Source organism: Humulus lupulus, chromosome 9 (genome assembly GCF_963169125.1).
Source record: "Humulus lupulus chromosome 9, drHumLupu1.1, whole genome shotgun sequence".
Taxonomy (NCBI): domain Eukaryota; kingdom Viridiplantae; phylum Streptophyta; class Magnoliopsida; order Rosales; family Cannabaceae; genus Humulus; species Humulus lupulus.
Window position 1 is genome coordinate 179367499 of NC_084801.1, and position 72089 is coordinate 179439587.

The 72089-nt window shown below is 37.3% G+C and overlaps 1 protein-coding gene across 1 annotated transcript; it reads right to left on the bottom strand.

Moving 5' to 3' along the window:
* Positions 1-23155: 23155 nt before the first annotated feature.
* Positions 23156-25558, bottom strand: LOC133800368 (uncharacterized). Its single transcript, XM_062238327.1, has 3 exons — positions 24994-25558; positions 24610-24693; positions 23156-24435 (listed from the first exon to the last, which is right to left on the bottom strand). Exons 1-3 carry the CDS (start codon positions 25556-25558, stop codon positions 23156-23158), a joined length of 1929 nt encoding a protein of 642 aa, XP_062094311.1.
* Between the last annotated feature and the right edge of the window lie 46531 nt (positions 25559-72089).

Here is a 72089-nt window from a genome sequence, read left to right on the forward strand (position 1 = left end):
ATAAAGTTTGTTGTGACTAAAAATACATTTAGTGACAACAAATTGTGATTTTTGTGATTAATACTTTTAACTACGGGCTTTTTAGTGATGATAGAAGTAATCTAATTTTTTTTAGTCACAAAATTTATTGTGACTAAAACTAAATTTTTTTGTAGTGCTTGTCAATTAGGACTGAACAAAACAGAATCTATCTGTATCATTCTTACCAAAGAAAAAAAGGCCTATGCAGTTGAAATTAACCCAAAATCAACGGGGAACCTATATTGAAATTCTTTGACAAACTTATTTAAGAAGCCAAATCAATATAAAATGAATATCTACCTCCAAAAGCTTACTTAAAATGTATATGAATTATAGTAAAATTCAGTACCTCATTCAAAAGTTGAAATATTTTCTTTGGAGTAATTGTTGCCTCATCTCCAAAAGGGTTTTCATCATAGGTTGGTAATTCCCTAACTATTTGCACATTCAATATAGAATACATCGTATCAATGCCAAATACATTTATCTAATTATCATTAACTAAATAAATAGAAAATCACTCACTCAAATTTGTGATTGACTTAAATTTAGCAACGTACATAACAAATACATATGCTTTTTTTCCAAGGAGTCAAACAAGTAGAAGCAAACGATATACTTGATATATATACATATAAATATAATAATTTAGTAATAAACTAGCTACCTGCTCTGAATATTCTTTAGCATACTAATGATCAATCTGTGCTCAGCATTCTTCAACTTCAAAGTTTGAAATTCTTGTGTTCTTGTACCTAAAAAAAATAGACATTCTGCTCATCAAATCAAGTAGTAAGCACCAAAATATTAAAAGTTTTAATTCATTCAGTCATGAATAGAAAGAAACAAAAAAATATATGGCAGTCTTTGAGATAGAAAAAAGCATTAGTATTTCTAGGTGCTTTAAAAGTAACAAGATTTCAAAAGGGATACCACAAAAAAATAGAGCAGACTTCCTCAAGGCAGTGAAAGCGAATTAAATACAACAAAATAATTATACTAAATTCAGGAACTTTCAATAACTTGGTCATGAATAAAAAAGCTTCAAAACAGATCTAAAGTTGACTCACCTCACAAAATTTGAAGTGAGTCTCTTGATTCCCTAGGAGACCCAAGTGTCACATAAACAAGGGCATCATTGCAAAAGGACAAATAAATACATCCTGCACACAAAATAAGCACTACTACAAAAAATGACAATTGTGTTAGTCAAATGCGTCAGTCAACGCAGTTGACTGATATTGTTGACCAAAAATTAGCATTTGTGACAGTTGGGCACTACTACAAATGAGGGGGCAATTGTGTTATTACATACACTGACGTTGTTTAATAGGGCCGTTTGCGTCAGTGACCCACTGACGCAAACGGGTCGTTAACGGCGTCAGTGGCCCACTAATGCAACTGACCCACGTTTTCACCAAAACCCTCCATCGTCCCCAACCGAGACCCATTTCCCCCCAAAATTTCAGAAAACGCTCTTTCAAAAACCAGCGGTGCCCCAACCAACTTTTACCCATTTAGGTATGTTTTTATCCATTTTTTTCAATTTTAATGTAAAAATAATGATTTATATATGTTTATGAAACTTATATATATATTTGAACTTTTTGTATAGATTTTGCATTTTTGAAGATTATTGTTTGAAAACCCATAAACTTTTTGGTTTTTCTGGGTTTTCTACTTCAAGAACCCACATTGCTCAATTACCACAAGTAAGTGCAATTAATTGTTGTGATTTAAATTTAATTTTTTTGATTTTTTTTTAAAAATTGACATAATTTCGGATTTTTTAATTTTTGGATAGTTTTATATTAACGATTATGTAATTGTTTTAGGTTTAAACTTTGCATTTTAATATTTATTTATTTAAAATTAAATTTAATTTCGAATTTACTTATATAAATGAATAAATATATATATATTAACAGATATATTTTGTATACGTTTCATTTTATTAATTGTTTAGTTTGATTATTATTAGTAAATTTTTGTTTATATTTTGTTAACTTTTTAATTTATTTTTAAATTTTGGGTTTAATTGGTTAAATATGTATATATATTAAAATTGTTTGTTTTTTTTTAAGTTATATATTATTATTTATTTAGTTAGGATATTTATAGTCGATTTTTCTTTCTGTGATTTGTTAACTTTTTTTTTTTAAAATTTATTTCGGGTTTAAGTATATAAATGAGTATATATAACAAATTATTTGTTTTCTTTAAGTACTGTATTGTTTATTTAGTTACAATATAGCTTTAATATATTTTCTTTATATTTTGTTAATTTTTTTATTATTTTTTTGTTTATTGTTATATTTGAGTATGTATTTTGTTGACAACTTTGTTGGTGAGATCAAGCTTTGGAGGATTTTATATTAGAGGTAATATTTTAAACCTTAATGTATAATTATGATATTGAACTTAGTAGAATGTACGAATTATAAAATAGTGGAGATAGGTTCTGGGACTGTGTGTTGCGTTGATATAAGATTGTAATTATGCATGTTTGATTGATTAATTGATTTGTTGTATTTATGTGATGAATATAGGTTTGTTTAAATTTTGGGAAATATGATAGAAATAGGAGAAATGCTGCCCAATTTTTTGTAAGATTTAGTAATTTGAGAATTATGCATGTTTGATTGATTAATTGATTTGTTGTATTTATGTGATGAATATATGTTTATTTAAATTTTGGGAAATATGATAGAAATAGAGGCAATGCTGTCCCATTTTTTTTTAAGATTTAGTAATTTGGGAATTATGCATGTTTGATTGAATAATTGGTTTGTTGTATTTATGTGATGAATATAAGTTTATTTAAATTTTGGGAAATATGATAGAAATAGAGGCAATGCTGTCCAATTTTTTTTTTTAAGATTTAGTAATTTGGGAATTATGCATGTTTGATTGATTAGTTGGATATTTTTGTGTATACCATGTGCTATATAAATGCACATTTTAAATTTGGGAAATGTGATAGAAATAGGGGAAATGTTGCCCAATTTTTTTTGGACATATTGTTTCCTTTATTTACTTGTCAATTAAGTAATCCACGAACTTAATTGTTAATGTTTGTTGTCTTGTTTGTTTGTTTTTTTTTGTGTGTGTGAAGTTTGACAATGGATAGAAATTAGATGTCAGCAGATAGGTTATCCATGAAATATAGGAATGGAGTTGAGTTTTTCTTGGAATTTTGTGCAAGAAATACTCAATCTCCTAATAGTATTCCTTGTCCATGTGTTAAGTGTAGTAACGTTGTGAGGATGCCAATTTTTAAAATAAAAGACCACTTATTTAGGAATGGAATAGACAAAAGTTATAAAGTATGGTTTTTGCACGGAGAAAGAATGAAAGTCACTGATGAGGGACCATCTAAGAATAATAAGTATTTTGATGTTGATTACGAAGTTGATGATATTGCAGAGATGATTGATGATGCACAATATGAATCACATGTGGGTCAAATTAAATTTCAGTCAATCTTAGAAGATGCTGAGAAACCTATTTTCCCTAATTGTACAAGGTTCACTAAATTATCAGCACTGCTTAGGTTGTATAACTTAAAAGCCAAACATGGGTGGAATGATTAGGGATTGACATAGTTGTTAATATTTTTAGGAGAATTATTACCCGAAGGTAATGAAATGTCGTCTTCATTTTATGAAGCAAAGAATACATTGCGTTCGTTAGGCATGCAATATGAAAACATACATGCTTGTCCTAACAATTGCATCTTATATCGAAAGAGATTTGTTGATGTTATTGCATGTCCGACATGTGGCGAGTCTAGATGGCAAAAGAAAAAAAATTCAGATGCAGTTAGAAAAGATGTCCCTGCAAAGGTTTTATGGTATCTACCATCGATACCTCGTTTGGTTAGGTTGTACCGAAATGATGATCATGCTAAAAATTTAATTTGGCATGCTAAAGATAAAGTAAAGGATGGCAAGCTAAGACATCCAGCTGATTCGCTAGCTTGGAAAACAGTAGATGTTAAATGACCAAAATTTGGCAATGAACTGAGGAATATTCGTTTGGGTCTTTCTGCTGACGGAATTAATCCACACAATTCCCTTAGTAGTAAATATATTTGTTGGCCTGTAATGTTAGTCATCTATAATCTACCACCATGGTTGTGTATGAAGAGGAAGTTTACCATGTTGACCTTGTTCATATCTGGTCCTAAACAACCTGGAAATGATATTGATGTATACCTAGCTCCTTTAATTGATGATTTGAGCACATTGTGGTATGAGGGGGTTAATTCTTACGATGCTTATAAGAAAGAAAATTGTAATCTTAAAGCAGTGTTGTTGTGGACTATTAATGACTTTCCAGCCTTAGGTAATCTTTCTGGATTTAGTGTGAAAGGGTACAAGGCATGTCCCATTTGTGAAAAAGGGACTCATTCTGAATATTTAAAACATTCTAGAAAGATTTGTTATATGGGACACCGAAAGTTCTTATCCGAAAAACTTCAAAAATTTTGAAGTTTGACTGATGTCTTTAATGGTAAACTTGAATTTGGAAAGGCTCCACCACATTTACTAGGAGGACAATTGTTAACAAAGTTGAACAAATTCCAATGCAATTTTTGTAAACCTAGAAATTTTACAAATAAGAGAAAAAATGTTAGACGTGAAAAAACAAAGGAGGTTGTAGATGGTGCGACATGTTATTGGAGGAAGAAATCTATTTTTTTTAGCTTGAGTATTGGGAGCATTTGGTTTTACGGCACAACTTGGAAGTAATGCACATTGAGAAAAACGTGTCGAATAGCTTCATTAGTACATTGCTGAATATTCCTGGTCGGAGTAAGGATGGAATTAAAGCTCGGTTGGATTTAAAAGTAATGGGTATACGCAGTAAGTTACAACCAGAGGCTGGTGAGAGACGAACCTATTTACCACCTGCATGTTTTACCCTGTCTAAAGAAGAAAAACAAATTGTATGTCATTCTTTGTCAAATGTGAAAGTACCAGAAGGTTATTCTTCAAATATTTCTTCTCTGGTAGATATGAAAATTTTGAATTTAGTTGGAATGAAGTCTCATGACCATCATACACTACTTGAACATCTTCTACCGGTAGCTATCCGTTCTGTGTTACCCAAAAAAGTTCGATATGCAATTACCAAACTATGCTTTTTCTTTAAATTTATTTGTTGTAAAGTGGTAGATGTGTCGAATTTGGATAATCTTCAAACAAATATCATGATAACAATGTGTGAGTTGGAGTAGTATTTTCCACCTTCATTTTTTGATATAATGGTTCATTTAATAGTTCATTTGGTGAGAGAAGTAAAATTGTGTGGACCAGTATACTTGAGATGGATGTACCCATTTGAACGGTATATGAAGATTTTAAAAGGTTATGTTAGAAATAGAAGTAGACCTGAGGGTTGCATAGTTGAATCATACATAGTTGAAGAAGCAATGGAGTTCTGCTCAAAATACTTATCAGGTGTTGTGAGCATTGGACTATGTTTTTCTAAAATTGAGTTTGAAATAAGTAAAGGTGGTAGAGGCGGTGTTGTTTCTGAAGTAAATAAATCTGATAAAGATGAAGCACATCGCCTAGTCTTACAAAATATTGATGATGTTCAACTATACATCAAGTAAGTTCTCATACATATGCATGATCAATCTTATTTTTCTCTTTCATTATATTGGCAATGAATTTTGTTTGTTGATATAAATGATATTTCTTGAAGAGGACATTTCAATTGGATCAAGACTACTTATCCTAATAAGTCTCAAAATAAAAAATGGGTACAAGATAAAACATTATCAAAATTTCAGCACTTGGTTCGAGAACGAGGTAAAATACTTGTGTTGTTCTTGTTTGAGTGTTATTGTATTTTGGCTTGTTAGAATTTAATACACTTTGTTTTATTTTATTGTATTCTAGGTTCTGATTAACACCACAAACAAAGTGTCTGAAATACTAAAATGGATAGCACGAGGTCCTTCAATGAGTGTAATTAAGTATCAATGCTATTATATTCACGGTATTCAATTCAACACCATAGAACGTGATAATATTAAAAAGACACAAAATAGTGGTGTTACTATTATTGCCCAGACTTTTCAAATATCTAGTTCCAAAGATAAAAATCCTATAAATTGTGATATGACATTTTATGGGGTGATCAAAGAAATTTGGGAACTAGATTATATGACTATTCTAATTCCTGTCTTCTTGTGTGATTGGGTGAAAAGTGATAATGGGGTAAAAATAGATGACTTAGGATTCACATTGGTGGACTTAAACCGAATAGGACATAAATCTGACCGCTTTATAATGGCATCACAAGCCAAGCAAGTATTTTATGTGAGTGATCCAGTAGATGCTCGATGGTCAGTTGTCCTAACAAGTCAATCGAAAGATTATTTGATCAAAGAGTCTTGGAGCGATGACATTATACTTGAACAAGAACCATTTACCATTGATTCACCGCCTATTGATGTCACCATTGATAATGATGATGACTATATACGCAAGAATGGTGAAGGGTTGTGGGTAGATAATTAAAGGTATATATATTAATTTTATGATTTTTTTTTATGTATTTTATGAAGTTTATACCAGATAATATTTGTGTTTACTTAATTGCTTGTTGATGATCATGGTAATGGTTTGGAGGGGATTAATCCTACGGCACCAACAAATACACAAGATAAGAAGTATAGGGGTAAATCAAACTGTAGTGATGTATTCAACGCAAGAAGTGAGGGTCGCAATTATGAGGTCGAGTACAATCGTTTTGGTCGAGCGATGGGAAAGGGGGCCAACCGAGTGTGGCTTTTACATTATGAAATTTGCTAGGGACTTGATTTCACAGCCTAGACCGAAGGCCTACTTGAAAAATGAGGTATTGTTTTACTTTTGAATTTCCATTTAAACTATCGTTCATGATTTTATTTGGATGATTTCTAACTTATTATTTTAAATATTTTCTAATTGGTTTACGAATACGAATCTATATTCGGCTGACGAAATCAACGAGATACGGGATGAGTGGACCGAATCAATTATGGTGTATCTCAATTAGCAAATGAGCAAGTTGGCGAGGAAATTTAAGTTTAAGAAGGTTTAATACTTAGAAATTTAGAACACACAAGAGTACATATATTAACTTTGATATCTGAATTACTTTTATAGTTTTGATCACAAATGTTAACTCTAGATAAATGTTTAAAAAAATTTATATTGTTGTTTTTATGTTCATACTGTTATTTTTCAGTTCATACTGCTGTTTTTCTGCATCTAGTGCTGTTTTTTTTTTAATCAAAATAAGTCAGGGAAATTGGCATAAACATTTGTAATTTCCCTAGTTAATACTTTATGTGACAGTGTCCAACTGACGCAAAAAATACTCATTTTAACATTTGTGGCAGTGCTCCACTGACACAAACCAGAGTGTCATTTGCGTCAGTGGGGCACTGTCACAAATCTGGCATTTGTGGCAATGCCCCACTGATGCAAATGCCAAGCGTTTGCGTCAGTGGGGTACTGCCACAAATGTCAGTTTGTAACAGTGCCCCACTGACGCAAATAACACTATGGTTTGTATCATGGGCAATTGCTTCACATATCAAACTGACGCAAAAAATCAATTGTGGCAGTTATAAACTGACGCAAATGGCCTTTTTTGTTGTAGTGAAAGCAGAGTTTCAAAATAGGTACATGAATATATAAAACTTTCTTATATATTTTAATATGAATCAGTTAAAATATGTTACATAATTCATGAAAAAACATAATATAGTGATAAATCTGCTTCAACTGATATGTAGAAGGTGAAGCTTTGTTAGGAAAAATATGTATTTGCCTCAATGAAAATAGCAAGATAATACAACTCTATGCAATAATATTACAAATAAATATTGATTGATTTAATAAGGTTACAACTCTATAACTGAAAATACAAATAAACTAAAGAACAAGAAGAGAATAAGAATAGAATAGTGAAAAATACAACTCAAAGCAAAATATTACAAGTAAAGTAAAAGGGTTTGAAATAAAGACAAGAAAATTACAACTCAAAACAAGAAATACAAATAAACAAAAGAGAAGAATATGAAGATGAGGAGAAATAGAATAGAAGGAAAGAACAAACAAACTCACTCACACTACCATAGTGAAGAGTGTTGGGAATCACCAAATTGAACAAGGTTTGAAACCTTTGTCCAAAAGCTTATTTTCCCCTAACTCAAGCACTAAGGGATCTCTCACAGATTATAGGAAATGCTTTCTGGAATTATCAAGCCTTAAGGTTTTTCTAGCCAAGTGCTCTAATGGATAGAAAATGTTGTGTCTTTCAAGTGAGCTATATGCTCCTATTTATAGAGTTTAGAGACACCCTTTGAATTTCAAATTCCACCAACCCCCATGGCTGTTACCAATGTTTAATTGGATTAGTATGGAATTAAAAATGAGATTTGGGAGTTATTTGGGTTTTTGGAAACGTTTAACACATTTGGAAAAAACTGAAAAAATGCCCTGAAATGCACATGTGGCTACGGCCAGGGACATTAGTGGCCGTGGCCACTGCTCTCTGTCCCCCAAGCCACGGCCACCATCATTCAGTGGCCGCGGCCACATCCTAGTTTCAGCACTTGAAAATATGTTGTTTTTCCGAACGGTTCCAAACCCTCCCAAATGATTTTGTAACTCCCAAAACACATTATTGGGGTTAAAATCATATCTCTAACATCCATTTCACATATGGCTTTATGAAATTCATCTCAATATTGTGTAACACCAAATTTACACAATGAAGGACAATATTTAGAAGTTACAAATTTGTAACACCAAATATGTTACATTATTTGGATATATCTCATATATCTATATATTGTAACTCTCTATTATATGTTACAATATGTGACACTCTTTGTCACATTTATTTAATCTAAAACATTATATTATAATATAATATAATATTACATTGTATTATAAAATAATATAACATTCCCCCACTAGATTAAATAGTTATCTATTGTAACACTTATTTAATCAATCATTATATTTTGAAATATAACATATCCCCCACTTGAATAAATAAGAACTCTCTCTTATAGGTTTCATTGCATCAGTTCATAAAGCAAAGTGTTTTTTAACTTGAACTTTACTATAGTATAATTATCACAAAATTTGTCAAAAATTTGGTTGCACTAGGCATTGAACCATCTTTTCATGATAACAAATCGGTGATAACACACACACCTTTGCAATGTTCACTTGAGACCTCTATGTCTCGTTTTGCACCGTTAATGGCCATGTGCACTTTCCATTCATGGACGTTCTTGAGAATACTCCCAATTTTCATGAGAGGCGGCACCACCCCTAGGTCCATATAGGTAGAATTCTTACAGTATTTTGTTACAAAAAATACTTATCTTCACAAGACTGAATTGTATTAAAAAATCTTTCGGTTTTAACCCTCAACTTGGTAACACACAAGTACTCAATATCTCAGATGGGACATGTTTTGAGTACAACTAATATTCACTTGATTGACTTGTTGTTACCTATTGAACCTAACACTAGTTTAATAACTAGTGTTAAGATAGGTTACCATCAATCGTGAATCTCTTTAGGGAGTTTAAGTCCCATCCCTCGAGATGATGCAGCCTCTAAATCCCTCGTTAGTGGCTTAGTGAAAGGGTCCGCCAGATTTTCACTTGTTCTCACATAGGATATTGAGATGACTCCTCTTTGAATCAATTCTCTTACATATCCATGTCTTAGACTAATATGTCTAGACTTCCCATTATACACTTTGCTGTCTGCTCTAGCCAATGTCGCTTGGCTATCACAATGTATCGATATAGTAGATACATTCTCTTTGATTAAGGGAATCTCTATCAATAGATCCCTTAACCATTCAGCCTCTTTACTGGTAGCAGCTAGAGCTCTGAACTCTGCTTCCATAGTGGAATGAGATATACAGGTTTGTTTCTTGGAACCCCAAGAAATTGCACCTCCACCAAGTGTAAATACCCAACCAGTTGTGGACAAGTTATCCCCAAGAATTGATATCCAACTTGCATTTGTATATCCTTCTAAAATAGAAGAAAATTTGGAGTAGTGATGGCTTAGTCCTTTTGTTTTATTGAGATAACCTAGGACTCTTCCAATTGCCTTCCAGTGATCCACACTTGGATTACTTGTAAACCTACTAAGTTTACTTACCGCATATGCTATATCAGGTCTAGTACATTGGGCAATGTACATTAGACTCCCTATAGCACTAGCGTACTCCAATTTAGCCACCGCTCTTCCTTCATTCTTCTCTAGTTTTACACTATGATCGAATGGAGTATTGGCATCTTTAACCTTGAGATGGTTAAATTTGTTCAATACTTTCTCAACATAGTGGGCTTGCCCTAACGCAAAACCCCCACTATGTTTCTTTACTTTGATAGAAAGTATGGTGTCAACTTCTCCAAGATCTTTCATCTTGAAGGTTGATGATAGAAACCTCTTCGTTTCTTCTATCCCTTTCATGTTATTACTTAGAACAAGCATGTCATCCACATATAAGCAAACAATGATCACATATCCCTTACAAGTTTTGGAATATAAACACTTGTCTCCATTGTTATGTCTAAACCCATTAGACATGATGGCTTGATCAAATTTCTCATGCCATTTCTTAGGAGCTTGTTTCAATCCATATAAGGATTTTACAAGTCTACAAACTTTATGTTCATATTTTGGTAGGAAAAACCCTTCGGGTTGTTCCATATAGACCTTCTCATTGAGGTCACCATTAAGGAATGCTGTTTTGACATCCATTGATGAACATACAAGTTGTGTATAGAAACTAAAGCGAACAAATTTCTTATAGAAGTTATTCTTGCAACAGGCGCATAAGTATTGAAATAATCGATACCCTCTTTTTGCCTAAACCCTTTAGCTACTACTCTAGCTTTAAAGGTTTGGATAGTGCTGTCAGTGTGGTATTTTCTCCTAAATACCCACTTACACCCAATTGGCTTAGACCCCAGTGGGAGGTCTACCAATTCCCAAGTTTTATTAGAAAGAATGGAATCCATCTCATCATTGATGGCTTCTTTCCAAAATGCACTATCTTTTGATTGCATAGCTTCTCTATAAGTCTTAGGATCATCCTCAATGAGAAGTACAATAGGAATTTTCCTAATAACTTCCTCTCTATTTCCTTCTACCATGTAGAACGAAATTCGTTGAGAATCTATCTCATCCACTACTAGACTTTTATGATTTTTAAGCCTTTGACTTCTTCTAGGTTCAAAGGGTTGCTTTACATCCTTTTGAGAATTCTCCTCTTGAGAATCAACTTTGGATGTAGAAGCTTGAGAATTGTTCTCATATAACAAATTCTCCTTTAACGATGTTGAAGCTTGAGAATTGTTATCACATAACATATTCTCAAAGAATTCAACTTCTCTAGATTCAATCACAATATTAGACTCTAAGTCTAATAGCCTATAAGCTTTACTATTGTTGGCATAACCAACAAAAGCACACTTTATGGCTCTTGAACCTAACTTTGTTCTATTAGGTTCATTTTTCTTGCAATATGCAAGACACCCCCACACTTTGAAGTACCCTATGTTGGGTTTTCTTCCTTTCCATAACTCATATGGAGATATCTAATTTTTCTTCATCGGTATTCGATTCAGAATGTGACAAGCGGTTAAAAGCGCTTCATTCTATAAGTTGAAGTTCAACTTAGAAAACACCAATATAGAATTTATCATCTCTAGATAAGTCCTATTTTTCCTTTCAGCAACACAATTGTGTTGTGGTGTATAAGGTGCAGTGCACTCATAAATTATACAATTTTCTTCACAAAATGTATTGAATTCATTAGAGAAGTACTCTCCCCCTCTATCACTTCTTAGCACCTTAATCTTTTTATTTAGTTTATTTTCAACTTCTAATTTATACAATTTAAAAGCATCAAAAGTTTCATTTATGCTTTAAAAGAAACACATAGGTATATCTACTAAAATCATCTATAAAACTAAGAAAATACCTTTTACCACCTCTAGTTAAAACACCATTTAATTCACAAAGATCACTATGGATTAAATCTAGTAAATTAGATGATCTTTCTACACTAGGAAATGGTTTCTTAATCATTTTTGCCTTACACACATGTTTCACATTTACCATAGTTTTTAATATTTCATGCAATCATACCACATTTTACTACTCTTTTCATGGTTGAAAAACCTATATGCGATAGTCTAAGATGCCACAAAAATAAAGAATCATACTCAACAATATAGGCGGAATTAACATTTTTATTGATAACATTGAAAGTTACATCATTGGTGCACAATTTAACCATACCCTCACAAGAGTACCCCTTTCCCAAAAATACATTTGATTTGGTAAGTTTACCGGACTCAAAAACAGCTTTAATGCCGGGCTTGCCAAGCAAATCATCACTTACCAAGTTTCTGCATAAGCCATGTCATGAAGTTGTAAAACACAAAATACAATAATAGATGACATTAGGGGCCAGTTCCTATAAAGACTTTGTTGAGGAGTTTGACAATCTTCTTCATATTTTTGCAAATTTGAACTTAGATCAGATCCATTCGTGTTCACCTCTAATCGATCACAAATTTTCTTATTCTCTTCTTCATCAACTTTATTATGAAAGTGAAGTGTTTCCTGAGACCATATGCAAGTAGTTAGGTATGTTGATCAATAAAGATTAAACATATCAAATGTGAAAGATATCATACTAAACACAATATTGAATGTCAAATTAATTTCTTTTATTATTTCTACTTTTGAGTATGTGGTGGACCAACTTTTACTCAATATGCATCTCTTTAGATGGAGCCTGAAACAACTATCACTGTAGAAAAAAATACGTCCTTTTGTACAAGTTAGATTAAAGCCTGAGAAACTCCATCTATGACAAGGATTAGTGTGATTCTCCAATATTCTAACACGTATGAAAATTATTACCATCAAGCTTTTACTCTTTACTACACTTTTCTTACCTTTTCAACATTTCTTTACGAGGATTTCTTGTTCTCTATTGTACTTATTCTATAGAAAAGTTATCATTTTGTCACAACTTGTTAGTCACAAGAAAAAGTTGTTTGTAACTAAAAAAATAATTTTAGTCATAAATTGTCACTAATATATGTTTAATCACAATTGATTATTTATAATAATAAACTTTGTTGTGACTACTAAAGATACATTTAGTCACAACTGTTATACCCAGATTTCGAGCCATGGAAAATGTGACCTCGAAAGTTGGATTCGCAACAAACGGTCTCGTAAGGATTAGAGTATGCTCCAGGATTGTGTATCGAGCCTGCAAAGTACGATATATGACCTCGAATATGGTGACCTCGAAACAATCGTGATATCGGAAGGTAGCTCCGAGAACACCCTCATCTTCAGGGACGGCTTCGGATCAGGGGTCTCGAGCTCGATGTACGTGCGATCTCGAAAGCCACGTGAACTCGAGAGATATCTTCAGCTTGACAGATGACAAGAAACCTGGGAAGCTAAAGCCTTAGAGATACGCGATAACCATCTTGAATATCTACAAGTATTATAAATATGAGATGTAATCCTCATTTATTAATGTAAATCCCCTGGAATCGTGGGATATTATTTGATCAGTTATGCGTTTCCTGGTCTTCAGGGACGTTTCCTTTTATATATGATTATAGGCATTTAAAGCCATGTATTTTATTTACACAAAAAGAGTAACTACCCAAAATATGTGGGATAGTATTCTGCAGCCTTCTCTATAAATAGAGAGGCCATGCACCATTGTAAAGGACCGAAATTCTGATCCTTGAGAGAAAACTCTGAAGAATTCATGCTTAAGAATTGTCAGAGATAATCTTGAGATTAATAACAGAGACTCGTGGACTATGCAGATTTAACTGCTGAACCACGTAAAAATCGTGTGTTTGATTTGTTTTATTGTATTTGGCCATTATCAATTCTTGTTTATGTGCTCTTCTTTCACTGTTTGACGAAAAACGGCATCAACAACAACAAATTGTAACTTTTGCAACTAATACTTTTAGCACATAATTTTTCATGAAAACAAATATATATTGACACGTTTTTAGTCACATTTTTTTCATTGTTAGTTACAAATTTTGTTATGACTAAAAGTAAGATTTTTTATAGTGTTAATTTTTAACTATACAGATCAAACAATATCACTCTTATAGTTGGAGCTAAAAGATCCCAATATGACATTGAGTACCTAATCGTTAGACCCTTCATTGCAAGTACGATTATGAGCTGAGTCTTTTACCAAAATAATCCAAACAAACATATTCTTCCCTTTTCCATTTACAGTATTATGCTATCGAATCTTTCTATGAAATTATCACAAATATAAGCAAGCAATATTTCATAACCACAAATGTGTAAGTAGAAAATCATGCTTAATGATCTAAAGTTATGGATCTTCTAATCTTTGAATTTTCTTTGTGATTCTTTAACTGTGACGTCAGTAAAATAATTCAGCTTATGAGATGATCTTGAGTCGATCATTACAGGAAAGACTGGACATGGAAGTTGAATATCAGATGAACATAGTCTTGAATCAAGAATAAGATTGAAAAACTAAACTGAGTCTTCTGTTCATATTGCCCCTTAAATTTCATATCGAAGTTTCGAACACTATCATGTTGCAGTAGTTTTAGAGATTTTAAAGTGTTATAATGACAAAAAAAATAGTAAAATAGACACACGAATATACCGGAAGCCAAAATCACAGAATAGTTATCACTATTGCGATCATTGATATGAACAAGCAAGGTAAGAAGTAGGGAAACCTATCAAATCATTTTTTTTAAGTTTAAAGTTAGACACTTGAACAATTTTTGAGAAGGCCAATGAGACATTAACCAATAAATAAATATCTAAACTAGATAAAATGATCATTCTTACCTCCCAAAAAGGGATTCTTGAGAAAAAATATGTGGTAACTTCTCAGCAGGCTGTTGTACAAATTTATAAAAAGAAAATAATACATGATGTATAAATATGACAAAATTACCATATTCATTTCATACACCAAGAAACACTACCTGTGCAAGGAAACCTCCAAGAGCCGGACCAATGACTAATGCTATTCCCCAGAACAATAGAAGAAAAGGCTTCAGACAAGACATAGTATGGAACTAAAGAACTTCTACATGTTAGCATTCAGAGTGAAGAAAAGAAAAAAAATCAAAGAGGGTATAAGTTAAAAGGATTGACTCACTCAAACCATTACTATCAGGAACTTAATAAATGCTTTCTCTCGTCAAACAACAATACGAAGTGAGATGAGATTAAAAAAAAAGTTTAATCTTTATGCAATGAAAGATAGAAGAATTTCATAGCCATTAGCAAGATACGAGAATCACAAAAGTAGCGCTAACAGACCTCAAGCCTCTCATCCTGCTCCCAAGCAATGCCAGGTCCACTATACATATTCTTGATAAGCAAAGTGCAAGATTTATCAGGGTATAAATGGACTCTACTACAACGCTGACCAAACCGACAAGCTCTAGTTTTTAAGTGGAAAGGACAATGAGCTTTATCCTACCATACATACAAAAAAATACTTAGAGACCATGTTCCCCTTAATCATACCAGCAAACACAAAATGAGTTGAAAACATAGATAAACTCAAAAAATATAAGACAGACTAATAATAGATCCCACTCTCGAATTAATGTAATTGGAAGAGACTAAACCTTTTTTCATGGATCCTAATGGGCGAGAACTTGATAACAAATAGTATTGGAGAGACATGATACACAATATAGGAGAAATCCCAATTCAGTTCTGAAATTTGGTACTTGTTCGGCAACACTCTCAATCACTTGCTGTCCTGACATCAATGAGTTTCTATACTTAGCAAAAGTTTCAGATTCTGGTGCAAGAGGATTAGACGTGGGCCTATCAACTTCCTGCAAAACGAAAATAATAAGATTGAGTGTTTAATTCTTGGCTGAACCACATGAGAAAGCACTTCACAGGGCGATATATACACAAATGAAACCCAAACTTGATATTCATATCCAGACCTATTTTCTACTTAAGTCATCTAGCTGACTGTTTTTCTTTGAGACCCTAATCCTTTTCTTCTTGAAAATGATCTCATTTCCTTGCCAGATAATTTCAGCAGGCCCTTCTTTGTATTCCCCTTCATCACTCTCACGCCACCGAAGATGCTAAGAAGGGCTCCGTGAAGGTGGTGACCGAAGACTATGTAATCAGTGAGAGATGAGAAGCGAGTGAGTCGAACCGGTGAAAGAGAATGACAGAGAGAGAGTCAAACTGGTTAGTTGAGGCTTCCAGACTAGCTGAGTGATGACGATGGAGGAAGAGAGTCGTCGGATCTTCCCCAATTTCTGACGACTTGAACCGTTTGGTGGCGAATGCCAGAACAATCTAGGACCTAGAGTCGTCGGGTCTTCCCCAATTTCTTTTTTAATATACAGGCTGATGAGCATTTCATTTTTAAGAAGATTCAGGAGATGACCTAGTTGAGTTAATGGGAAGAAGTGAGAGAGATGGAAAGGGTTGACCTCTGTTGTAAAGTTAGAAATAAAAAATAAACGGAAAAACGGTGTCTTTCCCAGAAATAAATTAGCGCGCTTTTTTAGTGTGTGTTTGCCGCCCATATTTTTACCTCAATTATAATACTTTTTCATTAATGTTGAAAAACCTAAGTTTTAGCCCATCTTTCCAGTTTTACAGTCTTCATCTTGATTTATACTTGTATATTAACAACACAATTATAAGAGTTGACACACAAGAATTACAAGCCTCATCTGCACTGAAAACACATTTCAGCCGACTAGTGCTTGGGTTCCCTGAACCAAGGTAAAAGCTCTCACTATATTCAGAAGTAATTTTACATAAACCAGTTCAAGAATCAATATGTAAAAACTTTACAGACTATCTCAAAATACAATGAAGCTTTTTACCCTAAACAACCAAATCCCTTGGTTACAAATGCAAGATCCCATTGCTTCAATGTTGAGCTCCCTTCAACAATATCTCAAATCCGAAAACCTTCGGATCTATAGCATCAAAACCCAGCTGCACTCCTCCAGCAATCACGCCTTGATTCCAGAGCTTGCACAGAAACCTTCAACCATCTTCAATGGAGTTTCTTGCCAACACCTGCAAAAATCAATGGAAGAAAAAGAAAGAAAACAGAGCAAAAACACCCAATCGAATCTCTCGAACAAAGAAAGTTCGTTATAACTAATTAACCAGCCCAATATATATCCTTGGCTGCAATTAAGTATAATCCCGAACTAACTAACAGCTGTAACTCACTAACAGCCTTGCTTTACACACATGCTGACGTGGACTCTAACAAAAAACGAATATACTCCAGACATAACAAAAGTCCATTCCAGACGCGACTGGACCTAATTTGTCATACACAAAATATTGGTCCTTACATTCTCCCCCTTGACAAATTATGGTCAATGACAAAAACAATGTAACTCAAAAGATTAACTATGCAACCGATAATAGTCTGGTTAACCAGTAAACGGAGTCTTAAACAGCCAAAATACAAACAAAATACAAAAGAGTATGTGAAAGCACTAAACAGAGTTTTAAGCGATCAAAATAACAAAGAGTAACACATGATCAAAACGACAATAGAAGTAATAGAAGTTCATCTCCCCCTTCATTGATCATAATCTTCCAGCATAATCAATTGATAGCGGCAGCTGATTGCTCCCCCTGGAGAGGTGTAGTTGAATCTGGAGCCTTAGGAGAGGCATCAGGAAGCGTAGGTGGAACGGATGGGTCTAACACAGTGTCAGCAGGAGGCACTATAGATGAGACTGGGGGCACCAGAGATGCAATTGGAGCAGGATTAGTGGACTCCCCCTGAATAGGAACAGAAGACTCAGGAGGCACAGAAGATTCACCAAAGGAGTCCCGATGAAACGCTGGAGAAGAAACATCTATCGATGGTGATAACTGAGAGCCATATTTAGACTGAACAACCAGAGCCTTGACCACTTGAACAAGCTTATACATCGATGCTTCAAAGGCCTTTTTCCACTTTTGATCTTTCTTGTACCGTTTAGTGAATGCCTTGAAGTCAGTATATAACTGGACTTGCCAACTAGAATCCGACAAACCTTTAAACATAGGAGCTTTTAGCTTAGACGGCTGCGAAGAAGAAGGAGCAGTGGAGGAGACCTTCTTGTTGAGAGTTGCCAGAATTCCTTTACACAAAATAGGATTAGGTACCTGGAAGTCATGAGTGGTCAGCGGTGGTTTGGCAGGCTGAATAATCAGTTGAATCAGGCTCAGAAATGGAAACTTGTTATGAGTACCAGTAGAGGAGGCGACATCAACAATGCGATCATAAATGAGAGTAGCCAAATAAATAGACACACTAGTACCCACAACATATAAAAACTTTCCGATCTCAAGTGTAATAGAAGAAAGATGAGAGTTGGGAAACCAATTATACAGGGCCACACGATGAAGAACCCGATAGAAAGAAGTCAATTTAGTCACAGGAATCTCATGATTCCCCCACACATAATCAGTTTGGCCAGTTAAAACATGACCCATGGTAGATTGATCTGGACGGTATGACTTATTATATTCAGGTTTAAGAACTTTTGGAACCTTTAGTGCACGAGATATAGTGGACGGGGAAAATTTGATTCGACTACCCCTTACAAATGTAGTAAGACAATCCTCATTTTTTCCTTCGATAATAGATTTATCTAAATTAGCATAAAATTCTCTAATGAGAATTGGATGAGGGGACACCAATTTAGACACGGTATTGTCCCAATGCCTAGACTGTAAAAGTTCAACTAACTCAGGAAAATCCTCTAACTCAATAGTATATTCAGGCCACAAGTCTCGCACAGCAAACCATCTCTGATAGTGTGAGGCCTTGGTTGAATCAACAAAATATTGAATAGATGATGGATCAACAAACAACACAGAATCCTTAGAACTAGAGGTAAGCTTGGACTTTTTAGGAGAGGGTGCAACCGGAGTATCCTTGGGCTTACGTTTTGGAGCCGATGGTTTGGTGAGAGGTGAGGACTCATGCATTTTAGCTTTTCCTTTGGACTACACATGAACATGGGGCTTGGGGTTGGGTGTGGGTTGAGGTTTGGGTTGGGGTGTTGGTGTGGGTTAGGGTTGAGGTGCGGGTTTGGGTTGGGGTTGGGAGTGGGTTTGGGTGGGGGTGTGAGTTTGGGTTTGGGTTTGGAGGCAAACTGAGTCTTGGGGGTTTTGGTTAAGCACGGCTTAACAGGCGACTTAAGAGGAGGAATATATGGTGTGTTTGGGGTCGGCAATGGAGAGGATGGAACAGGGGAGGACGCAGACACAATAGAGGAACGAGTAATGCGTTTAGGGGACTTACCAACAGAGGAAGGCAGACGGGCATGGAGTACTTTGTCCGAGGGACTGACGGTAGGAACAGACGCAGTCACCACCTCGGGAAGGGACAGCGACAGAGAAGATAGAGATGACTCTGCGACGGTAGGCACAATCGGAACAATAGCCATAACCACACTAGGATCAAGAGCAGGGGACACAACTCGACTTGGTGATGTGGCGACTGCAGAAGGCACAGATGCATCCACAGAGGATGAGACAGCCACCTCTGGAGAAGGAGAGACCGGCACATTGACAACAGGAGAAGATCGGAGATGGGAACGACGTCGATTGGCTCTTTGCTTCATAATGCCTAACTCGGTTAGGGTTTCTGCAATTGGACCACTGTAAACACAACTCACACAAGCTCAAATGATGGTATATTTATAGAAAGACCTTATGAATGCCCCTAGAAGAAATCGACCGTGCACAAAGAATGACAAAGCCCATTAAAAAAGAACCCACACTAATATATGAAAGACCAAACAAGACACACATTTTTTTTTAAAAATAAAACAAGAATAGAATCTAAACAGCCATCGTGTAAAAAAAAACTTGAATGATAGTAGAGATTTATGAACAACAACCCTGAGAGGCTCAACATGGATAAAAATATCTGATCAAAATATACACATCATGCTTACCAAAAAAAAAAAAAAGAGAGAGAAGTTTGTGATATATACACTCGGAAGAAACACTGTCTAAGTAAACACACAAAATTTTTCTTAACAAAAGATTTGAGCCATTATTTTCATTTGTGTGTGCAAAAAGACCTCATGTGGACCAATAATCAGTAAATGGTCCACTAACTCCTCAAAAAAAAAAACTTTTTTTTATTTTTACTTGATATATCCTCTTTTGACAACAAACACTCTGAGTTTTCCAAGTACCCAGCACTGGCTTTCACTCATCATCAGAGATGTAGCCGTCTCCTTTCTATTTATTTTGATCATCAAATACCAAGAGGAGGAGCAAACTCCTCAGGGCATATGATGGTACAAGGGAAGCTCTTCCCATTGTATCCAATAATGGTAGCCTTTTGAGCTGGAGAAAATAAGGGCCCAATTCTAAATCTTGGAAAAAAAAATAGTGTGATTAAGAAGCAGTGACCAAGAAACAAGTAATTCACACAAACGTAGGAATTTTTTTTTGGTAAAGCATGAAAAAAAATGTGACCAGACGAAACACCAAACCTTTCAGATGGATGCAGAGACCAATGCTGGTTCGGAGATGTGCATAAGTTTGAGCATCAAGAGCTTTTGTAAACAAATCTGCTAACTGGGCATTAGTGGAAACATGAGAAATTGTTAACAATTTAGACTCAACCTTGTTTCTAATGAAATGATAACGTATGTCAATGTGTTTGGTCCTTGAATGTTGAACTGGGTTTTTTGAAATGTTAATGGCGCTTGTGCTATCACAAAAGAGGGTCAATGACTTTTAGGGATAGCCATAATCAGTGAGCATCTTATTGAGCCAGATGAGCTGAGTACAACAGCTGCCAGCCGCAATGTACTCTGCTTTAGCAGTGGAGAGTGAAATAGAATGTTGTTTCTTACTAAACCAAGAGACCAAATTGTTCCCAATATAGAAACAACCCCCAGAAGTACTTTTCCTATCATCTAGAGATCCTGCCCAATCAGAATCACTATACCTTACCAGGGACATATTTGTATCACATGAATACCATAAACCAAATTCAATAGTCCCTGCAAGATATTTAAAAATACGTTTGATAGAAGTAAAATGAGACTGTTTAGGATTGGCTTGATAACGGGCACATAGACCAACACTAAAGAAAATGCCAGGACGACTAGCTGTGAGATACAACAGGCTTCCTATCATGCTACGGTACAGGGTTAGATCTACCGGGTCCCCAGATTCATCTTTGTTCAGTTTAGAGGTGGTGCCTATAGGAGTGCGTGCATGTTTGACCTGAGTGAAACCAAATTTTTCTAACATGGACTTAGTATAGTTAGACTGAGAAATAAACATTCCCTGATCTGATTGCTTAATTTGAAGTCTTAGAAAATAAGATAGATCTCCTATTAGACTCATCTCAAACTCACTTTGCATAAGTTCCACAAACCTAGTAACCTCATTCTCACAAGTTGACCCAAAAATTATGTCATCCACATATATCTGTGCAAAAAATATTCCATTAGTTAGATACCTGATAAAGAGAGTATTATCTGCACTACCACGGGTGAATCCATTTGACAAAAGGTAGGCAGTAAGTCTGTCATAACATGCGCGAGGAGCTTGCTTTAACCCATATAAGGCCTTTTTCAATTGGAAAACATGGCCAGGGAACTGAGGGTCCTCAAAACCTTGAGGTTGTTTCACATAAACTTCCTCTTGGAGAATACCATTCAGAAACACACTTTTTACATCCATTTGATGTAATTTGATTCTCAGATGGCATGCAATTGCAAGAAGTAACCGAATAGATTCCAACCGTGCAACTGGGGCAAAGGTTTCTTCAAAGTCCACTCCTTCCACCTGATTGTAGCCTTGTGCAACTAACCTTGCCTTATTCCTTATGACAGTGCCAAACTCATCTGATTTATTCTTGAAAATCCATTTAGTTCCAACAACATTAGCTCCTTCAGGTAGGGGTACTAGGATCCACACATCATTTCGTTTGAATTGGAACATCTCATCTTGCGTAGTAGCAAGACAGAACTCATCTGAAAGAGCATCCTTGGCACTTTTTGGCTCAATATGAGATAAGTAACAGGCGAAGGCAATCAGATTTTGTAATTTTCTTCTGGTGACCATGGTAGCATTTGGATTTCCAATAACAATATCAGGGGGATGAGCCTTCTGAATCCAGGAAGGGGTACCATTTTTATAAAGCTTTGCATGTTGAGATTCCTTTTGCAGAGCACTGGTAGCTTCCTCATCACACTGTGAGCCACTAGGACCGGCTTCTTGTTCCTCTGACACGGTTGGTTCAGTATGAAGTGACCTAGATGGAGTGTCAGGAACTATTTGATTTTGGCTAGCTGTGACTGGAACAGGTGTAGTTAAGACTGAAGCTTCATCATCTGCCATTGGTTCTTCAGAATTTTCTAAGTCATCAAATCGAACATTGATGGACTCAACCACTGAACGAGTTCTTTTGTTGAACACACGATAGGCACGACTGTTAAGCGAATACCCAAGAAACACTCCTTCATCACTCCTTGGATCAAAATTTCCTAAATGTTCTCGATCATTTAGGACATAACACACACATCCAAAAATGTGCATATGACTGACATTAGGAGTCCTTCCTTTCCAAAGCTCACAGGCGGTTTGTATCGTGCCAGTTCTCAGATGAACCCGATTGCAGATATAACAGGCTGTATTAATTGCTTCAGCCCAAAAACGCTTAGGAATGTCCTTAGCATGCATCATTACCCGAGCCATTTCCTGTAGGGTCCTGTTCTTCCTTTCAACAACCCCATTCTGTTGAGGGGTTTTTGGAGCTGAAAACTCATGTTTTATTCCTAATTGATCGCAAAATCGGAGAACACAGTGTTTTCAAACTCCTTTCCATGGTCACTTCGAAGTCGATAGACTTTCCCAATCTTAGATTCCTTTTCATTTTGGAGTCTGAGAACTAAGGATGAAAAGAGTCCAAAAGTGTCTGACTTTTCTTTGAGGAAATCTACCCAAGTGTACCTAGAGTAATCATCAACAAGAACCATGACAAATCATTTACCACTTAGACTTTCATTCTGCATGGGTCCCATTAAATTCACATGAATCAACTCCAGCACACGGGAGGTGAGAAGCATGTTTACAGGAGGATGTGATGCTTTTGTCTGTTTTCTCAGTTGGCAAGGCCCACACAACCTATCTCTAGTGACTTTCATCTCTGGTATCCCTCGAACAGCTTGTAGTTTCACAATTCTCTTCAAGTCTCTAAAGTTCAAGTGCCCCAGTCTATAGTGCCACAAGTCTGGCTTATCAAGAAAGGATCTGTTGCATAAGACTTGATTGCTTAGTGCATAGCAGTTGTCGCTGGTTCTATTACCTGTCAAGACTGAGCACCCACTAGTTGCAACAAGACAATGAGTTTTAGAGAAACTTACAGTGTAGTCATTGTCACAGAGTTGGCTGATGCTAATAAGATTTGCCTTGAGACCTTTAACGTACAACACCTCAGTCAATGGAGCTATTCCATTTAGCACCAGATCACCTTTTCCAAATATCTGACCCTTGTTCCCATCACCGAAGGTCACAGCTCCCTCATTTCCTTCTTTATAGTTTACCAGCACATTCCTGTTGCCGGTCATATGTCGGGAACATCCGCTGTCGACGTACCATTGCTCTTCTTGAAAAGCTGAAAGAGAGGTGTGGGCAACTAATGCAACATTTTTGTTAAGATCAGATTTTGGTTTCCACTCACTAGATGGCAACTTTCCCGTAAATCGATTCAAGTGTTGAAAGCTATTCAAACGATCGATCATAGCTTTCAAATACACCTGCCACTTGTAGCATCTGGGTCTAATATGTCCTCTTTTGTTACAAAAATGACAAATGGGAACAAATCTCTCTTTGTGAATCTGACCATCCAGGATAGTCTTCCTTCCTTCGAAATTCAACTTGATGGGTTCAGATGAGACACTGATCCGTTTAGTAGAATATGGAAAACCAGGACTAAAAGTATTGTGCATTGAGTCATCACGAGTCTTATCTTCCTTGTTCTTGGACAAAGAGGGATCATAAATTCCTAAATTCTCCCCTTTCTTGTAAAGCATTTTGTACCCAATGGATGTTTGATCTCCATATGGTTTTTGTAACTGCAAAGTGTGGTTAATTGTAGCAGTTCCTGGAGGGATAAACTCAAGAGATTGTCTAGCCCTTATTAAATCTGCAGTCAGTTTGTAAATCTCACTGTCCTTCTCATCAAGCTGTTTTGTGAGCTTTTTAACAGTGTCCTCCAGCCCATCCTTCTCAGATTCAAGTTGTTGTTTGGCACTAGTGAGACCTTTGATTTATTTAGCCATATACTCCCATTGAGCGAACATCTCCTCATATGCATGTTGTCTCCCGTCACTGTTCTCATCTGTTGAGCTTGAGTTTTCATCTTCCTCTGAACACATTGATTGACGACTCTTTGCCACAAAAGCCACCACCTATTTCTCTTCATCAGACTTGTCACTTGAAGTGGAGCTCTTTTCTTCATCACTATCACTCCATGTAGCTGCTAAGGCTTTCTTCTTCTTAAGAGTGTTGGCACACTCAGCTTGAATATGTACAAATCCGTCAAATTATCGGCACTGTATTCCCCTGTTTTTCTTGTCGCCAAACTGCTAAGTTTGCTTATTGTTTCCACCAAAGTTTCTTCTGAGACCATTCTCTTTTCCTCCTGGAAAGTTTTTCTTGTAATTCCTCTTCAAGAATTTTGCATAATTCCTGGTCAGCAGCGCTAAAGTCTCATCAGTGAAACCCTCAGATGCATCTGAGATCAACTTCTTTTCCTCCTTATGCACAAATGCAAGACTATTATCAGCTTTTTCTTTTTCGGGATCTTTCTACTTCTTGCCTTTCTTCCACCGGGTGAGACTCATTTCATAGTTCTGCAATGACCTAATTAACTCATCAAGATCAAGTTCCTCGACATTTCCTTCTATAGAGGTAACCTTTGACATGAACTTCCGAGGCAGAACTCCAAGCACCTTGCGAACTAGTTTTGCGTTTGAATAAGTCTTCCCAAGTGCATAAGATGCATTTGAGATATCGCACAATTTGGCATGGAACTCTATTACAGTTTCTTCCTCCTCCATAGACAGATTTTCAAATGCTTTTGCCAAAGCCCTCAGTCTGGACTTCTTTACAGCATCAGTTCCTTCATTCTTTATTCTCAGTTTCTCCCAAGCTTCTTTGGCAATTTCACAGTTGGCTATGACTTTCAGCTGATTTGTAGAAACTGCATTAAAGAGAGCATGCATAGCCTTTGAATTAAAATTGGCCCTTTCCATCTCTTGTGTAGTCCATAGACTCATTTGTTTAGGCTTAACAACCTCATCTTCAACAAAGGTTGGACACTTCCAGCCATCTTCAACAGCCATCCACACCCGTTCATCAACAACTCTCAAGAATGCACGCATTTTTGTTTTCCAGTAAGGATAATTTGCCCCTTCAAGCATTGGGGGTCAAGATGTAGAACCTCCTTCTCTGAACATCTCCATTCTGTACAAACAATTGAACAAAAACAAAAGACAATATATTCCCAGAGTCGGAACTCAGAGGGGGTCAGTGTCAACTAGAGAACCCAGAAAAAACAAGAATTACAAATTACACGAAAACAAATCAAAACTCAATCTCAATACACAAAAGATAGGAGGATCGAAAGAAAAACAATTAGAAGAACCTGGCTCTGATACCAATTGAAAAACCTAAGTTTTAGCCCATCTTTCCAGTTTTATAGTCTTCATCTTGATTTATACTTGTATATTAATGTGGATGCCAAAAATCCACCAAAAAGAAACTCTTTAGTCCCTGGTTGGAACATAGGGATAAGGGTCGCTTGTTCATGCTATTGGGCTCGAGCCTGTAGGCCTTGTTGAATACAGGAGATCATCTCATGAGAAATGTTGATGCTCATAATCCCATCAAGAGAAAGTATGAGGCCGAGGCAAGGCCCTAAGGCCACCGTCGTCTCGGGAAGCCATCACGCCATCACAACACGAGTCTGGGTTCGTTTCTCGTGGAGTCGATGCCAAGTGGTCCACGTTGGCAAGGCATAGGTGCCAAGGCTCAGTAGCCTCGCGAGGCCCCTCTCGCCCATGGCTTCCTCCATGGCCTCGCCCATGGCCTCTTCCATGGCCTCGGCCCCATGGCCTATGCCAAGGCTCAGTAGCCTCGCGAGGCCCCTCTCGCCCATGGCTTCCTCCATGGCCTCGGCCCCATGGTCTCCTCCATGGCCTCGCCCATGGCCTCCTCCATGGCCTCACTCCTTGGCCTCCTCCATGGCCTCGCCCATGGCCTCCTCCATGGCCTCACCCATGGCCTCCTCCATGGCCTCGCCCATGGCCTCCTCCATGGCCTCGCCCATGGCCTCCTCCATGGCCTCGCCCATGGCCTCCTCCATGGCCTCGCCCATGGCCTCCTCCATGGCCTCGCCCATGGCCTCCTCCATGGCCTCGGCCCCATGGCCTCCTCCATGGCCTCGGCCCCATGGCCTCCTCCATGGCCTTGGCCCCATGGCCTCCTCCATGGCCTCGCCCATGGCCTCCTCCATGGCCTCGCCCATGGCCTCCTCCATGGCCTCGCCCATGGCCTCCTCCATGGCCTCGCCCATGGCCTCCTCCATGGCCTCGCCCATGGCCTCCTCCATGGCCTCGCCCATGGCCTCCTTCATGGCCTCGGCCCCATGGCCTCCTCCATGGCCTCGGCCCCATGGCCTCCTCCATGGCCTCGGCCCCATGGCCTCACTCCATGGCCTCCTCCATGGCGTCGGCCCCATGGCCTCCTCCATGGCCTCGCCCCTGGCCTCCTCCATGGCCTCGGCCCCATGGCCTCCTCAATGGCCTCGCCCATGGCCTCCTCCATGACCTTGCCCATGGCCTCCTCCATGGCCTCGGCCCCATGGCCTCACTCCATGGCCTCCTCCATGGCCTCGGCCCAAAGGCCTCCTCCATGGCCTCGCCCATGGCCTCCTCCATGGCCTCGGCCCCTCCATGGCCTCGCCCATGGCCTCCTCCATGGCCTCCTCCATGGGCTCGCCCATGGCCTCCTCCATGGCCTCGCCCATGGCCTCCTCCATGGCCTTGGAGGTGAGAATACTCACAAGGGGCAAGGTACACGCATGAATATGGAATGTACCTACGAACCTAAAGAAGTCAGAGTACGGATATAGTACCCCTACCAGACAAGTAGTGGGAATGCCAGGAGTGGGTATGCAAGGATAGGAGTTATGGTCCGTACGTCTACGGCCATAGGTCAGAGCCGACAGCACTACCTCTTGCACCACTACGCCTGCCACCACGCATCAGACATGGATACAGACGAGTAGTGGAGACATCCTCCTGACACCTGCTCCTGTATGGGGTGTACGACCTCAGCCTCTGGAGCCACTCCCCTGACACAGTACGTATGTACCACATGGTCCCCTGGACCACTATGTACCTAAGGCCATTAGAGCCTACTATAAAATGAACTCTAAAACCACCTGAAAGGGTGTTGGAAAATTCATTGTATGCAGAGGCCATTAAGAAATATACATTTTTTCACTCCATTGTTCATCTGTGTTTATCCTTTCATAAGTTAATTCTAAGTTCTTATCTAGAGATCGCCGCATTTACCTTTGAGTTTTCCGACCTAATTTCGTTGACGAGATTTCACCGTCAACAATTAACAACACAATTATAAGAGTTGACACACAAGAATTACAAGCTTCATCTGCACTGAAAACACATTTCAGCCGACTAGTGCTTGGGTTCCCTGAACCAGGGTAAAAACTCTCACTATATTCAGAAGTAATTTTACATAAACCAGTTCAAGAATCAATATGTAAAAACTGTAAAAACTATCTCAAAATACAATGAAGCTTTCTACCCTAAACAACCAAATCCCTTGGTTACAAATGCAAGACCCCCTTGCTTCAATGTTGAACTCCCTTCAACAATATCTCAAATCCGAAAACCTTCGGATCTATAACATCAAGACCCAGCTGAACTCATTCAGCAATCACGGCTAGATTCCAGAGCTTGCACAGAAACCTTCAACCATCTTCAATGGAGTTTCTTGCCAACACCTGTAAAAATCAATGGAAGAAAAAGAAAGAAAACAGAGCAAAAACACCCAATCGAATCTCTCGAACAAAGAAAGTTCGTTATAACTAATTAACCAGCCCAATATATATCATTGGCTGTAATTAGGTATAATCCCGAACAAACTAACAGCTGTAACTCACTAACAGCCTTGCTTTACACACATGCTAATGTGGACACTAACCAAAAACGAATATACTCCAGACATAACAAAATTCCATTCCAGACGCGACTGGACCTAATTTGTCATACAAAAAATATTGGTCCTTACAAATGTTGTATTCATGTATTATAAAAAGGGGTTATTGGTGTAGTGCTAGTTAGTGGAGGTACTTTTCATACTGAGAGTATGTAGAACTAGAGCAGATGTGATTTGATAATACTTGTTTAAATAATGTTTCATAGTATTATAAAACACAATAATTGATGATGATATACATAGCAGCTTGTGAAGCAGCTATAAAGGCTATGTGGCTTAGGAAGTTCTATATTGATCTATAAGTTGTTTTAGGCATGGATAAGCCACTTGTTCTATACTGTGATAACAATGGGGCAGTAGCTAATTCAAAGGAACCCAGAAATCACAAGAGGGGAAAGCACATCGAGAGGAAATATTACTTAATCCAAGAGATAGTCAACCGAGGAGATGTTATTATCTTAAAGATTGTATCTGAAGATAATCTTACAGTTCTGTTCACAAAGACTTTATCTATTAAATCTTTTTAGGGTCATGTAAGAAGCATGGGGTTGAGGGAAATGCCTCATTTTCTTTAGGGCAAGTGGTAGATTGTTGGGAATTGTGCCCTTATAGCAATTGTATTTGACAATGGTTTTAATGAAATGAATAAATGAATTGAATTATTATGTATATGTAGCTTATGTACTATATTATTATTATTAATATTAAGTAAATATTAGAAAATTCCCAAGTTCATCTATGTGGTCTCAATCTTATATTGGTATGAGAGGATCGAGATTGAGATCATGGACTTAAATAGTTCGCAGTAAAATAAATTTGTGGAATCTTTAGATTAATTACTTCTAGTACGGTCCACTAGTATTATGAATACATGTGACCTAGATCCGGGTTACTAGTGTAGTAGGACACTTTAGTGGAGGTACTTTGCATACTGAGAGTATGTAGAACTGGACCAGATGTGATTTGATAATACTTGTTTAAATACTGTTTCATAGTATTATAAAACACATCAACTGATGATCATATACAAATTGATCTTAATCTTGAAGTTACTATGAACTCCTATATATGTCATTTGATCCTTTGATTCATGCTTTATGGTTTGTCAAAATGGCTAGGCTAAGAACTATTGTTTTGGAGACTCAATGATGTATATGGCTGGGGACATAGCTTAACAAATATGGAATCTATACCTTCTTATAGATTGAATGATGGTTCCCTATTGGGTTGGCTTTTGGAACTGAAAATGTTATTGACGTCAATTCATAATCAGATTATGAATTAACCTTCACTAGTAAGTCAATGGTACCCTAGGAATTAAGTTATAATTAAAAGGATAAAACGGTAATTTTATTCCCACTTAGTTATGAATCATCAATAGAGGATTAATTTGTATGTAAAGATTATATCAATGTACACTTTATGGTTACAATAAAGTACTCAGTAAATATATGTCTTTAATCCTTAAGAGTGCAGTCTCATATTTATAGTGGAGTAATCATGAGATTAATAAATATGATAATTGAATCAAAGAGTTTTGGTTAATAATCTATTATTTATTGGAGCTTGGAATTTTTGGTCTAAAGGTCCCTGGGGCGGCTCTATCAACACTATTCAAGGTAAGAGTTGATACAAGAATCAAGCTGTGAATGAGTTATTTGAAAGAATATTTATTCTTCGGGATAAATATATAATTATGTGATAATTAAAATTACACAATTTATTGCATTAATGCAATTTTCGAAATTGTGTAGAAATAAAAGAAATTGATTTTAATCAATTATTTTATTTATGTGAGAAATGATAAATATGGATAGTCAAAATTGATTTTGATTATTATATTTATTTAATTAATAATAAGATGATAATTGAAATTCAAATTTAAAATTTTGAATTTTGAAATTTAAGTTGCTATCTTTTCCTTAAAAATATGATACTTTATTTGAATTTTTAATTATTAATTAATTAAAATAAAAATGCATAAAAAATTAATTCCCCTTATTTTAGGGAGGTGTTACACGCATGGGGCTTCTTGGACTGCCCTATGCGTGTACCCCTACTGATAGTGATTAGTTATTGATTTTTTATTTTATTTAATTAATTAATAAAACATTTTGAAAATGGTTTTTAAAATGGAATGTAAGACTTTGTCTTTAATTATCATTTATTTTATTATTATTAAGATAATCAATTTTATTTAATTGTTATTATTATGATAATAATACTTATATATTCTATATGATAGAAAATCGGAAAAGAAGAGTTTTACAAGAAGAATTAGAAAACCTAATCATCTTTTTTTCACAAAAGGATAAACCTTTCTTTCTAGTCTATAATAAAGAGTCTCATGTGTTGAGAATACTTTTGATTCACAAATTTGATTCATGTTCTCTATGTGCCTACCCACATCTTAAGGTGTAGAGAACGTCTTGAAGATCTTGGTGTGACTACTCCAGCAAGGATAGGAAGATCAAAATATATACGAAAAAATTCAAGGATTCTTGATAGGCTACAAAAAGTAAATCATTTCGTATTACTTTTACATATAAATATTTTATTAATTAACATATTGCATATTAAATGATCCTCATATAAAGTTATTTATTTGAAATTTTTTGTTGTATACAATACTACAATTACCGCAATTTCTGTTGCGCACTAATAATAGTTCCTAACACTATATATATATATATATGGGAATTCTCCTATAGGGGCTTCACTTTAAGCCCTACCGGTAGGGCTCTCAGTGTTTACAACCCGTGAACAGTTTTCAGCACGATTTTTTTTATGATAGTGTATATTGTAGCTATTTAGAGTATCTTGCAAATTTTCAGAAAATTCCGAATAGTTTACAGTACCGAAAACTAGGTTCAAACATGTTGTTGCACGCTTGACTAATTTTTTTTATGCACGTGGAAAACAACATGTTTGAACCTAGTTTTTGGTACTGTAAACTATTCAAAATTTTATGACAATTTCCAGGATGCTCTAAATAGCTACAATATACACGGTCATAAAAAAAAGTCACGCCGAAAACTGTTCACGGGTCGAGAAACACTGAGAGCCCTACCGGTAGGGCTTAAAGTAAAGTCCCTATAGAAGAATTGTCCTATATATATATAACTTAGTCAAATACAAGTAACAAATATAATAAAGTTGAGAATTTGTTACAACTATTAGTTGGCAACAGCTGTGAAAAACTAATTACTTAACAGCTTGTTAACTAACTAAAATAGTAGATTTAGCTTTCTCAAGATACCCCTCAAGGTTGAAGGAGAATTCTCGACTTAAGTCTTGGATGTGAAGTAGTCAAACTTAGCCTCACATAAAGACTTTGTAAGAACATCAAATACTTGCTCATTGGTGGGAAAATAGTATATTTATAATTGTTTACTAGCTACTTTCTCAAGAATGAAATGAACATCAAGCACTATGCATGAAACGCTAGATTAGAGGCTAAAGCACCAACGCCTAGATTATTACACCATAAAACAGGTGGAGAAGAGGAATCTAGCTGCACACCAATCTCAGAAGAAAAAAAAAAGTATCAAAAGGATGACAAACTTGACTTGATCGTATTTACTTTCACTCATGATTTACCGTCTTGACTTTAAATTACCTGGAAATAATTTCAATCTTGAATTGAAAAGAAGAACTTGCTACCCCAACAAAGCTCCAATTGCGTAGTCTCTTGTATCACACATAAGCTCAAAATGGTAACTGCCAATTTGGTGCAACTACAATGGGTGCAGAAATAAGATTTTCTTAGAGTACTTTAAAAGCTTGGTGACACTTTTTACCAAAATCAAAAGAAACTGCATTCATCAACAACTATGAAAGAGGCTTCAAAATCTTGGAGAAATCCTTAATAAATCTTCACATGTCCAAGGAACACCAAGTTGGATTCTTCGCATTGTTGGGAATGGTACCTTTAAAGCATATGTAATGGACAATTTCTTTATGAAATAAATAAATGAAATGAATATTTTCGTATATTATTGTTTGAATGATATTATTTAAATTTCAGAAAATTGTCAAATTCATCAATGTGACTTCAATCTTGTATTGGTACGAGAAGATTAAGAACGAGATAAATAAATTTAAATAGTTTGCAGTAAAATAAAGTTATATGGAATCTTTGAATTAAAAACTGTTAGTACAATTTACTAGAATTATGAATACATGTAATCTTGATCCGGATTACTAATGTGGTAAGATATCTTACTGGAGGTGCTTTTTATATAATGAGATTATAAAGAACTGGAACCGATATGTTATTAATAATTAATTAAATGTCATTTCATCATAAAGTATTATGTAACACCATACTAATCTAGGACCGTTATACTGTTTGTTTAAAACGATGCTTAACTCGATAAGCGAGTCATTTGGACTCAAAAGTGTAATTAAAATGAACTTATGGTTTAGGTGCTAAAAATTTTGGTAAAAGGAATTAAACTTTTGATTAAAAGGTTTATAATATTTACAAGGGATTCCAAAAGTTTGTACACAAAATACAAATATATCAAGAGTTACAAAAAAAGCTGACCTAAGTGGCAAAGCTAAACCTATACCCTAAGTCCCTCAAAATAAGTCTCGAACATGGCAGCTGAATAGACTGAGTATGTACACACCGCCCCTAGAGCTCGCTAACTCATGGCTGGTCCAATTTCCCCTTGCCCTTACCTGCACGACAAAGCACCCGTGAGCTAGGGCCTAGCAAGAAAACCCAACTAGATATAACAGAAATTAAAGTAATCATTAACATCAAATATATGCTTCATAAATCACAACAAACTCAGATTCACTATTCAATAAGTACACGACCTATGCCGAGTAGGTGCATACTGCACCCCCGTAGTGGCCATGGGGGTGTTCTATAAACCGCAAACTGTAGTTTAGAACTCAAATTGCACAGCACCAAACTGCCAAAAATTGTAACTGGTGAAACCATTATCGATGGTTCGGTTTAAGCGGACTGCTCAACTTTAACGGTTTGGTCATGATTTCTAATTTTTTTAAAACCAATTAAATCGAACCGGACCATGATTTTTTCTAAAAAATAGTTTTTAGAAATGAGGGTGCAAATGTTTGAACCACTACACTTAAGTTAATATAAAGTTTACCAAACCATCCAAGCCAAACAATTTAATTATTTAGAATATGTTTTTAGTAGTATTTAATACATGTACAAGTTTCCAAAAACTAAAAAAAGAGAAATTTAAAGTCCCACATTGTTTAGAAAGTAAACATTTCTTCTAACTCCTATAAAATGATTCAAAATACTTCACTTACAACAACAAAGACAATAAGCCTTTTGTTGACTTTTATGGTCTTAAAAGTAAATCTAAAATTATAATTATTATTAAAATTTAAATACCATTATTTATTTAATTATTTTATAATAAATAAAATTTTAATAATTTGGTTATATGGTTAAAATCGAACCAAACCAAACCGTGTACACCCCTAAGTGGTCATGCTATAACGATCTAAACTCCACATGATTATCGCTGATTATGACCCCATAATCAATCAGACATAAACAATCATAAACAACAAATGTAACGTATTCAATTATAGAGTATAGCATTAACTCTAAACACATATTCAAGGCACGATTGTAACTGTGTTCCAAACTCAGGGTCAGTGCCCTAATATCAATGCATGTGTCAGTTTTCTTACCTCGAGTGCTACGCGGAAGGTGAAATGACCCTACATGCGATTCTTGTCTCGAGGCTCGCGAAAACCCTAGTCACAACGTAAATGATACACTTATTAGGAATTAAATCCAAATCCCGAGTTCAAAACCAAAACCTAGCTCTCGGGGCTACTAATTACAGTCAACGAGGTGATGGAATAGTCCGACGAACCCCCAAGTGGGCCTCCAAAATGGATCTTAAGAACCTCGAGCCTTATTCCCAAAAATTCAGAAAACCACCAATTCAAGGCACTTGGCATGGTCGTGCCCACATAAATTTTTGCGTTTCTGGGGCACTAGCTTAGTCACGCTGACCCTGACATGGTCATGCTGGTGGCCTAGAAACCCAAAATTGAACTCAAAATCCTTTGCTTTCTGAGACACTAGCATAGTCGCGCCACATCCTATCGCGATTGCACTAGGTCGTCAGAATCCCAAAACGAGCCCAAAATTAAAGTGTTCTTCCCAAAATCGTAAACCATGATTTTCCTCTGCATCTCAGACCCAAAACTCATACTCCAACCAAATTTTTGACCCAAACAAACCTTAAATAACTAAGATAGACTACAAACATCAATAAGATACTATAAAACACACCAAAACACATCAAAACACCAAATGGTGATTTTGAGTTCCAAACTCTAGCTTTGGCTCTGAAATATGAGTTCCACACCACCAATCAAGAATTCTAGCAATAAACAAATCCTCAATTCAGTTTATAAATGCCTTAATAATACCACTACAACAAATTTGACTAAATATTAAAATATTACACAATTTTAAAAGCGTTATTATTGATTAGCCAAAAACGTTAATACATTGCCAAATGATTTTTTTTTGTTAAAACATCCCGCCTTTACTTTTTCCCCACTGTTAACTCTCATTTTCATTCTCTAAAATCACAAAACAAAAGAAAATGCTCTCCTGAAATGGGTTCTCTCTACCCTAACCTTCACGCCTCACGCCTCACGCCTTTCCCCTTCACTCGGTCTCTCTCTCTATCCCTTCTCTCTCTCTCTCTCTCTCTCTCGCATGGCCGAAGGATGAGTGGAAGGGTACAGGGGCTTCTATGTCTCAGGGATGGACTTCGGGCAGGGACGATTTTCCTTCCCCTCGTGTTCTTTCTCAGTCTCAGCAATGGAACGATATCTCTCTCTCTCTCTACTTGCAATTACAGAGACGATGTGCGGGATTTGAGCACGCGATGAGGCTTAAAAAAAATTCCACTGCTAAACTTCATGACTCCAGGTTCTCTTTCTCTTTCCAAACTGAGTTTTATTTTGGTATTTTCTCGTTTTTTTTTATTTGAGTGGAGTGAGATTTTGAACTTGAACTAGGGTTTTATGTTTAGATGTTTGTAAAGTTTGATGAGGCCGAAACGATTTGCATTTTATGGGGGTTTGGGTTGATCTAGTTTTTGTGAAATTATGATTTTAGGGGTTTTATTTGGAGTAAGAAAGAAAGGAAATGTAGTGTTTTTTTTTTAAATGTACTTTTGCTGGAAATTGAAATTCATTGGGTTTGTTTTGATATTGGAATTGGCTCTTTTTTGCATAATCTTACTGAACTTTGATACTCAATTAACCCCAACAGGTGTATGAATTTATGTTTAGTTTTTGGGGATAGAGGAAATAGAGAGAGATTTAGCTATATCCCTTACCCCATGAGGCATGAGCCTTGAAATTTGGATTATTTTAGATTGTGTAGTTTTATAAGAAGTGGAGATTAAACTAGTTAGAGTCTATGTTAAATAAGAACTGGGAGTTGGCAATGCTCATGTTTTGGAATCATTTTATGCTGATGAACATAAGCTTATCTTCTCTTATTGGTTAGTTTTGTGTAGAACGGCGAGGAAGATTGTGAATTTGGATGATCACATTGCATTGACCTGTGCTGGGCTCACATTACATTTCTAGCTGTTAGTGTTCAATGACTAATTTACCATCTGAGCTTGTTTTTTTTTATATAGTTTTACAATCAATAAATTAATTTAAACACAAAAAAAAAAGAAAAATGAGAAGTTGTTGTCCCATTTCTTCTGGTCTAGTATTTATGCTCATGCCCTAGGATTGATGTGTTTTTTTGGGTAAGCAGGGAACATCTGCTGAGTGTTTCTTTGTTGGAGTTTGTGGTGGTGGTTTGGTCACTCTTCCAATTCAGGTCAGTTAAGCTCTTATTAAAATCCCATTGCATTAGATTGAATATATGAATTTTTGTTGAGTACTAATACACTAGTGTATCTGACGGGTCAATTAAATGAAGGCTATGACTAATTTATGTTTAACACCTTCAATATAGAATTTCAAAACCGAGGGATCATTGAAATTTCAATTTTAGGCAGTTTTTTCTAATGTTCTGTTGTACATATTTGTCATGAATGGAGAACTAATAATCATTTATTCTGTTTCTGAGAACAGCTAGGGATAAGATGCTTGATGAGAGAGCGCCCATTGTTTGCCCTAGCTACTGTCACAACGGTTGTGGTATGCACATATAATTTATCTCTTAAAAGCTAAATCCATGTTGTTAAAAGTTTCAATTATGTGGATTTGACTTGTGTTGTGTAATCACACAGGGAATTTGGACTATATTTCCTTATGCGGTGGCTGCTTCAACAACATTATTCCTTTACCTGCAATGCCGGTACTCTAGCTAGACAAAACCTTATACAAATTTTTGGACTTCCTTTAATATAGACAAAATATATCATGATATAGAATACAAAGAAAATCAACCATGGTTTATATCTTTGGGTGGTATTGACAATCACTTGTTAGATAACCATCCACTATAGTTATAGCTTTTATAATTTGGGAAAGCAAAGTTACTTTGATTGGATTTGATCTCATTTTATGTTTATGGCAAAGCCAAAACACATCTTCACTATGTGTCTGGTGTTACATCTTCAATATCACACAAATATTTTCTATAATTTTTCACGTCTTAAGGGCATAGCTGAAAGTGCATTACAGAAAGATATAACTCTGGCTGTTGAGGGTTTGTTAGGAGTTGTCTTTACAGTGGCTGCATTAACAGATGAAGAAATGGATGTCGGTGAGGTATTTATTTTATTTTCTATAAGATTTCTTCTATATAATAAAGCAAGCAGTTCATCTGAGGGCTGACTAGCTTGTCTTGTGTACCAGCTTCAATCTCCGAGATGTGATTCTAATCCACCTATTATTAAGTCTACCAGGAAAACAACACATCCCTATCTCTCAATGGTTGATTCATTTTGGTTGACCATACTTGATGCATTGTCTCTTATTTTGTCAAGGTTTGGTTAACTTTGTACCAATGCATTTGTAGTAGGATTATAAAAATAGTATTCTAGTAATGCTTTTTTTTTTCCTTTTATTAATTAGCTTTGAGTCACTTTCGCAGGTCACAAGGAGAGGCTATTGTGTTGGAAATACTAAAGGGATATCAAGCATTCACACAGGTAATCATTGTTCTGACATGTCATCTCAGTATAGGTTCTTGGTGTGGAATTATTTTCTGTAAATGTCTATTTGCTATTAGAAAAATATATACATATATAGGTCTTGGCTGCAATTTCAGCGGGATAATAAATGGGTTCTATCATGCCACATAATATATTTTCTGTGCTATATATGTCCGGCCATATATGTTGTTGCAAGATTTTTTCAGCTTAAACTATTTCCTCTTTCTGACCAATGTAAATGATGATTCCAGGCATGTGGGGTTCTTCACGCCATTAAACCTTTAAACTTCTTTGTAGCATCACTTTGCAAGTTTACTATAAATTTTCCAAATGAAGCAGAGAAAAGGAGGTACTGAATTATTTTGCAAGTTTAATATGTCTTTGAAATTCTTATGTTCATGTTCTACTATCTTTATGATGAACAATGGTCAGATTTATTTTTTGAAGTACTATGAAGGGTCCCAGGAAAGGGCTTTGGGACGATGATGAAAAGATGCAATAAGGGGCGAAGCAGATGCTCCCCAAATTGCTTTGACCCTTTCTTCTCCCTAGCGCGAACCAGAGGCCTTTCCTCCATGGGCAATGGGCAAACGAGTTGTCCATTATGTGAAGTAAGGTAACTTTAACCCATTTTTTTAATTTATGATATATGAAGTATGATTTATATGTAAACTAAGGTAACTGAGCCTGCCAATTTTGATTTTTTTTGGTGTTGATTTATGGATTTGAAAGTTTAAAATCCTAAACCTCAAACGTTTAATGGTTCGAATTTTCTCAAATTTTTATAGTTTTTTCTTGCCATTATATATGTAACACTCGATCATGCTCTTTGATGGTTTTTTTTTTTTTTTGCAGTTTATTTTAATATTGATTGTGTTCATGTTGCCATTTACGGACCAAAAGCAAACCGTTGAAGCAAACCACGACCACACCCCTGCTGAAGCCTCCCTCACGCAGCTGAAGCACACCATGACCACACCCGTGTTGAAGTTGTTGGGTCTCTCATCCCTCCCCCTCTGTTTATCTCTCCTGCTGGCTATGAGCAAGAACAGAAGACCTCTGTTTATCTCTGTGAGAGGTATAGTTTGTGTTTTTTTTTCTTTTCAGATTTCAATATCAAGTAAACATTTTGAATATTATCAGTATATATATATATGTGTGTGCTTGTGTTAGAATTATTTCTAAAATCCTGACTTTCATATGTTTGTCTCTCATTTTTTAGATTGAGCGTAATTTTCTCAGAGCTTGTGTTTGTGAGAACTAGTTTTGTCAGAGAGAAAAGTGTTGAAAAACTCAATCTTCGAGTTGTAATTTTTGAGTATGTACTATTGCTTTGTGAGACTGGAACCAAGTAATTTTAGTTGTGTTTCTTCTCTTAATTTCTCAGTTATTTTTCATTTCTGCTTTCATGCTACTTCTTTTGTGTTAAATCTATGTGTTTTAAATCATGGATTTGGAGTAGTTAATCCTCAGTGTGCCTTAGAGTTTGGTTGTTTGGGCCTATGGGAAATTTGTCATGTTATGTATGTCATTATATTTTGTGGCATTTTTGGCTTGTTGGTCTTATTTCTTCTATGACAGACTTTGTATTGTTATGTTTTCTAATTTTGATGAATATATTTGGATACTGCCTTGGAATTTTTTCAGCTTATGATTATCTTATTTCTATTTGTTTGGAGGTCTATAAATAAGAGCCCCCTTTTCATTTTGTATTTCTATTTGGTTGTGATTATGTTGGTTCTTGTGAGTGTTTAAGAACATGTTTGAAGGGTTCCCTTTCTTATTTCATTTCTGTTCACAGTAGCTATTTGTTTAGTTGATTTTCCTTAGTTTGAATGCCTCCATGCACGACTAATATGAAGGGTTAAGTAAGGTATATACTTATTCAAACTACTGGATAGATTGAGATTCTTGACTCATTGGAATTAATTCACCCAAAGTAAATGGAACTTTTAGGTAAATTAAGAGTGATTTTAAAATAAATTAATTAACCATATAACTATTGAGTATTCTCTTGACAACAACACTTAGTCAATACCTTACTATTTGTATTTGTTAGTGTCTTTAGTTCTGTTAGTATTACTGTTAATATAGACTCTTCATGTAACTAATTGTAGTTAGTCTCTACAATGGTTAGAATTGCTTGTGTTGGTATTTTTGTAGTTATCTCTCCTTTAGTCCTTTTTGCTGTATTTTTTTGTATGAAGTTAGGATTGTCCAGATTTGATTTATGCATGTTGTATTATCTGATTTTATTAAGCTTTTGTTATAAGTGCTAACTGAAGCTCTACTCTCTTAAAGTTAAACTATTATTATTTGCATATCTTTTTTTTTGCAATTGTATTTCATTTGCATGTTGTAGGTTCTTGATCACACAAGTGAAAAGACATTTAAATTTTGCATGTTTAGTAAATTTGTTCTTCTATTTTATTAGTTATCTTTTTGCTTGAAATACTATGTTTTGCACACTACCTTTATGTATTTTTTTGTAATAATGAAATTGAGATCATTGGCACTTGTCTAATTGAGGATACAACCACATTGGATTGTGAGATTTTGGCCATTTGATAATTGAAAATTTGCTTCCATATGCAAGCAATTTATGAAAATATTGAAACCTGCCGTTCTTATTTGATAATGACCAAGTGCTTAGCTCCAATTACTCAACATGGTACGTACTCAACTCAGTTTTTTTATTTTGTTTCATAGTCATTGAGTTAATATAATATATGGCTTCAGTTTATTCTTGTTTCTTGCCTGACCTTTTATTTTCTTGAGTTCTTTGATTCCTTCCAGCTTTTCCTCTTTTCTGAAGTTGTTTTTGAACTAAGAGAGATGAGTAGGTATTTAGCAACTTTATTTTATAATTTAATTTATATTAATAACAAGGAGGGAAAGAATCCATTGAGCGTTTCTATGGCTGCCTAGTAATAATTTTACCGGAGAGGTCTATATCTATATGCATATTTATATTATTTAGGCTTCTTTCTTTGATGCTTTTGATAATTAATATGGTTTTTTTTAAGAGTTACTATAAGCACTTAACAATTTGTGATTCCGACAATGTTTTGGTAAAAGATGTGTCTATGCTATTGGATTTTCTTTATAAATTAGTTGTTGTATTGTATATATATATTTATATGTTTGGTTGGTATATCATTTGCATTTTCATTTCATAATCATAAAGTGTTTGAGCTAACTTTTCTAATGAGTATTTTACCAAGCATAAATCTTCAATCTTTCATGCCTATGTGTTGTAGTTAGTGTAATTGCATGGCCAGCTTAAAAATTCGTAATGAGGTTATTAACTTTCTTTCTTTTTGTACTCTTTTAGTTTAATATTAACTCTAAGTTTAAGCATTAATTATTTAAACTCTTGTGTAGCTAAGCAAATCAACCTCACAACAAAGACAAGTGCACAATTGAATGGATGATGAATTGGAGGGTGGAGCAAGCTTCATGGTTTACTTTTTGTGTATCTTGTTATGTTTCTATTTTTTTACTTTTGAAGCAAAATATGTGCAAGACTATAGAATTTTATTATGTATTCTTTCAAACTCAAGTTAGAACTAAGAACTTTTGAAGTGGACATTGTCATGGTTTTAAGGAGTTCGTCTTCAAATGTAAAAATACTCATGGTTGATCATATATATTGAATATTTTTAGATTTTTTGATCTATTTAATATTACACTTTTGATCAATTGTGATTTTTTTTAATCAAAATACAATAGTAAAAATATTTTACAACAATAAAAAATGCATACTACAAAATAACAAAATGTTATTAATGGGAGAATTTACAATAATTATGGTTGTTTTGTATAATATATTATAATTGAGACAAAAAGTTATGATTTATATAATAGAATGAACTAAAAACGTTATAAAATGATCAAATATAACAATTTTCATAACAGTTGGAAAGTGTTCTGCATAAAGTATAAGATTAAACTTCAAATTTATAACCAAATACTCTAACTAAATGTTATTATTTGAATATTATAGCAACTAAAAATGTGTTATTGAATAGTTTAAGATAACATCGAACATAACATTCGAATACTGTTATAGAAAAGAAAGGACTTTTAATAACAGGAGCTACGTTAGCGTTTTCAGAAGCGTTATCAATACTCCTGGTTAGCAGTTTTTAAGTGTTATGAATACTGTTTTTTCTTGTAGTGTACAATTCTACACCCCAAGTAGCCTTGAATCCCTAAAATTAAAATATCCAAACTCAAATTCCCCAAAGCTCAAGAACGCAATAAAGCTCAAGAGAAGTTTAAAGTTAAGTAACTATACCTCTTAATTTCGAAAATCTCTGGGTGTAGAGGTATCTTTGGCAGCTTCTAATCCTTCCAACAACTTCAATTCTCCTAATAAAATTCCTCAATTTAAGCTTGGACAATGTCTTGTGTTTGGTGTCCTTGAGAGAGTTCTTGAAACAAAGAGGAGAGTGAGAAGCATGTGTGTAGAACATGAATGGCAGCTGCATCTAAAGTTGGCCAAATTCTCTACCGATTGGTCAAATGATCGTTTTACCCCTGATCTTACTTAACCTCAAAACTAAACCCTAAGGGCATTTTCGTCATTTACCTTAATATTCTCACTAACCTCAAATACACCTCTAATCTTCAAACAAAAAATATGTTCCCCAAAATATTTCATTTACGAATAACCCCAAAATATGAAAAATTACCAAAATACCCTTTGGCTCACCTCGAGCCGTGTATTTATCACCGTGGTGAATTTTCCGCTAAATTGCTCGAAAGGATCGATTCACGCTAAATATCATGAAGATATTCACATAATAATGTGGTCTCAAGCATATAGAATATAAAATTACAAATATACCCTAACATGTCAAAATTGAGAGAATGCCTTTTTTTTTTTTAACAAAAGTGGGTCTCTAAACATATTTAATACACATAATCATGCATACTCAATCATGTAATCATATACACCATATAAATCAATTAATTCGCACATAATTACATCACATGTCCTGCCAACGCACTAATCAAAGCACTTAATTCTATTAGAAGTTTTAGGACGTTGCATATTACATATTTAAATATATCAATAAATGATCATATACAAATTGATCAAAGTTTTGAAGTTACTATGAACTCCTATTTATATTATCTGAGTCATTTGATTCACTTGTTATAGTTTGTCAAAATGATCAGGCTGATAGCATTTGTTTTCGGGACTCATTGGTGAAGATGGTTAGGGACATAGTATACAGATATTAAACCTATACCTTTCCTATATGAAATTGAATAATGGTTTTGTAACGACCCAAAATTACTAATAAGGCTTAAGGGCCTTGATTAGTGCGTCGGGAGGGCATAACTGGATTATGTGTGATTTAAATGACTATGTGATAAGCATCCTATATGATTATTTGGATATATGAGATGCATGATTATGAGTATTAGTATGCATGTAGGCCCTGTTTAGATTATAAGGGCATATCTTTAATTTTGGCCCGTTGAGGGCGTAAACATGATTATCTGTGATAAATTGTTGAGACCACATTATTATGTGGATATATTTGCAACTTGTGACTCGAGGCGATCCCAGTGAGCGGTTTAGCGAAAAAGTCACGGCGGGGATTTATACCCGGCTCAGGGTGAGCCTTGGGGTATTTATGGGAATCTAGGCAATATATTGGAGACTATTTGACATTGAGGAAAATAATTGGTGATTAGTTAGGTGTCGGGATGTAAGCGGTAAGTATTAGGGACACTCGAGGAATTAGCGAGAGTTAGGAACAATGACCAAAATGCCCTTAGAATGTTTAAAGACTTAGGTTTTAATGGGAGGGCAAAATGGTCTTTTGGATGGTTAAAAGAGGATAAGTGTTGTTCTATTTTTTTAGCTTTAGTGGAACTTGTAGAAAATAGTAGAAACAGAAGGAAGGAAAGAAAGAAGAAAAACAGGGACTCTTTCTCTCTCACGGTTTCCTCTCCCTTCACCATTTCTTGAGGATTTTTGAAGATATAATTCAGAGGAGGCTTAGGCTAGGGCTTGGAGCTTGGGTTCTTGGTGAAGCTAGGAGGTTTAGCTGGAGTTAGTGTTCAATTAAGGTAAGGTTTCTAGCTTTTTCCGAGATCGCTGAGTTCTGTTGTGTTGATCTTTGAATCTGAACTTTGGATGGGAATTTAAAGGGTTTGAGCTTGAATAACTGAGGAGGTAAAGGCTGGAAGGGCTTATAGGGAAAGCTAAGGTCGAATTCCCCATTAAAGGTAAGAATTTATGAGCTTGATCATCTGAGTTGTTGGGTTGGTTCTGGTTTTTCTGATGAGTTATTGAGTTTTGAGTTCAATTCTTGTTTTCTTTGTTTGATGGTGCATGTGGCCAAATTTGAGGTTGTTGGGCCATGTGGGATGAGATGTAGTGAATGGTATGTTTGTTTTAAAGTGTAGTTGAAGTTTGGAGGGGTTCTAGGGAGTTTTGACTTGGGGAAATTCGAAGGAGAAACTAGGAGTGCTGAAGGTGCTATCTGTAGCGCTAGCAGTAGAGCGTTACAGTGCTATGTCAAGGTTTTCTGGGGGATTTTTTCTCTGCTTGTAGCATTGTAGCGCCCACTCTGTGGCACTGTAGCGTTACCCTGCCTTCAGAAGTGGATTTTTGGGCATTTTCTTAGGGTTTTTACCTGGGGTCTCGGGGTTTGATTCCACCACCCCGTTTGGTGGAATTAGAGCTTCCTGAGGGCTCGGAATTGGTCTCGAGGTTAGGTTATGGAATTGAATGTTAATGAGGGTTCTATGTTACATTTGTGACTAAGTGAATGCTAGGGCTCGGTCGGGATCGTGCTCGAGGATCATTTCAATTAATTAAAGCACTCATAATCAAAGGTAAAAAACTGCACCCGATTATGTGTTTATGTTGGGGCTAAGAGCTGCCTATATTTGTATGTGATGTCATGAGATGGTATTATGCCATGGGGACATGTGATAAACAACCTAAGAGTGTCGGAATCAATATTTGCGCACAGGGCGCGTCTCGGGCACTTGTAGATGAGGTTAAATACATAGTCACTGAGCTCGGCCTAAGCGGGTCGGAGTCAGTGGGATAATAAGAGGATGCTGCCTAAGGGCGCTGACCATGGATTTTGGCATGATATGTTTAATGTTGTTTAAACTGATGATTGTGACGAGTTTGTTATCTAAGTAACTGATTATTGGCTTGTAGTTTGATATGATTGTTTATGTGAGTTGTATGACTTATTGTATATCTAATTGATGATTCGTAAATTATTTGCCTGTTGGTTGTCGCTTGTGCTATGCATTATGGTTTTCTTGATTGGCCTTCGCTTAAGGGTGCTACATGGTGCAGGTAAAGGCAAGGGCAAGGTGGACCCGTCCTGAGTTGGAGATCTTTGAGGCTGAATGTACATAGTTAGCTGATCGGCCGCCATGGCCGAGGAGTAGTACAAGACAGGAGAAGCCTAAATGTCTGTTTTTCCTTTAGAGTGGCCAATACCTATTTACAACTTCAAATTTTTGTAAACTGTCTTTTAAACTCTATTTCTTTTGGGATCCCATGTACGAAATGTTTATCTAAATGAAATATATCTTTTATGACCAAAATATTTTAACCTTAGTTAAATTATGGTTTTAGTAACACGTTTCTAACTAAATGACTCTATTAGCAAGTCTTGCACCTTTATAAACACACAGTGTAACTGCCTTGGCTACCCAGGGCGTTACAACTTGGTATCAGAGCACCCTAGGTTTAAGGGAACCTGAAGACTGGCTGGACATGTACATTCACCACTGAAGAAAAGCTCGACTCAGGGTTTGGTAATTGTGTATACATGTTTATATGCTTAAATGATTAAAATGGAATATGAATGCTGATATCTGTGTGATTAATAGGAAGCATGAGATATTGATAGGGTCTGGCCCTTGAGTGTTGTGTGATGATATCGAGGTATGCTTATTAGCGTTGCTGTGTATGTGAATGAACTGTTATATCTTGAATGCTTATGAATGGTTGTGTTGCAATGGTGGATTGTGGAAGGATTATTACCCTGTCATCATAGTCTGACTGTCAAGTCGATGATTGCAGATTTACTTGGATAGCTATGTGTCCAAGATGATCTGTACGACATACCAGCAGTAGGTCTGAGGCAAGGGACGATGTCCAGGGCCAGACCCCTTCGCCAGTCCCTGAAAACTGGCAGTAGGTCATGACAGACATGCAAGCACGACTGCAGAGTCAGGATGAGCAGATCCAAATTTTGCGACAGCAGGCTTTGTCAAAGAGTCCTGCCCCTATTGTGCCACCTGCAGCGGTACGAGTTGTACAGCCAGTAGAGGTTGGAAATAAATGGGAGCCGCTGTATGAGCGGTTCAGGAAACAACATCCACCAACTTTTGAAGGGGGACCAGATCCACTGATGGCTGAATAGTGGATGAGTATGGTCACTGCCATTATAGATTTCATGAGGGTAGAGGGTCATGAAAGAGTGGCTTGTGCTGCATATATGTTGAGAGATGATGCCTGCATCTGGTGGGAAGTGGCATCACAGACTAGGGATGTTACTACTTTGAGTTGGGAAGGATTTAAGGATTTATTTAGCTATAAGTATTATAATGTTGCCATCAGGGCAGCGAAGGTTAATGAATTTGTGGGGCTGGTTCACGGCAGCATGACAATTACAGAGTATGCCTTGAAGTTTGACAGACTTGCGAGGTTCACACCAGATCTTGTGCCTACTGATGCAGTGAGACAGGACATAATTATCAGAGGGCTTAATGCTATGATAGCCCGAGATTTGAGGATTACAACAGTTTCTGAGGGTACAACTTATGCCCAGGCTATTGAGAAGGCTCTTATTGCTGAGGAAGCAAAGAAAAAGATCCGGAGGGAGAGTGAAGTAAGGAGGGAGGGCCGCAAGGTGGTGCCTTCCTATTCTGGGTCTAGTAGGGGCAGAGGCCCCAATGATCTAAAGAGGAAGACCCTTGACACTTCGACTGATCCTGGTCAAGATAGGAGAGGTTGGGGTACTCAAGATGGCCATCAGGGAGGCGGTGATTCATGGAGGAGCTATCCTGAATGCACAATGTGCAGAAGATGCCATATGGGCGAACGTCATGCTAAGGCCTGTTATGTGTGTGGGGTGGTAGGACACCTCAAGAAAGACTGCCCAACAATGAAGAAAGGGGAAGCAGTGAAGGAGGACAGCTTGGCTCTAGCTCGAGTGTTCACCCTGACGCAGGCAGAAGTCGAGGCTAGTCCCTCGGTGGTTACAGGTTAGCTTTCTAGCGCTGGCTCTTCTTAATCTGTATTGATTGACTCTGGTGCTACACATTCGTTTGTTTCTAGTAAGATGATTGATAGACTGTGTAGACCTAGTGAGTATTATATTGCGGGGTTTGGAACTATATTGCCTACAGGAGAACTGATAGTTTGTAGGAGATGGATTAGAGCACTGCCAATGATGGTTAATGGTAAGGAATTGTCAGTAGACTTGATTGAGTTGGGTATGGAGGACTTTGACATGATTTTGGGGATGGATTGGCTGGTTAGATATGGAGCTACTATTGACTGTAGGAAGAAGATGGTGACCTTTGAGCCGGAGGGCAAGGATTCCTTTGTCTTTGTGGGAGCGGTATATAGACCCCGTGTACCCATGATATCAGTACTGAGAGCCAAAGATTTCTTATAGGGAGGATGTATAGGCTTTCTGGCTAGCGTGGTGGATACCACCAGGGTTTTTCCAACAGGGCCGGGGGAGACTAGATTGGTTTATAAGTTCTTGGATGTATTCCTTGATGACTTACCGGGGCTGCTGCCGCATAGGGAGATTCAGTTTGTTACTGAGTTAGCGCCAAGGACAGAGCCAGTGTCGAGGGCACCATATAGAATGGCATTGGCAGAACTGAAGGAATTGAAGATACAGTTACAGAAGCTTTTGGATTTGGGGTTCATCAAGCCACGCTACTCGCCATAGGGTGCTCCAATTTTGTTTGTGAAGAAGAAGGACATGACTCTGAGAATGTGTACAGACTACAGAGAATTGAACAAGTTGACTATCAAGAATAAGTATCCTCTACCAAGGATTGACGACTTGTTCGATCAGCTGCAGGGTAAGACAGTGTTCTCGAAGATTAATCTTCAACCTGGTTATCACCAGCTGAGGATCAAGGACGAGGACATACCGAAGACGACCTTCCGAACGAGGTATGGGCACTATGAGTTTTAGTCATGTCGTTTGGTTTGACCAATGCCTCAGCAGCCTTCATGGACCTAATGAACAGGGTGTTCAAGGACTTCTTGGATCCGTTCGTCATTGTTTTCATCGAAGACATTTTGGTGTATTCCAGTTCAGAGGCAAAGCATGAGTTTCATCTTCGACAGGTTCTGCACAGGTTAAGAGAGCACGCCTCTGAGGTTCAGAGTTTTCTTGGTTTAGCGGGTTATTACAAACGGTTTGTGGAAGGCTTCTCGAAGATAGCAGCACCGATGACAGAATTGACACGGAAGAATTTGAAGTTCATCTAGTCAGCCAAGTGTGATAATAGTTTTCAAGAATTGAAGCGGTGACTTATTACTGCACCTGTGTTAAGTCTTCCTTCAGAGGAAGGAAAGTTTGTAGTCTATTGCGATGCGTCAAGGTTGGGTTTGGGCTGTGTGTTGATGCAGAATGAGAAGGTTGTAGCTTATGCATCACGACAGCTGAAGGAGTATGAGCAGCGGTATCCTACCCATGATTTGGAGCTAGTAGCGGTGGTATTTGCATTGAAGGTCTAGCGACATTATCTGTGCGGGGAAAAGTGGAGGTAGACACCGATCACAAGAGTTTGAAGTACTTCTTCACACAGAAGGACCTGAACATGAGGCAGAGACATTAGCTGAAGTTAGTAAAGGATTATGATTGTGATATTCTTTATCACCCAGGGAAAGCCAATGTAGTGGCAGATGGAATAAGCTAGAGGGGCCTGGGTCAGTTGTATAGTTCCACCCAGATTTCGAGAGAGTTAGCTGATGAGATGGCCAGAGTAGAGATAGAATTGGTGGTGGGCCGATTGGCCATCATTACTCTGCAGTTAACCCTCCTAGAGCGGATTAAGGAAGGTCAGCTAGTGGATGCTCAATTATAGGAGGTTAGAGAGAATGTCATAGCGGGAGTAGCTAAGGACTATTCTATTTCTGAGGTTAGTTTGCTACGGTATCAGGGGCAGATTTGTGTCCCATCTAGTGTGGGGATCAGACGAGAGATATTGGAAGAGTCGCATACTACACCGTATTCACTTCATCCGGGTACCACGAAGATGTATTAGGATCTACGGACGTTATATTGGTTGCTCGGGATGAAGAAGGATGTGGGGGAATATGTGGCCAGACGTTTAACCTATCAACAGGTGAAGGCTGAACATCAGCGACCAGTAAGGTTGCTTCAGCCTTTGGGTATTCCCGAGTGGGAATGGGAGGATATTACAATGGACTTTGTGGGAGGTTTACCCAGGACTGTAGGGCTTCATGACTCAGTGTGGGTGATAGTGGACAGATACACCAAGTCAGCTCATTTTCTTCCAGTGAAGACGACATATACAGTGGATCAGTATGCAGAGATATATGCGAGGGAGATCGTACGTCTCCATGGGGTTCCTAAGTCCATAGTGTCAGACCTGGATCCTATCTTTACCTCTAAGTTTTGGGGTAGTTTGCAGAAGGATGAAGTTCAGCACAACCTTTCATCCTCAGGCCGATGGACAGTTTGAGAGGATGATCCAGGTGTTAGAAGATATTCTTAGGGCATGCGTGATCGATTTTGAGGGATCCTGGAGTAAGTTTCTCCCTTTGATTGAGTTTTCATACAACAATAGTTACCAATCAACGATTGGAGTGGCTCCCTATGAGATGTTATATGGGAGGAGATGTAGATCACTCATTCATTGGGATGAGATGGGTGAGAGGAAGTACTTGGGGCCAGACATGGTTCAGAAGAAAAATGAAGCTATTGAGAAGATCCGAGCTCGAATGCTTGCCTCACAGACCAGACAGAAAAGCTACGCTGATCCTAAGCATAGAGACGTGGAGTTCCGGGTTGGGGACCACGTGTTTCTGCGAATTTCACCACTGCAAGGAGTGAGAAGAGGGAAGAAGGGAAAGCTGAGCCCTAGATTCATTGGACCTTTTGAGATCTTGGAAAGGATCAGACAGGTGGCTTACAAGTTAGCTTTGCCACCGTCGTTGTCGGGAGTTCATGATGTATTCCATGTTTCTATGCTCCAGAAGTACGTCTTAGATACGATACATGTGTTGAAGTATGAAGACTTGGAATTGCAGACAGATTTATTTTATGAGGAGCGATAGGTTCAGATTTTGGATTGGAAGGATAAAGTCCTAGGGAATAAGATGATTCATCTAGTTAAACAGTTATGGAGGAATAGTAGGGTCGAGGAGGTGACCTGGGAGCTTGAGTCAGCGATGCGGGATCAGTATCCCGAGTTATTCAAGTAAATTTCGAGGACGAAATTCTCATTAGGAGGGGATAGTTGTAATGATCCAAAATTACTAATAAGGCTTAAGGTCCTTGATTAGTGTGCAGGGAGGGCATAACGTGGTTATGTGTGATTTAAATGATTAAATGCATGATTATGTGATAAGCATGCCTATATGATTATTTGGATGTATGAGATGCATGATTATGAGTATTAGTATGCATGTAGGCCCTGTTAGATTATAAGGGCATATCTGTAATTTTGGTCCATTGAGTGCATAAACATGATTATCTGTGATAAATTGTTGAGACCACATTATTATGTGGATATATTTGCAGCTTGTGACTCGAGGCGATCCTAGTGAGCGGTTTAGCGAAAAAGTCACGGTGGGGATTTATACCCGGCTCAAGGTGAGGCTTGGGGTATTTCTGGGAATCTGGGAAATATATTGGAGACTATTTGACTTTGAGGAAAATAATTGGTGATTAGTTAGGTGTCGGGAGGTAAGCGGTAATTATTAGAGACACTCGAGGAATTAGTGGGAATTGGGAACAATGACCAAAATGCCTTTAGAATGTTTAAAGACTTAGGTTTTAATGGTATGGAAAAATGGTCTTTTGGATGGTTAAAAGGGGATAAGTGTTGTTCTGTTTTTTTAGCTTTAGTGGAAGTTGTAGAAAATAGTAGAAACAGAAGGAAGGAAAGAAAGAAGAAAAACAGGGACTCTTTCTCTCTCACGGTTTCCTCTTCCTTCACCATTTCTTGAGGATTTTTGAAGCTGTAATTCAGAGGAGACTTAGGCTAGGGCTTGGAACTTGGGTTCTTGGTGAAGCTAGGAGGTTCAGCTTGAGTTAGTGTTCAATTAAGGTAAGGTTTCTAGCTTTTTTTCGGAGATTGCTGAGTTTTGTTGGGTTGATCTTTGAATCTGAACTTTTGATGGGAACTTAAGGGGTTTGAGCTTGAAGAACGGAGGAGCTAAAGGTTGGAAGGGCTTAGAGGGAAACCTATGGTCGATTTCCCCATTAAAGGTAAGAATTTCTGAGCTTGATCATCTGAGTTGCTGGGTTGGTTTTGGTTTTTCTGATGAGTTCTTGAGTTTTGAGTTCAATTCTTGTTTTCTTTGTTTGATGGTGCATGTGGCCAAATTTGAGGTTGTTGGGCCATGTGGTATGAGATGTAGTGAATGGTAGTTTTGTTTTGAAGTGTAGTTGAGGTTTGGAGGGGGTCTAGGGAGTTTTTGCTTGGGGAAATTCGAAGGAGAAACTCAAAGTGCTGATGGTGCTGTTTGTAGCGCTGTAGCGCTAGCAGTAGAGCGCTACAACGCTATGTTAGGGTTTTCTGTGGGATTTTTCCTCTGCTTGTAGCGCTACCCTGCCTTCAGAAGTGGATTTTTGGGTATTTTGTTAGGGTTTTTGCCTGGGGGCTTGGGGTTTGATTCAACCACCCCGTTTGGTGGAATTAGAACTTCCCAAGGGCTCGAGATTGGTCTCAAGGTTAGGTTACGGAATTGAATGTTAATGAGGGTTCTATGTTACATTTGTGACTAGGTGAACGCTAAGGCTCGGTCAGGATCGTGCTCGAGGATCGTTTCAATTAAATAAAGTGCTCGGAATCACAGGTAAGAAACTGCCCTTGGTTATGTGTTTATGTTGGGACTAAGAGCTCCCTGTATTTGTATGTGATGTCATGAGATGGTATTATGCCATGGGGACATGTGATAAACGACCTAAGGGTGTCGGAATCAATATTTTCACACAGGGTTCGACTCGGCCACTAGTAGCTGAGGTTAAATACATAATCATTGAGCTCGTCCTAAGCTGGTCGGAGTCAGTGGGATAATTAGAAGGTGCGGCCTAAGAACGCCGACCCTGGATTTTGGCGTGATATGTTTAATGTTATTTAAACTGATGATTGTGACGAATGTGTTATCTGAGTAACTGATTATTGGCTTGTAGTTTAATATCATTGTTTATGTGAGCTGTATGACTTGTTGTATAACTGATTGATGATTCCTAAATTATCTGCCTGTTGGTTGTCGCTTGTGCTATGCATTATGGTTTTCTTGCTGGGCTTGGCTCACAGGTGCTACGTGGTGCAGGTAAAGGCAAGGGCAAGGTGGACCAGTCTTGAGTTGGAGAGCTTTGAGGCTGAATGTACATAGTCAGCTGATCGGCTACCACGGTTGAGAAGTAGTACAGGACAGGAGAAGCCTAAATGTCTGTTTTGCCCTTAGAGTAGCCAGTACCTGTTTACAACCTGGAATTTTTATATACTCTCTTTTAAACTATATTTCTTTTGGGATCCCATGTACGAAATGTTTATCTAAATGAAATGTATCTTTTATGACCAAAATCTTTTAACCCTAGATAAATTATGGTTTCAGTAACACGTTTCTAACTATATGACTTGATTAGCAAGTCTTGCACCTTTATAAACACATAGTGTAATAGTCTTGGCTACCCAGGGCGTTACAGGTTCCCTTAAGGGTTGACTTTTGGAACTGAATGGTTATTGAGTTCAAATTAATAAATCAATTTATGAATTAACTATTAGCTAGTAAGGTCCATAGTACTTAAGGATATTAATAGACAACTAAAGAGGTCGAACGGTTAACTTATCCTTGCTTTAATTGTGAACCAATATTAAATGATTAAATTGGATGTAATGATTTATATCAATGGACACTTTATTACAAGGTACTCAGTAAATGAATTGTCTATAATTGTAACAGCTCAATCTCATATTTTTAGTGGAATCATATTGAGATTAGTAAATACGATTGTTATATTAACGGGTTGTTTGGTATTTAGGAATCTAGAGACGAGAATGAGAATCTGAACACTTTGTCATGTTTGGTACTGAGTTTGAATTTTCCTAACCTAGGAAATTGTACTCAAAGAGTTTTAGCTTTTCTTGATTATAGATTCAAGTGAGACCCTTCTGACATGTGGTTTTCAGATACCCAGGAATGTGAAACACTTCAAAATTATTATTTATTTTTAAAAAAAAATCTTAAACCAATAATTTTTTAGTTAATGACATAAATTTTTTTTGAAGCTTATAATATAAAAGCAAATATACATATATCAAACTATAAAATGATAATTAATATTTGTTTATTTAAAGATATTGATATGTAAAACATTTATATCATTACATTAGTTTAAAATAACAAATGAAATATTATTAAAAATAAAATAAGAGTATTTTTGTTTTTAAAAAAAATTATACTTGATTCTATCTACTATTTAATAAATGTATATTTTAATTCTGTTAAAAAAATAATTTATGAGTAAAATTGTTTATAAATTATAATCCAAAGAAAAATTTGGTAATTTTTTAACATATCATTTGCTATTTATAATTATATTAATTATTGTTTTGATGAAATATATTATTATATTAATTTTATAAAAAATATGAACACTTGATAGATTTCGTTGCATAACCAAACATAGAAAGTGATATTCGCAGGAATAATAGATAAGATTCCAATGCACAACAAAACACACTGATGTAAGTTTTCAGACTATCAGATTACCCTCTTCAACTTTCCCAGTAGTATGAAAACTGTGAACTTCTCGTACCAAACAATCCCTAAAGAGTTTTAATTAATATTTTAAATTTATTGGAGCTTGGAATTATAAGCCCATAAGTCCACTAACTGGCCATATCAACGTCGTTCAAGGTAAGAGTTGAAACATGGTTAAAATTGTGAAATGACATATTTGGAAGAAAATTATCTTTCAGGTAAATATGTAATTATATGATAATTGATATTAAATAATTAATTATTTATTTTATATAAATTTTTTGAATTTTTTTTAAATAATTGATTTTGAATTAATTATGTTTTCTATATTTAAATGTGAAAGATAAATCTGAATTGCATCTGAATTTGTTAAGATATTTATTCAAATGATTAATTAATTTAATATAATTAATTATCTGATAAGATTGGTTATCAGTTATTAGATATTTTTGAAATGTCAATTTTTGAATAAATAAATTATTAAATATAATTAATAAATAAAAGTGGTTAAGACACATGCCTTGGGATTGACATGTGTCACACATGTATTGTGATTAGCGTGTAAATGTGTGCATGACTTAGTCTTTGGCTATTTTATTTATTTAAAATTTATCTTAATAATTTTAATGTTTAAAATTTGATTTAATTCATTAATATATAAATAATAAGTTAGAAAAAGTTTCTAGTAGCTTTTCTCATATTTTTCACAAAGTGAAAAAAGTATCGTATTATTTCTCTAACCTAAAATCTTATTTTCTGAAAGCCTATTCCAAGATCTTATGTGTTAAGAACATCTTGCGAATCACAAAAATTACTCATAGTTTCTCTATGTGCACACACGTCTTGAAGTAAACAATGACACTTGATAAGCTTCAACTGGTAGGTTCATTCTTTTTCTTCTATGTGTATTTGGATTGATGTATGTATATTACTTGATATGTTATTTAAAAGTTTTTTTAAATAAAATTTAATTTTCTTATTCCTTGGGCCCACCACTTTGCATTCCGCTGCACACTCGGTAATCTATTACCAACACACATCTTTTGAAAACCAACTCCAAATTTACTAAGCATTCTTCAAACGAAGAACCACATACCGAAAGTCATCTATAAAAATCTCAATGCTTTTATCCATCATGTTAGCTAATATAGCCATCATACACCATTTAACATTTGTTGGAGCATTACAAAGTCAAAACGACATATGATGAAAAACAAAAATGCCATAAGGATAAGTAAATGTTGTCTTCTCTTGATCCTTAGGTGTTATGGCTATCTGATAATATCCCAAATAACCATCCACAAAGAAGTAGCAGTTGTGACCTGCCAATCTATCAAAGATATGATCAATAAACGGATTAGAATAATGGTCTTTCCTTGGAGCCTTATCAAGCTTCATGTAATCAATGTAAATCCTCCAACCAGACAATGTATGAGTACGGATAAGCTCATTAGTTTCATTCTTCACAACAGTTATGCCCCTTCTTTGGAACCACTTGCACTGGATAAATCACACTGGCATCCAACCATTTGAAGATCTCATTTCTCACCACTTCCTTCATAGTTGGGTTCAATTTTCTCTGGAATTCAATGCTAGGCTTACTGTCATCTTTTATCAGAATTATATGCATCACAATTGAAGGGCTAATACCTCTAATGTCTTCCAAAGTTCAACCAATAACCAATTTACGAGCATGCAACACCATCAATAACTTTTCTACCTCCACTTTAGAAAGAGACGAACATAATTACTAGAAAATTCTCATTCTCACCAAGATAAGCATAACAAAGATGATCTGGTAGAGACTTAAGATCAAAACTGGTGGCTTCTCAATGGAAGGTAATGGTCTCTCAGGCCCCTTTCTTAACTCCCGCACTTATTGTAGAATGGTCAAGAAGAATGTATCCAGTTCACATACACCATTACTTCATAACTATCCAACTCCCAAAAGTGGTAAGACTCAACTCAAGAGGATCATCAAATTTATTTGTTTTATCACTGCTTCATCCACTACATCAATACTTAAGTAACTGTTACTTACTCTAGCATAATTCATAGTCTTGAACACATTAAAAACTACATCATCACCTTGAACCCTTAACCACAACATTCCTTCTGAACATCAATCAAAGCTTGACTGATTGCTAAAAATAGTCTCCCAAGAATAATAGGAACATTAGCATCTTCATCCATATCTTAAACAATAAAATTTGCAAAGAAAAATAAACTTGTCCACTTTTACCAATACATCTTTAATAATTCCATTGGGGCGCTTAACTAAATGATCCACCAACTACAAAGTTGAGTTGAAAAGTTAATTTAATTAAATAACATAAATTAGAAATTTTAGAAATTTAAAGTAATTTTAGTTTTTAAAATTACATTAAAAATGTTTTATTTTTATTTTTTAAATTTATTTAAAATATATATTTGATATTTTATTTAATTTTTGTATATTTTTAAATTGAATTAATGTTACGTTAGTACCCAAAGTGTCAAATCAACTTTTTGATAGTCACATATGAAAGAAATTAATATAAGTCCAACAACTCAGTAATGTGCATACTTTGGAGGGAATTTTTAACAAGCGAGAAAATTCGAGGGGCACGATTTGATTGTGAGAATAGTTCGGGGGAAAATCCTATCTATTCAATTAGAATTACCAAGAACTAGTAATTCTAATTATTTCTAATAATGGTCAATATTAGAAATAATAGACATTATTGTCTAAATATGGTCAACTTATATTCAGTTACCAATTTCATATCCTCATTGATTGTCAAATATTCAGACATTAATTGTAGCAAAGACTTTAATAGAAAGTCTCACATATAAAAATATAAGGTATTGATTCTCAAACTCAATGTTCACATTCATTCCATCAAAAAGTGTAAGGAAGAGTTTGGAAAATCATTTACCCCCACTAATTCATTTTATTTTATTTTTTCATATCCGAAGATTAATAGATCAATTTTTTAATTTATTTTTGCATATATGAAGATCAATAGATCAATCGAGATTTGCATCAACAGCTGAACATATACATAATCTTCTTTATTTTATGTAACAATCCTATTGAGTTTATTCGGTATATTAAGATTTCTATACCCTTTTCCACAACCGGTTTTTTCTCAAGAATCTACCTAATTTCATTCGTATAGTACTTTGTTCAGCCATATTGTTAATATTTCTTGTCAAGTTGCAGACTTTATTTGCCTTTTTTCACGATGGGGTCATTAGTATGTGGAGGTATCTATAAATACAAGTCCTAAAAGTTTAGTTAGTATGATATTGTAGGCTGACAGACTAACTGCTAGTGTGGTGCTTATAATTAGGTGTACTCACGGGCAAGAGTCTCAGAAGTCTCTATTCTTCTGTTTTTGGGTTATTATTGTGTTGTACTATTAATATATTATTCAATTAAGTGTTGTTGGAACTAAATCTAAATATACACAGATCTAAACTTATGTCAGATTATTAAGATTACATAGAAAATTCACAAGACATACCTGATTCCATGATGTTGGATATGAGAAAGATTATGAATTTATGGTCTTCCACATACTAATCTTTTTTCTCTATGGATCTCACTCAATTGATGAGAATAGAGGAGGAGAGATGATGAGAGATTAACATTGGGGACAAAACCTTGTAGCATTCTTTATATAGTAATCTAATTAGAACTCCATTAAGTCTAATTAGGTTTACTATTGGGTATTACACATTACAAAGCCCATACCGTATAAGATGTTTAATTGCACTCCTTTAATTAGATCACTTAGTTAGCTCAACTTAGAATATTAGCTCAAATATAATTGCAACGCCCTACTTCCTTAGAGCCATTACTAAGTGAGTTTAAAACGTGCCAATCACCCGCTAATAGAGGTTTTAAGTTAAAAGTGTAGCTAAATTGTGTTGAAAATCGTTTAAGGGAATTAAATATAAAAATGTGGTCATTAATTGAAAATACAAAAAATTTAACATTTGGGATCCCAAAATATTGTTTAGAAAATATTTACAATTCAAACTACATTTAAGGTTGACTAGGTGACAAATTCAAGTCTATACATGGCATTTCAAAAAATACCCCTGGCTGCAGAAGCCAGGTAGGCCGAACATGTACTCATCGCTCAACGCTCTCCGTACTCATGGTTGGTCGACCTTTCCTTTGCCCTTACCAGCACCATAGAGCACCCGTGAGCCGAAGTCTAGCAAGAAAACTCAACACAAAACAATTAACATATGCATATCTATCAGCAGCATATAACAAAACAGCCACAGGCTAAACACATAGCGGCCATGCCGTCCCAGGCTCTTTACCAGGCCCTAGGGTTGTGGTCTTCATCTTGAGGATGACTTTAGCATCCTAAGAGGGTCTCTCCCTAATGGCTTGCACTCCACGTGCACAACGCTGTTCCCGGCCCCTTGCCGTACTCGGCTTTGCACTTTGAGTGCTAGTGCCGCTCCCAGCCCTTGCCGTACTTAGCTTTGCACTCCACGTGCTCAATGCCGTTCCCGGCCCCTTGGCGTACTGGGCTTCCTGTCATTCTCGGCCTTCGCCATTCCCAGCCTTCGCCGTTCATTCACAAAAATGCAATACATAGCATAATATCAAATTGCATGTTTTTTTCCTATCAAATAGTACTGTAGGAGTGTTCAACTACTCAAATTTTGACGTGTTATTATGTACAAAATTAAACTCTTTAATATTTTGTGCTGAAAGTAGTAACTTTTCAATATGTTGAATATTTAAGACTACTTGAATACTTAAAGAATATTTTGTTGTTGATGACAGTGTTGAATGTTTTAAACTAATTTGTGGATTGTTAATACAATGTTGAATGTTTTTACTTTTTGTTATTTGAAAATCAAGTTCATTTGATAATGCTAGTATATATTAGAAAGCTAATTTTTAATTATATAAAAAAAATTAAAATATAATAGAATAAATTAGTGTTATATAAATGAATATATAATGAGAGTATAAACTTATCTAAATATTAAAATAATACGAAAAAATGTGTTATAATATCTATTACAATAACACTTTTTATGTAAAGAATTTTGTTATGCAAATTTCATTATATAACACAAATAATGTGTTATACTAAAGTGTAGTATAACACAAATTTATAAGTATTGAAATGTGTTATATAATCGACTATAAATAATATAATTAAACACTTATCTATTTATTAAAATAACACAGAAAGTGTGTTATCGTTGATAGGATAATAACACATCTGTATAACAATGATAAAGTGTTATGTAAAGTACCCTGACCTACGATAACATAGTCGGTCTTAACACATCAAAAAATGTTATGGTATGTTTTGATAACACATTTTTGGTGTTATTAAAAGCATTTTTTGTTGTAGTGTCTGCCTCGAAATGAACAATTGTCCTGGGCCCTTCCGACTCAGTGCGTCGGCCACTTCATTGTCCTTCCCAGGATGGTATAGAATATCACAATCCTAATCCTTTACCAATTCCAGCCAATGTCTCTGGCACATATTGAGATCCTTGTGAGTAAAGAAGTACTTCAAACTCTTATGTTCGATGTATATTTCACACTTCTCTCCATATAAATAATGTCTCCAAATCTTAAGTGCAAATACCACTGCTGCCAATTCTAGATCATGCATGGGATATCTATGCTCATACTCCTTCAGCTATCTCGATGCGTAGGCTATCACATTTCTGGCTTACATCAGTACACATCCCAAACCCTGCTGGAAGCATCAGAATAAACCATAAACTTCTCATTGTCTGACGGCAGACTCAATACTGAAGCGGTGATCAGTCGCCGCTTCAATTCATTGAAATTTTTGTCACACCTATATGTCCACATGTACTCAATCTTCTTTCGCGTCAATTTAGTCAATTGTGTGGCTATTATGGAGAACCCCTCGATGAACCGCCGGTAGTACCCTGCCAATCCCAAAAGGCTTCTAACTTCTGATACAATACTCGACCTATGCCAATGTTTCACAGCCTCAATCTTGCTTGGGTCAACTAGAATCCCCTCCTTACTGACAATATGGCCCAGAAATGTTATTTGCGGTAGCCAAAACTCACACGTGCTGAACTTAGTATACAACCTATGCTCCCTCAACCGCTGTAATACCAGGCGTAAATGCTGCTCATGCTCTGCTCTGACTGGGAGTACACAAGTATGTATGAACACGATCACAAACCTGTCTAAATATTCCTTGAAGACCCTATTCATCAAATCCATAAAGGTTGCTGGGGCGTTGGTTAATCCAAATGACATAATTAGGAATTCATAGTGTCCATATCTCATGCGAAAAGTGGTATTTGGTATGTCCTCCTCTTTAATCGTTAATTGGTGGTAGCCTGATCGAAGGTCAATCTTAGAGAACATTGTCTTTCCCTGTGGCTGGTCAAATAAGTCATCAATTCTAGGTAGTGAGTACTTGTTCAGCTCCCTGTAGTCAATACACATTCTTAAAGATCCATCCTTCTTCTTGACAAAAAACACTGGAGCACACCATGGCGAGAAACTCGGTCTGATGAACCTCAAATTTAGTAACTCCTGCAACTCAGTTCCTTCAATTAAGTTGGAGCCATTCTATAAGGTGTCCTAGGTACTGGCTTCACCCCTAGCACCAACTCTATAATAAACTCGATCTCCCGCTATGGAGGCAACCTTACCAAGTCTGTGGGAAACAAATCTAGAAAGTCACAGAATAGTTTGGTCTCACTCGGTCTTACCGACATAACTCTAGAGGTATCCACAACGTTCGCTAGGAATCCTATGCAACCTTCCTACATCAGGTCTCTAGCCTTCAGTGTCAAAATCATAGGTACTCACGGTCCACTAACTATTCCCGCAAATACAAATGGTACCTCCCCCTCCAGTTCAAAGGTCACCATCCTGAGCTTGCAGTCAATCGTCACCCCGTACTTCGATAACCAATCCATCCCTAAGATCATATCGAAGTCACTCATCGCAAACTCAATCAGATCAACAGACAACTCTCTACTGTCTTTCTCTACTAGCAATGCTCTAACCCATCTCCTAGAGACTACCAGTTCCCCAGTCGGCAACAAAATCTGAAATCCCCCACCATAGAACTCACTAGGTCTACACATCTGATCTATCACTCTAGCAGACACAAATGAATGAGTAGCCCCCGAATCAATCAATGCAGTAAAAGAAGAACTAGCAAATCTGACCTGTCATGACTAGGGGCTAACCTCAGCCTCAGTCTAGGTCTAGGTAAATATTCTGGCAGGAGCGAGACTGTCGCTCCACTTCGACTCCTCTTCCTGTCTTATGGGCAGTCCTTCTTCAAATGGTTGATACTCCCACAAATAAAGCAGGCCCTGATCCTACACACTCCCTGATGTTGTCGTCTGCACCGAGGACACACTGGGAAACTCCACTAGTTGTCTCCCCTGCCCTGACTGCCACTGAAAGCACCTCGTGCCCTCCTATCCGAGCTAGGAGGAACAAAAGAGTCTAGGGCCTTTCTCTTCTGCTCACTGGGGCCACTACCCCGACTAGATCCAATGAAAGGAGGCACCGTCCTCCGGGCATTGCGCCTAGCAGTGCCCTCTCTCCATATCTGATCCTCGGCCCCCTCAGTTGTAAGGGCCTTGTCATTTACCTGGGCATACGTAATAGTCCCTGGATCCAATGTTATCTTTACATCACGGGCGATCATAGCATTAAATCCTCGCACAAAATAGTCCCTTCATGCCATATCAGTTGGAATGAAATCCGGCGCAAACCTCGCTAACCAATCAAATCTCAAGGCATACTCAGTAACTGTCATTCGGTTCTGAGTCAGGTTGGTAAACTCGTCAACCTTCGCAGCTCAGACTGGGACACTGTAATACTTCTCATTGAAATTTTTTCTGAAATCTTCCCAGATCATACCTGCAACGTTCGTTCTCTAAGTCACCACATCCCACCAGATGTGGGCATCCTCTCTAAACATGTAGCTGGCACAGGCTACCCTCTCATTCCCTTCCACCCTCATGAAATCTAGGATGGAAGAAATCATTTTCAACCACTGCTCTACTCGTAGTGGGTTTGGTCCACCCTCGAATGTGGGAGGATGCTGCCTCATGAACCTCTCATACAAAGGTTCCCACCTATTCTCCACAACAGGCTGGATTGGCACTGGTGCCACAGCCTGTGGAACCTACAACCCAATACCCTGAGGAAGGGCCTGTTGCCTCAAATTTCGAAGCTCTTCTTCTGTTCAACGAAGTCTAGCTTCCATCTCAGCAAATAACTGTTGCCAATTCTATGGGGCAGGTGGAAGGTCCTGACCTTGGTTATCATCCTCGGCTCTGTTACCACTAAGTCTGATTGATCGCCGAGGCATTACAAAAATATGCCTGCAATCTATGACGCCGCTCATCAGGCATGATAACAACATCCAAAAACAACACCCCAGTTCACGTAAACCAACCATAAACAGCAGTCCACAAAACACAGATAACATACAACAATCAAGGGGCCATGCCCTAACATCATGCATATGTCAATACATTCATCATGCCCTATATAAAATATCTAGGCAAACAGGGCATTTAACACACAATCAAGCATATAATTCAATAATTAGGCAACCTGAATTGAGCTTGTCATTGGCAGTGAGCGTACATGTTTGGTCAATCTCCAAGAACCATAAAACTTGGCTCGCTCTGATACCAAGTTGCAACGCCCTACTTCCTTAGAGCCGTTACTAAGTGAGTTTAAAACGTGCCAATCACCCGCTAATCGAGGTTTTAAGTTAAAAGTGTAGCTGAACTATGTTGAAAATTGTTTAACGACATTAAATATAAAAATGTGGTCATTAATTGAAAATACTAAAAAACATTACATTTGGGATCCGAAAATACTGTTTAGAAAATATTTACAACTCAAAATACATTTAGGGTCGACTAGGGGACACATTCAAGTCTATACAATGCATTTTCAAAAAATACCCATGGCCGTGGCAGCCAGGTAGGCCAAACATTTACCCGTCGCTCCACACAAAATAATTAACATATGCATATCTATCAGCAACATATAACAAAACAACCAATAGGTTAAACACATAGCGGCCATGCCATCCTAGGTGCTTTACCAAGCCCTGGGTTTGTGATCTTCACCGTGAGGATGAATTCACCACCCTTAGAGGTTCTTTCCCTAACAGCTTGCACTCCACGTGCTCAACGCCATTTCCGGCCCTTTGCCGTACTCGGCTTTGCACTTCATGTCCTAGCGCTGCTCCCGACCCTTGTTGTACTCAGGTTTGCACTGCACGTGCTCAACGTCGTTATCGGCCCCTTGGCGTTCTCAGACTTCGCCATTCTCGGCTTTCGCTGTTCATTCACAAATATGCAATACATAGCATAATATCAACAAATACTTAAGCATATACTAAACATAAACAATAGGGCCACACCCTACAATTCAATCACATAGGGCTATGCCTTGCAATACAATAATACAAACAATAGGGCTACACCCTGCTCTATGGGTACAACAGTTTTCTTACCTGTGTCCCAAGCTTCCTGAGCACCACAATCCTGAGCACAGTCCTCTAACCCGAGCCTCACTGAAAACCTAGTAACAACGCATTGACAATAGCCATCCATCAAGTTGTAATCTAATAAATAACTTTGAGATAATAATTCTAGCCTTCTGGACCTTGGATTCTACCAATCCGGGTGGTAAAATCCTTCCCGGGCCTTAACATTAGGGTTCCCGGGCTAAAAACCTTCAAACATTCAATATCTCGAACTTGAGCCGCGACTCGCTCAAGTCAGAGTAAAAAAGCCTCAATGGTTGAGGGACACGGGCCACGTTGCTCCCATCCTTGGGCCACGGCGCGCCTGGGCAGACAGAGGCTTCCAGCCTCTTTGACACACATGGGTCGTGACGCTTGAAGAACAGGGTCGCGACTCGAGCTTCCAAACCCAAAAAACACCATTTTTTCTTGTGTTTTCCTCAAGCCTAAATCCTCTAAAATCAACCCAATTCAAGGCCTATACCTAGAATCCTTATTCCCACGGTCTAAACACCATAACCATCCCATAACCAACTCCAAGGCTTCTCCAAATTACCAAGAGTAAAAGACAATTCAGCTCACATGCATATCACTTCCCAGCAGAATTCAACAGAGTATGTTGAGTTAAAAAAACGTACCCTTGAACTTAACTAAGTCTCTAAATTAGTTCCCAGAGCTCGAAGTTTCTAGCCTTCCAAATTCCAGCCTTGAACCCCTGAACTTCTGGCCTAAACTCCTTCAAAACCAAGCACCATAGAGAGAGGATGTGAGCTGAAAAAGAGAGGGAGAGAGAGAGAGAGTTGTGAGTCTAGCTGGGAATTTCTATTTTCCTTCCTTCTCTTTAGTTCCAGTGGTTTCTCAAATCATCTAAGTGTACATCAAACCTTGGCAAAAGTCTAAAATGCCCCTTAAGTTATCTATGTCCTCAAATATCATCAATGGCAATTTTGTCATTTGCCAAATCCCATTAAGTCCCCGAGTATTCCTATAGATCCCCATTTAATCCCGACATGTCTAAATCATTACTAAATTACTACACGTTACTCAATAAATCCCAAACACATATAATATCCCCAAAATACCCCTAGGCTCCTTCCAAGCCGGGTATTCGACCCCGTTGTGACTTTCTAGCTAAACTGCTCCCTAGGACTGTCTCAGATTCGTATGAAAGGCGCTCCCTGTCTTATCTTCTTCACGAAGATAAGCTTCGAGCCTGTGGTCTCCTGGAGATGGACCAATCCACAGATGACACTGCCTACAAGAAGTATGCCAAGTGGGAGTTTGTGCCTCTCCCAACTAACAGGGTTCCTCCGAGGCGAAGCTCAAAGGCACGATCCCTAGCTCGTCGTCGCAGGAGTCCATGCTCGAGGAACGAGGCTAATGATAAGGCCTTGAGCTCGAATGATAGAGGTAAAGTCATTCTTAGCTCGGCCTTGTGGTCTCCTTCTCTCCTTAAGCATAAACCCGACACCCTGATCTTATGCCCAGATGATAGGGACGATTTTTATGTATGGTATTGGGTAGACGATATGGTCCATAGGTTTGATAGGCGGCTAGGGAAATACGACACAATGGATATTCTGAACAAGGTTTGGGATGGAATATCTGTCCAATACGGGACAAACGACTATAGAAACCTTTCGAGGTTGACTTCCACGTATAGGGAAGGGAGTCCCCCAGCCTCGTCTGAAGATGGGGGAATTACTTGGTCGCCGAGCACGAGCTTGGGGGAGAGTTCCAGTTAGGTTCCCTGTCACTTTTCTTTAATTATTTTAATTTTCTGCTCTGTACTAATTTTAGTGTTTTTAAGCTCATTTTCTAATGTGATTTGATTGTGCAGGTACAATGGATTTTGACCTTGAGTACATGCTCGCCAGTGGTGAGGAGGCCAAGCAGAGCAAGCACTCGAGAGCCTCATAGAAATCTAGTTAGACTGCTAAGGTCCCTAAAAGGATCGAGGTGACTCCTCCCCCTGCTCCTACTATTCCGAGTCCGGTAGCGGGCCCTACTCCCCAGGTCGACACTTTCGCAACAGACGTTCATCCTTTGTCTTTTTCTATCAGGATCCTTCCAATGCTCGGCCCAGTTCCGAAGAAACCAGTGACCTCTAAGGGGTGCCTGTTGTCGATTTCTACTTATGTTGATGAGTATGTAGTCAACAACGCTTCCGGGACTCACAGAGCCACTCTTTTCTCGAACGTCCTGTCTCGGGTAGGCCAAAGCATCTGTAGTCTTTAGGCTCCTCAGTGGTAGTTCTTGGTCAACGCTCAGGACTCCAACGTCCTCTATGACAAGAGTATCGATCTCACCTCCGCGGTAACCTCTCTCACTTTACTATTTGTTGGAATTTTTCTTAGAGTATGTTCTAACTTGATTTCTTTGTGTTAGGCTCTTACTGCAGTTGCTTAGCTAAATTACAAGCTGAACAACGAGGTCCACATGAACATGTCCTATGCTCAAGAGTCAAAGGATCTCCAGCTCAAACTCGCTGACGAGTTTAAGGCCTCAAGGTCAAAGCTGGAGGCTGAGATCGAGAAGGTGAAGGCCGGGCTTAAAGATAAGAGCTGCAGGGTTGAGGAGCTTGAGAAGCTAAATGCCAAGCTCGAGGAGGAGAAAAATGCCACCTTCGAGATAATAGAGGGTGAAAAGGCTTGTCTTCTTGAAGAGTTCAAGTAGAGTAAGGATCGGGCGGTTGACTTGGCCATGTACAAGATCTGGGCTAGCAACGCCGATCTTGACACCAACTTCCTAGGCTCTTTTGAGGAAGAGTTTCTAGCCAAATGGAAAGCTCGGCTGGAGACAGAGGAGGCTGCTCGGAAAGATGCTGAGAAGGCTAAGGAGGATGCTGAGAAGGCCAAGGAGGATGTTGAGAAGGCTAAGGAGGGTGCTCCTACCTCCTAAATTTTGATCTTGGGTTGCGTCCCTTTGAGACTTTTGTAATAGTTTATAGCTTTTGTTCTTGTTGCCCTTGGGCCAAAAATAATTTATAGCTCATAAAAGAGCTATTTACATATGATATTTGTAATACCATGTTTGACTTCACTTTAATATTTTTGCTTTACATCTCCCAAATCGAAATATTTTAAGCAATTTATATTTAAAGTTTGTCTTTATGTCTTGTTTATTCATACAAACACATGTTGGATTTAAGCTCGAGTTTCAATGCATTCTCGCATAGTTTGTTCGATATACCCGTGTCTGATCTCGTCATTTGTCAAGGTCGGAACTTACTTTTACCATGCACTTGAAAGTAATTATATGGCGTGTAAGGTAGGTAGTTTAGTTATATCCTACTTTTCTAGAAACTTTTCCTCATCCTCGGGTAGCTCCCCAAAGTTGTGAGGTCGAAACAATCTTTTTGCAAGATATTCCAGCCTCAATCTTGACTTAATTTGAAGTGGGTTTATTTATATCCCTTCTTTCTGTCAATTAGTTTTAGCTGGTTTGTTCCAAACTTTTTTAGCTCGTGACTGGTTTGTAATCCATACACTTTTAATTTTAATAATTTGGTTGCGTCCAAACTATTTTAGCTCGTGTCTCGTTTGTAATCCATACACTTTTTATTTTAATAATCTGGTTTCGTCCAAACTATTTTAGCTCGTGTTTGGTTTGTAATCCATACACTTTTAATTTTAATAATCTGGTTTCGTCCAAACTATTTTAGCTCACGCATTTGGTTATATCCAAACACTTTATTTTCAATAATCTAGTTTCGTCCAAAGTATTTAAGCTCGTGCATTTGGTTATATCCAAACACTTTATTATTAGAATACACTTTTAACTTCTATGTTGGGTTAACGGTCCAGACATTTGCTTGTTTTCGTGTATGCTATTTTTGAGTTATTTATTTTTCTCAAACTTATGGTATATATACCACTGATGCCCCCTTAATATCCTATGAGTGTGACCATAGGTTATTAAATTAAGAGAGTTTGCAAAAAATACAACTTATTGAAACGAAAATGATCTTTATTCAATATCGAACAATTTATTAACAGATACTTTATAAAGATAAACAAGCATGGTTACTATAACGCCCCAACTCCAGGGACCGTTACGGTGCACATTGCAAACAGTGCTAAACTTGCTAATCGAGTCATTTGGCCATAAACGTGTAACTAAGTATGATTAGCGGTTTAGGGATTAAAAATTTCGGTTAAGATATAACGTTTCACTAGAACGTTTACTGTATACATTGGGATCCCAAAAATATAATTTAGAGGTTTATTATAAGAAAATATTTACAACCAGCCGATCTAAGCGACAAAACAGGGTTCAGCCCTGGTTCCTTTCCTTCAAACCTCGGCTGTGGCGGTCGAGCAGCTGCATATGTACACATCGTCACCTAAGCTCTCCAACTCAAGGATGGTTCAGCTTTCTTTTGCCTTTACCTGCACCACATAGCACCTGTGAGCTGAAGCCCAGCAAGAAAACACAGTATTGCATATAAACATTATCAAATGATTATCATTATAATCACACAGAGCTTATAGCTCTTAAACAAATGAGTGAATATCACTTTGAGGTTCTAGAAAACCATATGGGGTGACTGACAAGCAAGTCACTAATTTAAACAGAAGAGTGGCAGCTAGGTAAGCCACTAGCCTTAAACAGTCAAGAGACTGATAGGTAAGTCTCTAACTTTAATTAGAAGAGTGGCTGCTAGGTAAGCCACTTGCCTTAAACAGACAAGAGACTGATAGGTAAGTCTCTAACTTTAAATAGAAGAGTGGCTGCTAGGTAAGCCACTAGCCTTAACAGATGAGTGACTGATAGGTAAGTCACACAAGCGCTTATAATATTCATCGAACTTGAGGTCGGTCCAGCATTAATGCTCTTTGAGTCATCCAATGTAGATATCGATTAGATCTAATCTTTATTGGCTTGCGTTGAACACGCTAAGGCCATCCTGACTTATGAGTCAGCACCGTTGACCAGTGCCCAGTACCACTGCCGAACCTGACTAATGAGTCACAGCTTCACAGTTGATACTAATACCTTTGCCAATTCTGACTAATGAGTCAGTACCATGCACAAGTAAGCATTGCTACCAAACATATGTCATATATCGAGTATTCAAACGTAGGGCATTCAGCATGCTTACTTAACAGTTTCTAGCATAATTATGATCATGCACAAACACAGAGACTCAAGCTCTGATCAATCTCACAGTCAATACTCATGGCATGCCCTAATCACATGTTTCTCGTGCATCACACTTAATCATCCAGCATGCCTCAATAATAATCATATGCAAATGAGCAAGATTGCTAAGCATTCAATATGCTATCAATGTTTACATTTAAACATCCAACATGCATCAAGAATAACCATGCATGTCACATATGGGGTGCAGTTTTCTTACTTCAGGTTCGAACGAGAATTAATATAAGAACGACCCTTGAGAACGATCAACCTTTTAGTCCCTTTGCGGTCACCTGGTCATAACCAATTATGGGATTCCATCAATAAAATAAATAATCAAAGGTTCCTGGACCAAGTCCTAACCTCCGGGATGTCAAATTTTACTAAACTATCCATCCCGCACTCTTGGGATTCTCAATCTACCCAAACGGGGTAAATGAACAAACCCCCGAGCCTTAAAAGTCCTCCCGGGCCCTAAAAATAGGTTGCTGGAAAAATCACAAGTGCCGGGGAGCTTCCTAGTGGCGCTGGGACGCTGCCCCAAAGTCAGAGAGGCTCAGGATCTGCCCTGCCTAGTGGGGCACCAGGAATGGCGCTGGGGCGCCATCAGCAGACCAGAAACTTTTATGGTCTTTTCCCCTGCGATTTCCCTTGAAAAACAAACCTCCAAACCAATCCCAAACATCATAAAAACATCAAAACCAACCCCTAACTTCATCTACATCACACCCTCATCAAAACCCAAGCAACCAAACTCAAGAACTTCCATTAATCCCCACCACTAACACCTTAAATTCTCAACTGAAAAACCATAAGGAAAAATAGAGTATAGCCTATATTCAAGGATGAATTCTTACCTCAAGCTTGATTTAGATCCCCTTCAATTATTGAACCAAAGTCCTAAGCCCCCACCTTTGATCTCCTAGCTTGATACCTCAAGTTGGCACTCAAAAATTGAAAGGAAAAGGAGGAGAAATGGCGTACATGTGAGGTAGAGAGATAAGGATTATGATGCTCTATTTTAAACAATTCCACAGCCTTCTAAATAATACATATCCTTTGCCAAATGACCAAATTGCCCCTAGGTCAATTAAATCCCTCTAAAGACTTCCAAGGGTAAAATCGTCATTTCCCGCCTATCTCGTGAATTATAATTAACACCCTCCAATTCTCGCTATTCTCAATATTCTCAAATACCAATAATTCTTATCCCGTTACCCTCTAATTCTCGACAATGTTCTAATCACCAAATTACCCCGAGACTCACTCCGAGCCCCGAACTTAATCCCGTTATGACTAAACCGAAAACTTGCATTCCATGATCGTCTCATGCTAAATGGCTCAGACCAATCCACATATAATGTGGTATTATTTATAATTCACCTACATGCACGAAAATACACAATCACGCCCTCAACAGGCCAAATTACCAAAATACCCTTATAATTAAATGTGGACCCATATGCATGCATTTATCATCATATAATAATATAATTTACATAAACATGCATATAATCATTAAATATCATAATAAATCAATTATGGCCCTCCCGGCCTCCTAATCAAGGTCCTAAACCTTATTAGGAAATTTGAGGCATTACAGTTACGGGAGACATCATTCCTACACTATTGATAGTAAGGTCGTAGATGTTCGCCATTCCATGCTTGTGGTACCAATTCTTTGTTTATTCTCGCCAATTTGTAGACGCCAGGTTGAATAATTGATTCGATTTGATAAGGTCCTTCCCAATTGGGCCGGAGTACACCAGCAGCTAGGTCCCTTGTAGCTAGGAACACATGCCTTAACACCAAGTCTCCTAATCCGAATTTTCTGGCCTGAACCTTTTTATTGAAATATCTGGTAGCTCGTTGTTGATATGTTGCATTTTTCAGTTGAGATTCATCCCTATGCCAGAGAAAAAGGGGTATGCCCTGTTGAAGTGCAAGTCGTAGTTCGATATGCCCACAAAACTTGGGGCAACTCCTCGGGCCATTTTCCCTTAGCTTCTTCCAATTTCTTTTTCATAGAACTCTTGAGAGTCTTATTCATAGCTTCGACTTGGCCAATTTTCTTGGGGATGGGAAACAGAGGAGAAGCTCTTCATTATCCCATTTTTCTCACAAAAATTGGTGAACAATTCACTGTCAAATTGAGTACCGTTATCTGATACTATTTTTCTTGGCATTCCATATCGGCAGATGATGTTTTTTTACCACAAAGTCCAACACTTTCTTCGAGGTAATCATTAACAGAGGATCGACCTCAGTCCAATTTGTAAAGTAATTGACCGCAACCACTGCGTACTTAACTCCTCCTTTGCCAGTTGGCAACGAGCCTATGAGATCAATTCCCCACACTGCAAATGGCCATGGGGAGGACATCATAGTTAGCTCAGATGGTGGAGCTCGCGGGATTATAGCGAACCACTGGCATTTATCGCATTTTTTGACATACTCAAATGTGTCTGCTTTGATAGTGGGCCAGAAGTATCCTTGTCTTATAATTTTCTTAGATAGGCTATGCCCCTACTGTGGTCCCCACAAAATCCTTCATGAATTTCTTCTAGGATTTTCTTGGCCTCGGGTGGAGTCACACATCGGAGTAATGGCATAAAGTATCCTCTCCTCTCCGATATAACCTTCCTTCCACAATAGTGTATCTGGGAATCTGATACATCAGCTTCCGAGCCTTGTTCCGTTCTGCTGGGAGAATACCAATTTCAAGGTAATCAACTATTGGGGTCATCCAGGTTGGTTCGGAGTTAATCATGCAGACATGTGCCTGTTCAGGTTCACTAATACTAGGTATCGAAAGATACTCAATTGGCACAACATTCAGCGCATTGACCTCATTGGATGTGGCAAGTCGAGCCAGAGCATCCACATTTGAGTTCTTTTCTTAGGGAACCTGCTCTATCGCATACAACTCGAAATGTTTGAGTGCTAATTTAGCTTTTTCGAAATATGCGGCTAGCTTTGTTCTGTGAGCTTGGTATTCCCCTAAGATTTGGTTGACCACCAACTGCGAGTCACTGTAGCAATGTATCGCTTTAGCCTTGAGCTCCTTGGCTATTTGAAGTCTTGCCAATAGAACTTCATATTCAGCCTTGTTGTTAGATGCTTCGAAGCCAAACCTTAAGGCGAAGTGAAATCGACTTCCAGTTGGAGTGATCAATATGATTCCTGCCCCTGATCCATTTTTGTCGGAAGATCCATCGACATAAAGTTTCCACATCTCGCAGGCTGGGGTTATAACTTCGTCGTCAGATACTCCCGTACATTCCACAATGAAGTCTTCTAGAGCCTGTCCTTTTATGGTCGTTCTGGGATGATAAGTGATCTCGAATTTTCCGAGCTCAATAACCCATTTTAATAATTGACCCAAGGCTTCTGGATTTGACAAGACTTACCGTAGTGGTTGGTCAGTTAGCACATGGATGGGGTGTGCTTGGAAGTAAGGTCGGAGCTTTCGAGATGAGTGGATTAGGCTAAGAGCCAACTTCTCCATTAACGGGTATCTTGATTCTGCCCCTTATAGCCTTTTGCTGACATAGTACACTGGTTTTTGTACCTTCTGATCTTCTCGGACGAGCACGGCGCTCAGGGCGTGCTCGGTTGTAGCGAGATATAGGTACAAGATTTCTCCTGTGATAGGTTTCGACAAGATGGGAGGTTCTGTGAGGTGTTTCTGTAGCTCCTGAAATGCAAGTTCGCATTCCTCTATCCACTCGAATTTTTTCCCCCTCTCAAAAGGTTGAAAAATGGAAGACAGCGATCTGTAGATTTCGAGATAAACCTACTTAATGCCACCATCCGTCCAATTAAACTCTGGACATCTTTATGTTTTCGA

Bases quoted from the DNA above. Each gene is read 5' to 3' on its own strand.
- LOC133800368 (XM_062238327.1), bottom strand. From the start codon at position 25,558: ATGCGTGCATTCTTGAGAGTTGTTGATGAACGGGTGTGGATGGCTGTT. The intron at 24,694-24,993 runs GCAAGAAGTAGA...TACATATTCAAG, and splicing joins TCTCACCCGGTGGAAGAAAG to CTGAGTGTGCCAACACTCTT. The intron at 24,436-24,609 runs GTGACAAGTCTG...AATAAATCAAAG, and splicing joins AGAAAAGAGCTCCACTTCAA to GTCTCACTAGTGCCAAACAA.